The sequence below is a fragment of the Portunus trituberculatus genome, chromosome 44, assembly GCF_017591435.1.
Source record: "Portunus trituberculatus isolate SZX2019 chromosome 44, ASM1759143v1, whole genome shotgun sequence".
In the NCBI taxonomy this organism is placed as follows: Eukaryota; Metazoa; Arthropoda; class Malacostraca; order Decapoda; family Portunidae; genus Portunus; species Portunus trituberculatus.
This window is the reverse complement of record NC_059298.1, coordinates 5,660,554-5,728,053: the sequence shown is the minus strand read 5'-3', so window position 1 is coordinate 5,728,053 and position 67,500 is coordinate 5,660,554. Positions and strand designations below refer to the sequence as shown.

Sequence of the window (67,500 nt, the reverse complement as noted above, 5' to 3'; positions counted from 1 at the left end):
CTTTAGTGGCCATCTGGATGCAATTTGTGGTAAGCTACATTATTCAATTAAAATTTTTAAAGAAATAAATGTAGAAATAATAGCGTAAATTCACTGTAGATAAATGTGTATACACGTACTACAAAAAAACGGCAAAAATTTTGTTTCGCGCCAGTGAAGAGAAAAAAAAAAACCAAGATACATGTATATATATATATTTTTTTTTTTCATACCAAATGGAGAAACAGGGTGTATCAAAACAATTTCCGTGACAGCCAACTCTTCCCCAGAGTCGACGGAGGGAAGAGGGAGGAGGAGGAGGAGGAGGAGGAGGAGGAGGAGGAGGAGGAGGAGGAGGAGGGGGAGGTCAAAGGAGGAGGAGAGGCAGACAGGCAGACAGTGGGACGGATCCGAAAACTATTTCCAAATTAAGTTTCATGTTTGTACCCGCAGTGTTTTTATTTGTTTATTCTCTGACCGCAGCCCATCAAGAACCTTTCTGGTGTGAGCGACAGTTGAGGTTGCTAGGGGGAAAAATGCTTCTAGTCAAACAAACAAACTATACAAACAATATCTCTGTCTTGATCGTCGTAGAGAGAGAGAGAGAGAGAGAGAGAGAGAGAGAGAGAGAGAGAGATAAAAAGGATAATTGCCACGTCCCTCATGGAACTAAAGTGTCAGAATGATGGCATATAGAAATGAGAGAGAGAGAGAGAGAGAGAGAGAGAGAGAGAGAGAGAGAGAGAGAGAGAGATATGAGGAGTATAGGCTGGTGGCGTACAAAGTTCCCAGTATAGTGTATATGACTCTGGCTGTGATGTTCCCTTGAATATGTCATGAGAAGCGTCGTGTGTCCTTTGGTATTGATGCTCTTGTGCTTCCTCCTCCTCCTCCTCCTCTTCTTCCTCCTCTTCCGCCTCGTCTTCGTCTTCGTCGTCGTTGTCGTCTCCAGTTCTTCCTTCATCTAATCCATCTTTTTTTATACTCATCCAACTTCTTTTTTTTTTTTTTTCCTCCTCCATCCTCCTCCTCCTCCTCCTCCTCCTCCCTCCTCTTCCTCCTCTTCCTCCTTCCTCCTCCTCCTCCTCCTCCTCCATTCCTCTTCCTCTTCCTTCCTCTTCCTCTTCCTCTTCCTCTTCCTCCTCCTCCTCCTCCTCCTCCTCCTCCTCCTCCTCCTCCTCCTCCTCCTTCCTCTCCTCCTCCTCCTCCTCCTCCTCCTCCTCCTCCTCCTCCTTCTCCTCCTCCTCCTCCCACAGTTCCTTGTATGTCATCTTTGCTGGCTTTTTATTCTTCCTTTCTCCACTTCCCCTTTCCCTTCTCCGTTTCACTTTTATCTTTCCTCTTTTTTTCTTTTTTTTTCTTGTATCTTATTTTCACAATCTTTTCTTGTGTTTCCTCATCTTCTTCCTCCTCCACGTCTTTCATTTCCACTTCTTTCTTGTCTCATCCTTTTATCTCTTCTTTCTTTCCTTCATTTTCATTTACACTCTTTGGTCTCCGTTAATCACGATCTTACTGCCTTTTCTTCCTCCTCCTCATCATTATTCAAAACAGTATGGTGAAGTAATTTGAAAGTAGCAAATTAATAAATATTTCACTGCATTTAAGGTGTTCGATGAAGGTAGATCACTATATATCATATATTTTCTTTTACTAAGGTACTCGCTTGAATAACTAATACATAACTGCTCCAGGTATGCTCACATTTTGTCTCGTTATGTCCACAGTTTATTTATTCATTTGTTTAATCCTTTATGTAAGAGGCGCTCTTTTTCAAGGCTGAAAAGGTCCACTGAGAGGTTTGAAAAAAAAAAAAGATATTGAGGACTTGATCTGTGGCAGTAAATATTGACTAGTTCTAAACAGTTTTTTTGTACATCTATCTCACTTTAAAAACTGGCCGATTAAATATAATGAGATAAGATGAGCGGTTAGAAAAAAAATAAATAAATCATATGATATGAGGTCAAACGCTTCATTAGAATGGCTAACAAATGAAACTACATTCTGCGTCATCGATGGTACAACATTTATAACTTTCGAAAACTAATTGGACGACTATTTTGACTTCAGTCCAAAAATGAAGTGTTCACTGTCATAGCAAAGCGTAATTAAAATTATTTCAGGTATATCTATGAAATGTCGCCTCTCTAACATGGCAGATAGATCTAGCTCTGGTTAGTAGAAGCATGAGATATTGTTCTTGTCTTTTTCATTAACATTTTTTTTCCTGGTTTCTTCATACAACAAGGGATTATTTCTTTTCTTCTTCTTCACTTAATGGGAGATAGCATAACCCCGCGAAATTTGTTGCTGTTTGTTTTTTCTTTGTGTTTGTGTTCCTTCTCATCTATAGTTTTCTTTTGATTTTCTTACTTCTTTCTTACCTTTCTGTTCTTCCGTTTTTATTTATTTCCATCTTTTTTTCGTTCTTAATCCTATCATTTTCCTCTCCTGCTCTTGTTTTTGTTCTCTTCCTTACCTTTTTCCTTTTCATTGTATTCCTCGTGTTCTCTATTCTTCTCTTCGTGTTCTGCCCTTTGTTTCATCACCTTTCTTTCTTCTTCCTCTTCTTTTTTTTCTTCGTTTTGTTGTCTTTCTTGATCTTCTTCTTCATGATGTTTGTCGGTCGACTTTCGGTCCCCTCACGCTGATACAACTTATTGATGTCTGACCTTAATCTTGGGACGTCTTCCCTACCCCCCACTATCAACTGAACCCCTTTTGCTTGGGATCAAGGAGTTTGAATATAGGGAGACGACACGTCGCTTTACTCCCGTCCATCTAAATGAAACCAGTAGGCGGAGCTTATCGAGCATGTGAGCAAAACTAACGATCGGAAGATACACACACAAAAAAGAAAAAGAAAAAGAAAGAAAGAAAACATTGTCCTATGCCGGGTTGAGCAATGAAAATTTTCCAGTTTGTTTTTCAATACTAGGCGAAAAGTAAAGAACACATTGTAATTTCAAAATCATATATATATATATATATATATATATATATATATATATATATATATATATATATATATATATATATATATATATATATATATATATATATATATATATATATATATATATATATATATATATATATATATATATATATATATATATATATATATATATATATATATATATATATATATATATATATATATATATATATGTATGTATATATATGTGTGTATATATATATATATATATATATATATATATATATATATATATATATATATATATATATATATATATATATATATATATATATATATATATATATATATATATATATATATATATATATATATATATATATATATATATATATATATATATATATATATATATATATATATATATATATATATATATATATGTGTGTGTGTGTGTGTGTGTGTGTGTGTGTGTGTGTGTGTGTGTGTGTGTGTGTGTGTGTGTTTACCTAGTTGTATAGTTGTATATTACAGAGTTCGAGTGAGGTTCATAGTGACCTGTCTCCATATCTATTTTCATCCAACTTTTCCTTAGATTTGGTCACACTTCCTGCTGCTACAATTTCTTCACTCAAGCCGTTTCAGATGTCCACCGTCTTGTGTAGAAAAACTAAACTTTTTAACGTTCCTCGAACACTGACTTTTCCTGATCATCTTCGAGTGTCCTCTTGTTCGTCTATCTCCATTCTCCGTCAATGATACTGTCTTGTCTATCTATCTTTTCTATACTGTTTACATCGCTATTAGATCTCCTCTTTACCGTCTAGCCTTCAAAGTTGGTAGTTCCATTTCCTTCAGAGTGTGTGTGTGTGTGTGGGTGGGTAGGTGGGTGGGTGGGTATGTGTGTGTGTGAATGGAGGAAGTAGTAGACACGTTCCGAAACGATAATTTACTCCCAGCGAGGTCTAATAGTACTATAGATCTGATCTGGACCAGTTCACGGGCTGTTGTAAACTTACCATTAAAGTTTGTTGTGAACTTGCTGAACGTCTCCCTTTGTGCCTCACAATTCAAGGGTGCAGTCACATCCTGCCCTCTAAATAAAACTCACCTCCTCACAAAACTTCATGAACTTACTACACACACACACACACACACACACACACACACACACACACACACACACACACACACACACACACACACACACACACACTTCATTTAAACATTAAAAAAATGGTAACTCTAAGACCAGCTTCGAAGTCCCCTTCTGGGGAAAGGACCATAAATTTTCCCAGGTCGAAATGCTCTTTTGGTATCGATCATAATTTTTTGACACCCCCCTCAACTTTTTCTTCATTAACTTCTGCAACATACATAGTCGTAGATTTGATTTTCAACATGTAGCACACCACATCTCCCCTACTAAACCTCACCTTCTTTTCCTCAGACAGCTGTGTTTCGGTGAGGAAAAGAAGTTGAGGTTTAATAGGGGAGAGGTCGTGTTCTACAGATTGAAAATTAGATATAAGATAGAGAATGTTGCAGAAGATAATGAAAAAAAAAAAACTGAGTTTCAAGTGAAGGGTGTGTGTGTGTAGTAAGTGCTTGTAGTTTAGTGTTAGGAGAAGAGTTGTCTTTAGAGGGCAGGCTGTGACTGCCCTCTTGAGTTGTGAGACACAAAGGAAAACGTTCAGCGAGAACACAACTAGCTTTGATGGTGAGTTCACAGCACCCACTGAACTGGTCCAGAACAGAACTAGTGGTATTAAACCTCGCTGGGAGTAAATTATCGTTTCGGTAGGTGTCTACTACCTCCTCCTATATAGATGTGTGTGTGGAAGATGTCATAAAAAAAAAAAAAACATGTCTGTGGTGCAAAAGAAGTTGATGGTTAGGAAGAATGTGTAAATGAACAGAGTTAGGTTTAGTAGTGAAAAGTAAGGTAATGATAGTGAACAGGTCAGAGGATGAAAGCAATGCAGTATGGAGAATTAGAGAGGATGAGTTGAATCAAGCGCGAGAATATAAGTACTTGGGGATGGGGGTGAGTCCAAGTGGGTGTGAAAAGACAAAGAATGAAAAGATAGGCTTAGTGAACCAGTGGGTAGGGCGATTGGAGGGTGCAGCTAGAATGAGAGCAAGTAAATATGACGTGCTGAGAGAAGTGTGGAAGAGTGTGGCTGTGTCCAGTATAATGTATGGTATGGATGTGATTGCATGGAATGAAAATGAAATTGACAAGAGGTACAGAATAGAATAGGTAGAATGGCACTGAGCTCACCGATGTACACAGCAGTAAAAACTCTGAGAGGTGATATGGGATGGAGCACTTTTAGGGAAAGACTAGTAAAAGCCACACTTAGGTACAAGGTTAGGTTGGAGAGAATGGATGATGAAAGAATAGCGAGAAAGGTGTATCTGTGGAATGAAAGTTGGAGCAAATGGAGGATGAGGTGCATGAGAATGACAGAAAGAAATGCATGGATTACAAGATTACAAGTTGTATGGTAGGTGAGAATGGCTGGGAGGAATCAAAATGAGCGTGAATGGATCGTGACAAGAGGAGGCAGAGTAGGAACTGAATGGGATGCGAGGAAATGGAAGAGTGAGATAGACAGAGAGGTGAAGTGGGTGGGACTGAATATATGGAAGAATGAGATGGAACGAAAGAATGGTACAAGGAAAAGGAAGCCTCGATGTATGAAAGGAGGTATGATGGCAGCCTGGGTGGTGATCTTCTCTTCCGAGCTAGGGCACAATATATGGATGTGAATGCAAAGAACTACAGGTGGTCTGAGTCCCGCAGCAAAGTGTGCCAGATGTGTGACATGGGGGGAGTACGAGACAGTGAAGCATGTCATGCTGGAGTGTGAGAAGTATGAGAGAAACAGACATGAAATGATGCAGTCGATTTTGACTGAATTAGGTCTTAATAGGGATGAAAAAATGGAGAAGGCAGGAAGGGAATGGATGGTGTTGCTGCTGGGACTGTGTAAACTTGTAAAGGGACGACTGAAAGGATGATTGAGGCTGAGAATATGGCGAGCGAAGTGTAGGTTAACTAATGCATAGAATACTGGCCTTTTTTTTCTCTCTCTTTTTTCCCCTCTAAAGGAGTTGCCGATCCAAAGGTTTGGCTCCGGAGCGATCCCGAGTGTGCTTCTTTATGCAGATGTAGTGGTCATGAGTGAGTCAGCATTTGAGTTGCAGAGTATGTTGGATGTTGTGGATGGATATGGAAGAGACTTTGGAGTTAGGTTTAGTAGTGAAAAAAAGTAAGGTGATGATAGTGAATAGGTCTGAGGATGAAAGCAATGCTGTACTGAGAATTGGAGAGAATGAGTTGAATCATGCACGAGAATATAAGCACTTAGGGATATGGGTGAGTCCAAGTGGGTGTGAAAAGACAAAGAATGAAAAGATAGATTTAGTGAATCAGTGGGTAGGACGATTGGGGAGTGCAGCAAGAATGAGAGCAAGCAAATATAATGTGCTGAGAAAAGTGTGGAAGAGTGTGGCTGTGCCCAGTATAATGTATGGTATGGATGTGATTGTATGGAATGAAAATGAAATTGACAAACTAGAAGTGGGACAGAATAGAATAGGTAGAATGGCACTGAATGTACCTATGTATGAAAGGTGGTATGATGGCAGCCTGGGTGGTGATCTCTTCCGAGCTAGGGCACAGTGTATGGATTTGAATGCAAAGAACTACAGGTGGTCTGAGTCCCGCAGCAAAGTGTGCCAGATGTGTGACATGAGGGAGGACGAGACGGTGGAACATGTTATGCTGGAGTGTGAGAAATATGAGAGAGACAGGCATGAGATGATGCAATTGATTTTGACTGAATTAGGTCATAATAGGGATGAAAAAAATGGAGAAGACAGAAAGGGAATGGATGGTGTTGCTGCTGGGACTGTGTAAAGTGACGAGTGAAAAGATGATTGAGGTTGTGAAGGAGTATCTGGAGAGAATGTGGCGAGCGAGGTGTATGGATGATTAGTGAATAGAATACTGCTCCTTTTTTCTTTCCTCTTTTTTTCCTGCTTTTATTTATTTATTTATTATTATTTATTTTTTTAGCCCATCTTTAGTATCAAGATCAAAATCAAGATCTGTAGCACCTTGATCAAGGTCAAGATTAAGTGCCCACCGGCCACGTGGCACGCGTCCGTTGCCTTTGCACCGTCCGCCGCCCGCGTCCAGTCAGTCTTCAGGATAGAAGTGAGCGAAGTGTGAAACCTTGATTGGTTACTGTTGTGGGAGCGCTCCTGTCGTGCTTTTCATGGTGGGTTGTAAGGGTGAAGAAGCAGTGTATCTTGGTGAGGTCTTTGGTTCGCTTATGGTGTGTGTCGGTCCACCTGGCATCACAGCCTTTGGGAAGGAAAGAACATCGCCAGCGAGGAGCCTGGCTGCCCTCCTCAAGATCTGATGACCAACGGACACTGGACTCAGACCCGCCATAGACCTTTTGGAGCCAGCAGGTGCGCTGGTGGTGTGTATTGGCTGGTGGTAGGTCAGGGAGTCCATGTTATCCATGATCGCGGATCTTTTCTTGGACACGTCAGTGACAACGACGAATCACCACCATGGTAAATTGTCTGATCTATTGTATGTACTTATTTCCCAGTGACTAATGCGGTTCCTAAATTTGTATTGTTAATCAGTTGTGAGTACAAGTTTATCGAGTAACTGGCTGCAGAGCGCGGTGGGCTGGCGGCCTGCTGGCGAGATGGTAAAGGTAAACAAACATGGCGTTTGTCATTAAGCTTATACTCTGTGATAAAATACGTGGGAGGTTTTAAGATACGTACAGATGCGACCAGTAAACTCCTTGCCAATCTTAGCCCATATATTTTCCAGTAGCAATACCTGGCAGATCCACATCAAGTGAAGGCTTCAGGTTCCCTTGGATTGGTTAAACTCCCTCAAAAACTAAGCCTTAAAGCTCCACCCTCCTCCTCCTGGTCCATGCCAAGTCCCTCCCCGGGACCTCAGAATGTGTGTGTGTGTGTGATCTTTATTATATTTAATTTTCTCCATTCACATAGGAAATGTAGAATAGCAATCTTTCTGATCTTTCACCACCTTCTCCATTCTCATTCTTCATATATATATATATATATATATATATATATATATATATATATATATATATATATATATATATATATATATATATACAGAGAGAGAGAGAGAGAGAGAGAGAGAGAGATTTAGGCCTGTACCAAGAGTCACGAAGGTTTAAGGTCGAGGGTAGAAGGGAAGGTAATGTGGTACCAAGAGTCACTGTCATTATTGGAACGAAGAGCAGAGGGAAGGTCGAAGGGAAGGCATGGGTGCCCCCTTGTCTTCCACATGACCTTCGAAGAAATATTTTATAATTTTCGTAAACTGGAGTGACCAACGAATAGTATGAACTAAAATCAACATCAAGAAATATTTTCAATCTCGGAACACCGATAGTTATGTTTCCACGTAAGTTACTATTCTTTTATAATAGTGAAGGATCGCCTTAAAATCGCGAGGTGGAAGAATGCAGTGGATCCAGAAAGCTCGCCACCTAGTTGTTTTATGAAGCTTGTTTTTGTTTGTCAGGAAAGTTACACTGTTTATTTCATGGTGATAAATATTTTTCTTTAGTGAGCTCATCATCCAAGCCTATTAAAGACCAAATATGTGCATGGGTTAATGGAGAATAGGAAGTGACAGGTGAACTGCCAACAGACAGAAGGCTGTCAAAGTATGCAAAGAAAAGCCAGTCACAAGGTAAATACTAGCCTGTATAAGCAGGTTTAAAACAAAACCACAAAGATGTATGTAGGGATGTAGACAGAATTTCACAAGCACCCCACTTCACACTAACCCAGGACTTCTTATCAAACTCTCTCTCTCTCTCTCTCTCTCTCTCTCTCTCTCTCTCTCTCTCTCTCTCTCTCTCTCTCTCAACAAAGATAGTGAGTGACATAAACATTGAGTGCAATAATGTTAAAGCTAAGTCACAGATAACTTTTCACTGAGTTGGGTGTGATGTGCAAGGATTTAAGTATAGGTATACTTACAGTATTGTAGTTCTCAAGATGTATAGTCCTGTATCCAAACCATTTCAGACCATGATTAATGTAATTCATGATTGACTATACTAACCTTTATCATCCCAGGTATAGAAAACACAGAGAAAACTTTGTCAGCTTTCGTGGAAATACTTTAATGCCTTATTTATACATCATGTGAAAATGATAGAACAATATAAAAAACGAGTGTTGAATTACAGTACTGTTCCCATGTGGGAACACTATGAACAGGCGTGCCGAAATTTACCGTATTTTTATTATAGTTGCAAATCAGTACATATTTATAATAATAACACTTTTTTTCATTCTTCCGTAGAAAACAAAGGTGAACAGAGGACATTATAACCCAATTGTTTGTTCAACTCAATGCACAATAATTATTGAGACTCACTGTGATAAATCACGGCACACTCCGTACCTTTGTCGTAATGCAGTCTGACAAGGCATTTGCTACACTCATATCTTGCATTTTTTTTGCAAACAGCACATCTTCCTTGCTTGCAGCTTTGCTTGTTATGTCCAAGACCATCATATCGAATGTCAACCGGTACTTTGGTTGTTTTGCTTTGCCCAGCATGTGTACGTGGGGCAGTAGATTTCAGCAAACACAGCGTAACCTCTCTCCTGAACTCCAGGTGAGAAAGAGGGTCCTCCTCAAGGTGGCAGTGAATGCGCCAGGCAGCAACTATTGACAAGTTAAGAACATTCAAAAACAGTGGCCAGTACCATTTCTTGCCCCTGATCCCTGGTCGGTATGTAGCCAAAAGACGATCCATCAGATCAACCCGCCCATACCCTCGTTATATTTGCGTACAAGATGTGGCTGTTTTACCTTCACCTTTGATGACTTTTTCACACGGCGAGTAGCTTCATGCAGGGGCAGATGTGTCTCATGGTTACTTGCAATGTTAACAATGGAATTATCGTTCCATTTACACACATATACTTCTCCATCACAACGAAAGTCAAACTCTCCTCTTTCATCTTTTTTCATGGCTGCATTCGATTTCATCAGCTTAGCAGCACCAGCTGTCCTGTTCTCTCGAATAGTCCCAGTAGCTTTGATGTTCTTCTCGGCGAGGGACTTCAATAGAAAATGTGAGGTAAAGAAATTGTCAAAGTATACTTCGTGCTTGGTGACTGTGGATGAAGACTGAATTGTCGACATCATGTCATTTACAACTCTGATGCCTAGAGGAAGTTTGGTCTGATCATTTTCTTTGCCTTTGTAGAGCTTCAGCCTATATGGGTAGCCGTCATTGCCGCAAAGTGCCCAGATCTTGTAGCCAAATCTGATTGGCTTTCCACGGATGAACATTTTTGCAGAGTGCCGTCCATAGTAGGGCACCATGGATTCATCTACACTGAGCTTCTGATGGAAAATGCCATGTTTTTTTAGGTTTTCATTGATGATTGTGTAGATTGGCTCAATTTTGGCACATTTGTTTCCTGCTGGCAGGTTGTGATTGTCTGCAAAATGCATAACGCTCTTCAATGCTTGAAACCTGTTGCGAGTCATAGCAGCAGACACAAGCTGAACTCCCAGATCAGGCTGAGTGGACCAGTAATGGCGCTCCTCCGGCAATCTGTGGTACCCTGAGAGAAGTATAATGCCAAGAAAAGTCCTTATCTCATCGTGGTTGGCACTAAAATTTGGTTGGTTCTTATCCCTCCTAGCATACAGATTTGTTTGATCTACAATGGTATCCAAAATAGATGATGAAAAGATCAGTCCCCATAGCTGGTACGGGGATAATTTAGTCAGGTCAGGAAATGAATCGACAAGCTTCTCCAGAGGATCGTAGCATAAGTTACGCCTAAATTCCGACTTCTTTTTCCATCCGGTGGCTCGAGACGATTTTGAAGGTGGTTCTTCTAACCCATCCTCACTGTCATCAGTATCATCCACTTCCACTTCTCCAGCTGGTTCAAATGCTTCCTCATCACTGGACATCACGCTCGTAGCATCCTCAACATCACTTTCAACATCTTGATCACCACTTTCAGGAGGAAGTACAACAACGTTTCGAACTCTGGAACCATCCTCTTCTGCTCTATCACAAGCCTCACGGACTGTAACAAAGTGTTCATTTTCCCCATGACCATAGAAGATGCTTGACAGCATGTTGATCACTCATAATAGAAGGATGCACAGTATGCACAAACAGCAGACTCTGAAAATAAGGAAAATATAATATTAGTGTGTTTTAGGGACAACTTTACGATATTACACAAGAATGCACACACACACACACACACACACACACACACACACACACACACACACACACACACACACAGAGAGAGAGAGAGAGAGAGAGAGAGAGAGAGAGAGAGAGAGAGAGAGAATACATTAGAATTCTGTACTTACGTATGGTTGGGAATCAAATGGCTATGTGCTCTGACGATCGGTTGTAGGCTATATATATACGCTCGCAACAGGATGACGCAATACTGTGATGTAAGGAAATCAAATTGCATCATACATTGGTAATCATTACACCCTATAGCCTAACAATGTCATATCCCGCTGAATATGTGTAAAATATTTTCTTAGGTAATTTTTTGCATACAAAATCATAGCGTTCCCATGTGGGAACAATCTAATTTCACGACATCTCACTACCTCATTTTGATTACATCTTTTCTTTTATTAACACCAATCCTTTCAATTGGCTCAGAGAACACCTGCCAAGAAGAAAAAAATCATAAGTAAGAAATTTTTCATAAAGTTTCTGCCCTTCTAATACCAGTTACTAGAATGTGTAACAGGTACTGAAATGTTCGTAGAGACATAGCCTATGTGTAAATAGACAAATCTATAGTAGTAGGTCAGTATAGAACATTGACCTACACTGTGTCCCAGAATGCTAACACATTTTAAATATATCACTCGAAACATGAACAAACATTGCATCAAAAGTATGTTCCCACATGGGAACACTGGGAGGATAAAGGCTAATGTGTTAACTATGGAATTTTTAATGATATGCATACAAATTGTGGTCTAGCAGATCCCAAAGAATACAAATTTCTCAACTCTTGTAATGAACTACCACTGCTTCTTGATATGGATTTTGTAAGACAGTGATTTCCAAACAAATGATAAATTACCACCTTAGGGATAATGGAAGGATACAGAAAAAAAAAAGAAAGTTAAGAATTCTGGAAATTATGAAAACACTGCAGTCTGTAAAGTTGTTGAATAAATCTGTTATAAATACATGTGAAATTGAGCAACAACAATGAACATTCAGAACTGCTATACATATACAAAACTTAAAAAGATGAGTTCTTAGAAGCAGTCGAGGAGAAAGAAAAGATGATCCTTGAAAAGAAGAAGAAAGCAGAAGAAAAACAAAGAAATAGAACCACAAGAAAAGGAAAGAAGTTTCATCTGGGGAAGAAGAAGATGTTGACAACTTTCTGGAAGAGTTTGAAGAAGAGACTGTAGAAAAGAAAAGGAAAGCGCCAGAAAAAAGAACATCAAGGAAGAGATTTTGCAACAGCACTCCACTAAAGGAGCCCAGTTCAGCAGAGGAGGAAGATGCTGAGCTATTGAACAGCAGTCATTCTTCAATCAGCAGTATAGAGGACACAGACGAAGATGAAGAAATTGAAGGTGTTGCAATGTTTAATGCTAGGAAGTACAGTGGAATACAGAAAAAGAGAGAAATAGAAAAGTCTACATCATCTACAATGAGGCAATGGCTGTCCTGGAATCAGTATTAATCTGGAGATTTACTTTATGAGAAATGTGTACATGTTCAATGGCCATTTTGATGGCCGCCAACTCTGTCTGTGTGGAGGAGTCATCATCATCTGTGACCAAAGCAGCTGAGGTGGTGGTAGTGGTGGTGGTGGCAGCAGCGGTGGCGGGATCTGTGGTGGTATTGGTGTTGGTAATGGCAGTAGTGATGGTGGTGGCCGCAGAAATGTTGCTATCACTTCTGTTCCTTATTCAGCACACGAACTCCACTCCAGACCTTCCCTCTTCATCAACAGACCCATTTGGTGTATTAAATCACTGTGCTGTCAGTCGTTGCCTCATGCATACTCTGAAGTCTCAACCCAAAGCATGCATGATACTTATTAAGCATACACTGCCTCAAATGAAGGGTTTTACCCAGAAACCCATGATGCACTCATCAATAGAAATTTTGCATTCTGGGATATAATTAAATCTATAGCATATAACAGGCTGGATTTTGAATAACTGATAAGCAGGATCTTTTGGGGCATTTTTTGTTATCATTGAAATTAATAAACTTTGGCAGCAGTTCAAACCTTTCCTTACTGAGATGAGTATTGGACTAGGGAATTGACTGACTGGGGTTAGAATAATCCCAGTATGACTTGCTGGTTTCGTAATTAGCCCCATATTCATTATCATTGGTAGAAATGCCATAAACTCTCCTGCCTCTATTTTACCTTGTTTGTTCCATAGATGTACCAAAGACCCCAACTTTTATGTAGATACTCGGCATTTTCCTGAATCCAATGTTCTGCATATCTATTTGTTTTCATAACTGACTTGTGTATTGTAATTGGTAAAATACATTGTAAAATACTCAGTGGGCATAGCATTACTTAGGTGGATGTCTGAATCCACTGGCTCCTGTAAAAGAAACAGGAGGCCCAACATCACCTTGCATTGACGTCCACTCTCCGGTTTGCACAGATGACTCATCAGCTGATTGACTAGTGTCTTCGTCACTACTATTACTTTCACTGCTTGCTGTGAGAGTAGCAGAATTATCTTTACTTATGACTTCATTGACAGCTAAGTCATCTAGGATTATTTCTTCATTACTGGTGTCAGCAAACTCATCACCTTCAATGACTTCAAGGTGAGAAACATCAAGTGTCACCACACCCTCCTCATCTAACTCCATCATGCCAGCACCATGCACTCTTATCTAAGCTAATAAGAAGACAAAAATAATGAGTCTTAGTATTGTCATGCATCATATGATGTTCCAGAAGTACTTATATACCCAGGGGAATACATATATCTTCTCTCTTGTCTATAATATTATAAAAATGATAATATGACACATTCGCATCTATCCTCGCCACGCTCATGCTTGGTGCTCTCGCATCAGCACAAACAAACCCTTGTAAAAATGGATGTGATAAGTCAAGCAACCAACATCTTGAAAACAATGGACCAATGACAGGTCTTGATGTATGGCAGATAGTCTCAGGCATAAACAAGCTGTGCAGCATGAAATAAGCGTGGAGTTTGAAAAGTGCCACAATTATGCCTGAAGGGATCTAACTTATAAGCCACGATCATGCCTAATGGGGTATAAGGGTTAAGAATCCCCTCTACTGGAGGATATTGAAAATTACAAACAGTAGGGAAAGAAATAACAGATTTAGGAAAAAAATAAGAAAGCATTGGCAGTACATCTAATGTTGAAAGGCCACATTAGAGAAGTGGCAAACTAGGTTTCAACAACAGATGAAAAGAAAGATAATGGTTAGGAAATTGTTTTGGATGAACTTGACTAAACTTTCTTAAACGAACCCAAAAGGAGAAACTTTATGGCCTATCAAGACTCTCAGGATGTATCAGAAAGGATTTGTAACTTCATGAAAGAGTATGATGCTAAGTATTTCAAGATGAAAGAGATAGTATGGTATTACCTGATGAAGTTCTAGCATGTAGGTTAGTAAAGAACTAAGTTAACAGAGGTACAGAGAAACCACTTTCAAAGAAGTGAGAGTCACACTTAAAAGAATGTTGAATCCAACACTGGATCAAGCAATGGAAGTAAAAATGGAATAGCAAAGGCTAGTGACAAACAGGAGAGAGGTGTTAAATCAAGAACATTCAAGTGTGAAATGAGAGAACAAGAAAAGGACGTCATGTGGACCACAAATTACAGAAACCAGAGAGGGTACAATAGAAGTTGGGGGTAAACAATACACTAGGACTGGTAGATACCAAAGATGGAACTAGAGATATGCACGCCAAGACAACAGATGTTTTGAATGTGGATCTAGAACCCACTGGCAAGAAATTGTGATAAAAGGATTGATATGGAGAACAAAGAATTATGATAGTTTTTTTTAGGATCGTAGTAGTACAAGTTGACTGAGAAAGAGACTATTGGTTGTGCAGTGTCAGATACAGGATGCAATCTGAATGTGTGTGGTGTAAAATGGTTAGAGTATTAAGAGATGATGGATAATAATGACAAGACTTGAGGAATATGCAACTACAAAACAGTTTGGTGATGAAAAGGTTGTTAAAGTGTGGAAAGGATGAAAATACCTGGATATATAGGCAAGGAGAGGATTCAGTTTGACAGAAGCCATTGACCCTGATGTACCATTGCATTGTTGCTGAGTAACACTTTCATGAAGAGCATGGGCATGTTGATGGACTTGGGATAGGAAATGATCAGATTAACTGGAAAAGGGGTGAAATCAATGCTCTAAAAATTACAAGTATTGGTTACTATTCAGTTCTTATCAGCAAGGCTCAAAACTTTAAAGATGAAGGTAGCTTCATGAAGTATGACCTGCATACTCACATTTGAGAACACAAAAGGAAGGCATTAAAATTACACAAGCAATTTACACATCCCTAAAAAAAAAAAAAAAAAAAGTTACTCAAGCTGATTAGGGATGTAGAACTTGAAAAGGAGATCAGAAAAACTGAGAATACTTGTGAGATTTGCATTAAGTTTAAGAGAACTCCTTTGAGGCCAGTAGTGATACTATGCCCATGGCTAAGAATTTTAATTAAGTCATCAGCATGGATTAAGGTCTGGAATGGAAAGTACTTTTTAGTAATTGATACTGCAGTGCATGTGTAACTAAAAGTAAAAGTACAAGTGTTATCATTGATTCAGTAATAAGGTATTGGGTGGCTTTATTTGGGGATCTAAAGAAAATTTATAGTGATAATGGAGGTTAATTTAATAATAGTGAATTTAGAAGTATGTATGATAATTTCAGTATTGAGGTGATGTGTACTGCAGCTGAAAGACCATCAAGTAATGATATCTGTGAAAGACTAGATACAGTACTGAAAGAATGTGTTAAAGATTATGGTTGAAAATTAATGCAGTGTAGAGATGACACTAGCCTGGGCTGTAGCCACCAGGATTGCCTTGCACAAAAATCATGGGTTTTCTCAAAATCAAATGGTTTTTGGTTTCAACCCAAACCAATCCAACATTGGAGTGAATGATCCTCTTGCATTGGAAAATATAACATCTTCCCAGATTGTTGCTCACAATTTTAATGTCCTACATAAATTTAGAGAAGAATTTATAAAAGTGTTGCTAATGAAAGAATCAAAAGAGCTCTCTCACAGCATTAGGAAAACTAAATATGAAGATGTAGAAATTGTTAATTATGTGTACTACAAGCACAGACAGATGGCAGGGTCCTGCAAGGGTTATTGGGAAGGATGGAAAGGTGAATGTCTGAAGACATGGATGACATATAGTGCAGGCACATTTATGTCAAATAGAATGAATGGTGTTTCAAGATTATGATGATATGAACAGTAAAAAATGGATAAGAAAGATGATGAGATCAATGCAACCACTAACCTGCCCCAAAACAATGTTTATAGTGAGTGTCTAATGAAGAAACCAGGAATAAACCTGAAATGAGTGATGCAGGTGAAGATGAAAGACAAAAGTTGTACTGAAGACAGGTAATAGGTATAAGGTCACATTGAAAGACTTAAATGAGAAAGTTAATGTCAAAATATTAAGCAGAGCAGGCAAGGCAACAGGGAATATAAAAAAATATTACAACTTTTGAAATGAACAAACTGGACAAGAGTCTTGGATGGAGTTTGCTTAAGATGTGACTCATGTACGAGAGCTGGAAGAGAATGAAGAGATTATGATTACCTTCTCTGATGAGGAAAGAAAAATGAAAACTTGAGAGACAATGAAGTGTTTGAAGAGATTGAATGGGAAAATCAATCTACTATATCTATAAGATGGATAGTAACGGAAAAACTTAATCAAGAAGGCAACATTAGAAGCAAGAGGATTCAAAGAGGACCTGAATGAAAGGTTTTCCACTAAGTTGCATTAAGGTTAGATTGACCATCATTTTAATGAAGAAATGGATATCACAAAATTGACATAAAAACTGCATTCCTGCAAACTCGTCCAATCAATCATGAGATATACTTGTGGCCACCGCCAGAATTTTTCTGTGGGAAGGTTTAGAAACTAAAGAAAGTTAGCCTCAGTATGCGTGTTTGCAATTTGTTTCTCACAATATGCGGCTTCATTCCAAGATCTTAATTATTGATGTGAATTTGATCATATGATTATAAGGCAAAAATGATGATTATCCTGAAAATTTAATTTTAAATCAATTGATTATAGAGCTGCCTTAAATCATAGTAATACATTACAAGATCTTTATATGTGTCTCCTATAGGGATTTTTGTTGCAGCTTTCTAGATTCTTCAGCTTCCTAATGTCTTTTTTAATAGATTTGGTGACCACACTGTATTATGAATATCATCATAATAGCTATTGTATTTTTGTACGATGATCAAACCTTACTTTTAATTTAATGTTGGCAACTTTGAAGGTGGAAGATAAAGGCGTGCATCCGTTATTGGTTAAATTGATGCACAAGTTTGTTATAGTGTTACAGTGAAGGATTTGGTATTAGGATGTGTTATAGGGGGAATGTAGACTATAATGAAGTAGAAATTGAAATAGGCACTAAATTGATAAATTGTGTATCCAGGATGTAGAATTTATTAGGAGTACAAAGAAAATTACAATTTGGTATCTGTTTGGCAACGTGAATACTTATATGCTACACACAATGGATGTGTGGTAGGAGAGAGCTGCAGTCAGTCAGCAACCACAGTGATGGAGAGAGAGAGAGAGAGAGAGAGAGAGAGAGAGAGTGAGTTATGGGCCCAGTACTTGTAAGTACATTGTCAACTAGAAGGTTTATTATGTATAAAGGATCACCAGTGCTTGTATAGATTTGTGAGAGAGCTGTATCAAATGTTATCTAGTGATGGGAATTGCAATAAGGAAACTGGTATTGAATAAATGTAAATCTTGCAGTATGAGAGAGAGGAGCGAGACTGGCACAAAACAGGCTGCAGAGTATTCCAGGAGGCATGATATTGCCTGCATGGTGTTCCATAGCTGGAATTAGGCAGTTATATTGTGAGTTACTTGATAATTTATTTTTATACACCAGGGATATATTGAACATGAGATCATAAGAAATTAATGATGTACATGTTCTGTACAGTGATTGTTGCATGATGTACTTGTGTGTGGCATTGGTAGGTGTGTGAATTGTGAGATAATTCATTGAAAAGACTGCTCATGGGTTAATGAAAAGCTTGTTCATATTGGTGTTGCATTTCAGGCTGAATAAATTAATGAAGATACAGCAAGGCAGCCCCAACCCCATCATTATCCTGCACTATAATATGGCAATCTAGCAGAGCAGCTATGGAACAACTGAAGAAGGACCATGCCACTGCCAAAAGGAGATTCAACAGGAAGGTTGGACTCTTCAAGGATGCACAGAAGAGAGGAGATTCAACAGAAACTCTGCAATACAGTAGAGAAGGTAATGGTTAGATGTGGGTAATTTAAAACTAACAAAAGAATTGGAGAATATCACTGCCCTGTCTCAAGTATAGAGATTACTACCCTTAATGTTGAAAAGAGAATGGGCTATTAAAGTGTGAGAATTGCCAATAGACAAGTTTAAGAATTTGATTACTTATGTAATAAGTCACAGGAAGGGTTTATAAGAATATTTACAGTATGATTCAATAAGTGGTGCTACAAAGGTAGCAGTACATACAATGGGGAAAAATCTACAAAAGAAAGTGATGTATTAGAAGCTATAAGACTGCTAATTGTGAGACAAGAGAGACTTCAAAATCAAATGTCAGATTGTCTAACCAGTTTACCTTGAGTAACATGCAAAGTATCAAGGCAGGTCTTGTGTAGCAAAATTTTTATGATGATCTGAAAGAGAAGAGATATTGTCCTGTTCATGATAGGGAATCTCATGAAGTGCAAAATTGTTTGACATTCAAGCAATGGACAGCCGAAAATCAAATGGATTTTTTAAGGCAAAGAAAGAATTTGTTATGCTTGTCTCAAAAGAAAATCTATTTAGGAACTGAAAAGAAATTGTTTGTATATTAAAAGTAAATGGAGATGTCTGTGGTAAGCATCACCATTCAGTTTTGCATCCCAAGTTTAGCAGTATATACTCTTCTACAATTGATGTCACTAATAATCATTTGAGTAAGAAAGGTGCATTTTTGATGACTGAATTTGTTGATAGTGGAGGTAATTGTGTCCTCGCATTGTATGATGCTGGGAGTAACATCAGTCTGATAATTTTTTGAATGGCTAAGAAACTAAGACTCAAAGCTGTCTATGACAAAGGTTGGTGACCACACAGAGGGGTTAAGTAGTCTTCTTTATGAGATATCCTCAAGAGATCAAGCAGGGAAAGAAAAACTTATTTAAGTTTGTGGGATTTCTGAAATAACTGTTGCTTATCACCAAGTGAATCTGTCTGAAATGCTAAGAAATTTGAAGTGCAGGAAAGATATCCAGAAGTCTGAAGGGCATATAGAGCTACTGATAGGATCTAATTACTGTACTGTAATACCACAAATCATAAAAACTGTAGATTATGTTCAGTTGATGTGTAATGAGTTTGGATTCTGTATCAGGGGCAGAGTAGGTGATGAAGGAAATGAAAAAAAATATCATGCGCAAATTAATCATGTAAGTTGCAATAATACCACAGATTGGCATTTCAAGACTAAACCTAATGTGGGCAAATAGGTGGAAAAAATATAAACCTAATGTGGGCAAATTGGTGAAAAAATATTTCTTAAATGAAAGTTTGGGAACAGAATGCTTTTCAAAGTGTGGAAGCTGTAAATGTGGAAGATGGATGACAAAGGGAAATTTAACTATTCAGGAAGAGAGAGAGATGAAACTTATTGAAGATGGATTAACTTATGAACAAAATCATTCCTGGATATCTAGTTATCCTTGGATTTCTGATCCTGCTAAACTACCTAATAACTTTCCTATGGTATTTGCTAAGTTAAAGGCTACTGAACAGAGGTTGAAGAAGATGGGATCAGCCTAGTGTGCAAAATATCTAAAACAACAAATTCAAGATATGTTGGATAGAGGAGTAGATGAGAAGCTATCAAAGGAAGAAGTGTTGAATTATAAGGTCCATCATTTTATCTACCCCATCATGAAGTTTACAAAGTAGTTTCCACTTCAACTCCAATAAGAATAGTGTTTACACTATTCTTTTACACTTGACAAGTTCTGCCCAGCGTATCCTTCTGTATGTATTGTTACCTGGCCTGGCAACATGGCAGTAAGCGAACCCTGTGTTTGAGGAAGTCACACACAGATATGTCCAGAGTAATAATATAACTGTACTTTTGTTATCCTAACCTTTAGATTGTGCATCCAATACACAGGCAGCAGTTTCTTATTCTTGTTTTTCAGGGCCCTTGGGATTATTTATGCATTTATAAATAAGCCCTGGCTGTATCATATAGCCTGCAGCATTTCCACACATATTATGTATGATATGATGCAATCTTTGTAGGCTTTAAATCTAGATGCTCTGGCCTCCTTCATAATGAAGGTCCACGATGACATCCTTTTCCAAAAAAATGCCAGCTTTATCCATGTTCATGAGAGTAGCCCCCCTTCCTCAATGATGGTCTTGAAAGTTTCCTTAACATACTTTACAGAGGCAACTTTGTCTGCTGAGGTAGTTTTGCCATGCTGGGAAACACACTTTAGGTGAAATTTCCTTTTAAATTTGTCAAACCAACTCTTGCCAGTAGTAAATTTCCTTTGTTTGGTGGGAGATGTCACCAATGTGTTTGGTTAAGGGTCATCTAGGTTGTCATCACTGCCATCCACAAACTTGCCATACAACTGGCTGGTCTTTTCATGGATCATGTTCTTATCCAAGGAAATGTTCTTCCTGCAATCACTTATCCAAAGGGCTTTATCCCTACTATGCCCTTATTGCATGGAGTCACTACTCTTTTTGCACTTTTACTGAAAGTCACTTGCTGTCAACCTTATATTTTTTCATCTTTCTTTACATAGTGATGTGAAGTGTTTTTTACTTGTCACTTTTGACTGGCCATTTGGTCCCCTTTTTTGACAGCTAATCCTTCACTGTTGCCCCAATGTTTTTGAGGATAGCAGTATAGTTTGCCTTTTCTTCCAGGAAGTACTTGTTCATGTCGTAGATTATTACCTTGTATTGCCTATAAAGGTAGCCAAAGAGAGTGCTTGCAGCAGGAGAACAGACCATAGCAAGACTGCATGTGAGAAAAGGTCAGGGCTGACTAGCAAATGGATTCAGGTGGAAGAAATGGCAAGGTCACACACTCCTGCTCATATGCTGCTTTTAGGATGGAGACTTTTGCATTAGGGATCGACCGATTATTGGCCAGGCTGATATTAAGCATTTTGACACATATTGGCATCGGCCTTTTGTTTAAATTCAATGGCTGATAAGAGATCAATTTAAAACAGGGTTATTTTGGCTCTGATGCAGCTGCACCTCTCTGTTTGCTGTCACTACTGTCTCTAGCATTGTCCCACCCACAGCACCATCTGATTGGTTACCAGCAGAGCCACGGTAACAGCCAGTTAGCAGTGAAAGCTGTGCATGCACAGTACTTATATACACACATGGTGAAGATACACACACGCTGGAAAAGGTACGGAGAGCAGATACTTGTTTTGAAGGTAAGTCAAGGCAACAGATTCTCCTGAAATTGTAATAAGCATTCCAGTCTTCTTCAACTCTCAACTACTAGTAACATTACTGTAAGCCCATTAACGTTGTATAAAGATAAGCGGCAGCTCTGCTTGCCTGTTAATCACTTGAAACAAGGCTGCTGAAAATATTGATATGGAAATAGTCTTAGAGTAGAAGTCTGTGTGTGTGTGAGAGTAAGAGAGTAAAAACCTAATGAACTCAATTCAGTCCAGTTTTACTGCAAGGAAGCCCTTTGAGGTGAAGGTGGCTGGTTAGCTTTTAGCATAACGTTAGCCTACTGGTCCGCTTTCTCCTTCTTTGGCTGTAGATGCTCAGCAGACTGTAGCAATGAGGAGAATGTCTGTTAAGTTCAAGAATAGTGTGTTTGTGTCACATCAGAAACTCTACAAGTCACGACTACTAATGTTACTGTGAGGCCCAATACGTTAGCAGCAGCTGTCTGTTCCTACGATAAACAATTACTAAAGTGAAAATGCTGTAGGCTATTTAGTGTTTTTAATGGCTTAGTCACTTAAAACAAGGTTGCTGATAATAATACTGATACTGAAATAGTTATAAAAGTAAGAAGTGTGTGTGTGTATTTAAAGTTGTATGTTAACGGTTTGAGCGGGGCTCATAGTGACCTGTCTCCATATCTACATTTATCCAACTTCTCCTTAAATTTACACACACTTTCTGCTGTTACAATCTCTTCACTTAATCCATTCCAGATGTCTACTGTCCTATGTGGAAAACTGAACTTCTTGATATTCCTGTGACACTGACATTTCATGATTTTCTTGGAATGTCCTCTTGTTTGTCTGTCTCCTTGTTCCATCAGTGTTACCAAGTCTTGTCTATTTATCTTCTCCATACGGTTTACTAACTTATACATCGTTATTAGGTCTCCTCTTTCCTGTCTATCTTTCAAAGTTGGTAGCTTCATCTCCTTCATAAGGAAGATCTTTTATTTCAGGGACCATCTTTTTAGCAGCCCTTTTTATCCTTTCTAGTTTCTTGATATCTTTCTGCCTATATGGCGACCATACCACTTCTACATATTCTAGTCTAGGTCTTATCATAGTGGTTAATATCTTTTTCATCATACTTTTATCCATGTAATTGAATGCTACCCTGATGTTCGTTAGTGTCTTGTATGTGGAAGCAAATAATCCATTTATATGTATTTCTGGAGCCAGGCTGTCTTGTATAATCACTCCCAGGTCTTTCTCTTCTCTTCTTTTCATTGTAATCTCTTCTCCCATTTTATATTCCCATGTAGGTCTTCTATTACTTTTACCCATTTCCATTACATGGCATTTCTTAGTATTAAATTCTAATTTCCACTTCTGTCTCCATCTCCAGATCTTATCAATATCTTTCTGTAATTCCATACAATAATTTTTTTTTTTTTTATAACTCTCAAAAGCTTGGCATCACTTGCAAACAAATTTATGTAGCTACTTAAAATGCTCTTGTAAATTGTTGACATATATTTGGAACATTTTGGTGCCAACACTGAACCCTGTGGTATGCCACAGTGCTACAACTTGATGGTGTATATCTTATCACTGTCCTCATTTCCCTATCTGTTAAGTAATCTGTCATCCAATTTAAGATATTTCCCTTAATTCCGCCCATGTGTTCTATTTTCCATAGGAGTCTTCTGTGTGGTACTCTGTCAAAAGCCTTTTTAATATCTAGATACACTGCATCCACCCTTCTGTCTCTTCCTTGTACTTCATCTATTACTCTTGTATAAAAGCTTAGTAAGTTTGTTCTACATGATCTTTCTTTTCTAAAACCAAATTGTGAGTTATTAATGATTTCATTTCTCTCCAGATATTCCAACTATTTTTCTTTGTTAACAATTTCACAGATCTTACCCACCACACTAGTTAGTGACACTGGTCTGTAATTTAGGGGCTCAGTTATTTTTCCTCCTTCATATAATAGGACTATATTGGCTCTTTTTCATTCCATTGGTACCTTCCCTTCCCTTAAAGAGTTGTTAATTACATCCCAAATTGGTTCTACCAATTGCTCATTACATTCCCTTAGTGTTCATTGCCTTCCCCACATCCACCTTTTCTAGCAATTCTCTAATTTTCTGTTTTCTTACCACGATGTCTTTTAATCCTTCCTGTGCTACTGGGTTGATTGGTTTTATAAACTTTCCCTCTTCATTAAATACTGATTTAAAGCTTTCATTCATAAGTTCACTCATTTCTTCCGATGTTTCGTATATTGTATTTCCCTTAACCCTTGCAAGCAGCATAAGGGTTAATCAACTTAGTAATGGTCTCTCTGTTTGTCGTTTTACCATTTATATACTTATAAAAAAGCTTAGGTTTTTTTTCACATCTCTTCATTACATCCTTTTCAAAGTTTCTCTCCTCCTCCCTTCTTATCCTAATGAATTCATTTTGTGCCTCTTTATACTGCTTTACATAAGAACATAAGAAAGGAGGGGAGCTGCAAGAGGCCGCCAGGCCTATATGAGGCAGTCCCAGTGTGCTTAATCTACCTAATTCCATCTATCTTCCCCATCCATGAATTTATCTAACCTTCTTTTAAAGCTCCCTATTGACTCAGCTTTGACTACATGCCCACTGAGACTGTTCCACTCATCAATCACTTTGTTTGAAAACCAATTCCTTTCTTTAGTTTATCTATCTCCTGCTCTACCATCGCCTTAGTTATAAGGATATCCGTCAACTTTTCACTATCCTCTGCCCTAAATACCTCATCGCTATCTGGGATTTCCTGTGTGTTCGCTTGGATGAAGACAGCTAAAAAATACTCGTTCATAATTCTACTAATCTCTTCCAAAGAAATAGCCATTTCACCATTTGTTGTCCTTACAGGACCTATTTCTTCTCTGCTTTTCATCTTATATAATTGAAAAGATCCCTTAGGGTTCATCTTTGCTTGGCTGGCTACCCGCCTCAACTCATATTCAATTTTAGCTTTCCACATTAACCTCTTAACTGATCTTACTAATTCATAGTATAGTGGCCTTAAAGTTTCATCTCCTGCCTTTAGCCTCTTAAATATGTTCCTTTTTTGCTCTATGCACCGCTTTAATCTGTCTGTCATCAACTGAGGATCGTTGCTTCGGGATTCTATTGTTTTATGGAATGTTGACCTAGGAGTAACAGTATAAAACACTTTGTCACCGGAGAAACACATTAACAAGATTTTTTTGAAAACATACAACATGCTTCAAAATATTGGCCTTGTATTCCACTACCTAGATGAAGGAATGATGAAGAAGATATTATGTACCTTAATAAGACCCCAGTTAGAATATGCAGCATGTGTCTGGTCACCGCATATGAAGATTTTAAATATGTGAAGAAGGTGGAAAGGGTACAGAGGCTGGCAACAAGGATGGTACCAGGACTCAGGGAGTTAGACTATGAGGAAAGACTGAGGAAGCTGGGGTTGACCACATTAGAAGAGAGAAGAACAAGAGGAGACATGATAACTATGTATAAATTGGTGAACAAGATTGACATACTGGATAGTATAGAGAATTGATAAAGGTGACCACAAGTAATCATCTCCGAGGACATGGAAAAAAGCTAATAAAGGACATCTGTCTAAATGACGTGAGAAAATACAGTTTCCCGCATCGTAGCATTGATAAGTGGAATAAACTGAGCCATGATGTTGTTGACGAGGTGTGTGTCAATCAGATGAAAGTGAGATATGACAGGAATGGACAAGGAGACTGGACACAGAGAGCTTAGCTCGGGCCCTGTAATACACAAATAGGTAAATACACACACACACACACACACACACACACACACACACACACACACACACACACACACACACACATGAACTGGTATGGTAAAGTGGAAATTTGTCAAGCAAAATAAGTAGAGAGAGAGAGAGAGAAAAAACACTTATCAGTCTCACATGTTAGGTGATAATCCTATCTCTCTCTCTCTCTCTCTCTCTCTCTCTCTCTCATAGTGTTTCCATTCGTAGTTTTTTTGCAGGTTTTTGTGTTGTATTTACCTATTTGTGTATTACAGGACCCGAGCTAAGCTCTGTGACCTGTCCCTTGTCCACTCCTGTCATATCTCTCTTTCATCTGATTGACACACTGCATCAACGACATCACTGCTCAGTTTTTTCTCACTTCATTTAGACAGATGTCTTTTATTAGTTTTTTTCCATGTCCTCAGAGATAATTACTTGTGGTCAGCTTTATGAATTCTCTGTCCAATACGTCAATCTTGTTCACCAATTTATACATAGTTATCATGTCTCCTCTTGTTCTTCTCTCTTCTAATGTGGTCAGCCACAGTTTCCTCAGTCTTTCCTCATAGTCTAACTCCCTGAATCCTGGTACCATCCTTGTTGCCAGCCTCTGTACCCTTTCCACTTTCACATTTTTCTTCATATGCGGTGACCAGACGCAAGCTGCATATTCTAACTGGGGTCTTATTAAGGTGCATAATATCTTCTTCATCATTCCTTCATCTAGGAAGTGGAATGCAAGGCCAATATTTTGAAGCATGTTATATCCATGTTTTCCAAATATCTTGTTAATGTGTTTCTCCAGCGGTGACAAAGTGTTTTGCACTGTTACTCCTAGGTCTTTCTCCTCATTAGTCTCTTTAATTTTCTCATCACCCAGCCTGTAATCCCTGTTTGGTCTGTATCTACTTCTTCCCATTTTCATAACATGGCTCTTGTTTATATTAAATTCCATCTGCCACTCTTTACTCCACTCATATATTTTATCAAGATCTTCCTGTAACTTGTTACAATCTTCCACATTCTTTACTCTCCTCATAATTTTAGTATCGTCAAACATATTCATGTAACTGTCAATTCCTACTGGCATATCATTAACATAAATCAAAAACATGATGGGAACAAGCATTGACCCTTGTGGAACTCCACTGGTTACCTTCTTCCACTCGGACTTCCTTCCTCTCACCACTGTTCTCATTTCTCTTCCCACTAAGTAATTTTCCATCCATTTTGCTAGTTTATCACTTACTCCTCCAATCTTCTTTAGTTTCCACATCAGTCTATTGTGTGGCACTTTATCAAAGGCCTTTCTGAAGTCCAGGTAGATAGCATCCACCCATCCCTCTCTATGTTGTAGTATGTCAGTCACTCTTGAATAAAAACATAATAAATTGGATATGCATGATCTTCCTTTTCTGAAACCAAACTGTCTTTCACTCAGAATATTTTCACTTTCTAGATACTCACTCCACTTAGCTTTAATTACTTCTTCACATACCTTGCACAATATACTAGTCAACAATACTGGTCTGTAATTTAATGGTTCCATTCTACTACTATTCTTATATATAGGCACAATGTCAGCTCTTTTCCACTCTTTCGGGACTATTCCTGTTCGTATGGAGGTTTCCACAATATCAAATACGGGGTTCAACAATTGATCCTTACATTCTTTTAGCAACCTCCCAGATATGCCATCAGGCCCCATTAATTTATTAATATCCAAATTGCTTATAATTTTCCTTACATCTTCTTTAGTAACAATGATGTCCTGCATTTGCTTTATTTCCGTAGGCCTTTCTCCTATAAAATGCTCCTCTTTTGTAAACACTTTGCAAAAGTTGTCGTTCAAAATTTCAGCTATATCTCTAGCATCCTCATATACTTCCCCATTTTTTACCTTTTCTATTGCCTCCCTTTTATTTAGTTTTCTATTTATGAATTTGTAAAACATCTTAGGGTCACTATCACAGTTTTCCACCACCCTCTGTTCATATTCCTTTTGTACTGTTCTCCTTACTTCAACATATCTATTCCTTACTGTTTTGTTTTGTGTGTGTGTGTGTGTGTGTGTGTGTGTGTATCTAAAGTCCGTTCATCCAAAGAATCCAGGCCAAAACTGCTAGTTTGGTTGGCAGCCCTGCCCACCCCCACCACCACTTAAATTTTCTTTAAGTACATTTATTTTTCTTCAAGCTATAAACTTGTATATCTATTGAGTCAAGTGAAGAAAAATAAATGTACTTGAAGAAAAATTTAAGTGTCGGGAAGGTTTAAGGGAGGCGGGGGTGGGCAGGGCTGCCAACCTAACTAGCAGTTTCGGCCTGGATTCTTTGGATGAACGGACTTTAGTAGTAGTAGGGCTCATGGTGTCCTGTCTCCATATTTCCATTTATCTAGTTTTTCTTTACAGTTATGCACACTGTGCTGTGACAATTCCATTATCCACTGCATTCCATTTTTCCACCATTCTGTGAGGAAAACTATTTTCCAATATCCTTCACACACTGCCTCATCCTAATCATCTTTTCATGTCCTCTTGTCCTTCCATCATCTTCTGTCAACAGCACCAGGTCTTCTTTGTCTATCTTTTCAATCCTAACCTAACCTTCTATCTTTTCAATATCATTTACTATCTTATACATTGTTATTAGGTCCCTGCATTCTCTTCTATCTTGTAAGGTTGGCAGTCTTCTGTATCCTTTCCAATTTTCTGATATCCTTTTTTAGAGCTCAGAGACTATACCACTGCTGCATATTCCAGCCTTGGGTGTATCATGCTTGTAATGATTTTTTTCATCATATCTTTATCCATGTAATGAAAATGCCACTCATATTAATCAACATCTTATATGATAGTCCAAATATCTTGCTTATGTGTTTATTATGGATCAGATTTTCTTGTATGATCACTCCAAGTTTTTTTTTCCTCTTTAGTCTTCATTATTTGCTCTTCTCCCATCAAATAGTTCCATGCAGGCCCCACTGCTCACCAGTGGGACCTTGTGTCTAATTCAATTGAAACTCTTCTCCCAATAGAGGAAGTAACACTTTAGGTGAGCCACAGCAACTCATCAGCATCCTGCATCATTCCATGCCTGCCTGTGCTGAAGATGCTTCTTGAAGATGATGAGAGGCCCTCCACAAAAGGCATCAGAAAGCTCAGGCAAGCCATATAGGAGAGCCTCAACAAATGTTTCTCAAAAGTAAAAGACAAAAACTGTGGTGCTGGCCTGTCTTAGTTAGATCCTCATCATAAGAGTCATGCTTTCTCCTCTCCCATGACATTGAGCAAGGCCAAAGGATGGTTGAAGGAGGAAGAGGACACTGCCACACAACAGACCACTTGAGAGGAGCATGCTGCCACAGAAGGAGCCACTATGGAGGAGCAGGCTGTCACAGAAAGAGCCAGTATGGAGGAGCAGGCAGTTGCATATGGGACACACGAGAATGACAGAAATACCCACAAAAGGCAATGGAGAGAACACACACCTTTCCGCAGCCGTGTTGATGAGATGTTGCTGGCACTTCACACTGGTCACCTGCTGGCCAGTAGCTGCATTGAAGATGAGCTACATCTGTATTTCAAGGAGCCAGTGATCCACAGGCATGAAGGAGACCCACTCCAGTGGTGGAGACAGAATGAAGGGCACTTCAAGCTATTTGTGAAACAAGCAAGAAAGTTTCTGTGCACCACCCTCATCAGTCCCAAGTGAGTGCGTCTTCAGTGAAGTGTGCAATATATGAGAGCAAAAGAAGCTGTCTCACTTGGGAGCAAGCTGAACAACTCTGCTTTTTGCACCACAACTGGGACTATTAATTGATTTTAGACTCACATTTCTGTGCAAATTTTATTTAACTTTTATTTACTTTATAAAATCTCAGGGAACTATTTATTTATTTAAATTTTCATTTAACTTTACAAGACATGCTGCTGAACCTGGGAACTCCTTGCACTTTTTGTTTTTGTTGAACTTAAAACAAAGATAAGTGAAAGATTAACAAAATTTATATTGAAATTTTGGAAAACTTATTTATTGTAGAAAACTTAAAGGAGTTTAAGTTTTCATTTATCTTTATAAAATATGCTGCTGAGTCTGGGAGCTCCCTGCATTTTGTTAGAATTTTACAATAAAGATTTCTATTGTCCAAGAAAAAAAAAATGTTGCAAATCTGAAAAGCTGTTAAGTAAACATGCTTAAAGGCATTTAAATAAAGTTAAGTGGAGTTTGTATTATTCAAAATATTGATGCCAATATTTTCCCTTTTACTGCAAATGACTATTGGCTCCAAATATCGGTTATCAGCCTTCTTGACTAATAATTGGTATCAGTATTGGCCCTGAAATAAACATATCGGTCTATCTCTATTTTGTATAGAAAACACCTTGATTTCTACCTCAATGGTGATGTGGAACAAAGTTGTAATGATTTGGGAAATTCATCATGCAATTTTCCTTCAGGAAGTCAACAGATCAGGTAAGGAAGCCACAGAATGCCTGACTTATGATCTTTCTAAGATTTCTGATTGGGCAGAGAAAACTTAAGTGTTCAGTGTCTCAAACTCAATTCCTCCATCAATCAACTTGACATGACCTTTCATACAACTATCCCCTCGTTTCTATGACACTCACGAGTCCCCTCTTCTACACAAAATATCCTCAGTCTGTTCTTTACTCATAATCTAAACTGGAAACTTCATATCTCATCACTTGTTATAACAGCTTCTATGAAATTAGGAGTTCTGAGGCGTCTCCACCAGTTTTTCTCACCCTCCAACTGCTAATCTGTACAAGGGCCTTATCAATCATCGTGTGAAGTACTTTTTGCATGTTTGGGGAGGTTCCACTCACACAGTTTTATTGAATAAGGCCTTCCTCCTGTGGCCTCCCTACACAAGGTTTTCTTCTCACCTCTATTCTGTCCAACTCCTTAATACAAGAGTTAACTTGTACTCACAATCATTCATACCTTTGTCTTGTAAACTCAGGAACTCCCTACTTGCTGCTGGATTTCCATCTTCCTATAACTTGACTTCTTTTAAGAGGGAGGTTTCAAGACATTTGTCCCCTTCTCTCGGCTGACTCAAACCTGGAAGGAGACTGGCAATTAAAATTAAATAGGAATCTTTTTTTTCCAGTTTTCTTCCCTCACCCCTCTTATATAGAAAAAAAATATATAGAAACAGGAAGAGAAAAGAAGGACAAGAAACAGAGGATAAGAAGGTGGAGTGGGGTTGGAGAAAGTAGGCAAGCTAATGATCTATAACGAGTTGGCAATAGTGGGAGAATCCCAATGAAGCCCTGAGTATGTAGTACATGAAAAAAAATTCACGAATATACATAAACAAAGCCTGGCATGGTGTCCTTCCAGTCAATACTACCACAGTAATTTGTTTATCCTTCAAAATTTGTCTTGGCATGATTCAGTCTTTCTTTTTAGTGTCCATTACATTTTAAAATTTCCTGACCCTCTAATTCAATTTCTGGAATCACGTGATAATTTATTCCCATTGGGCTATCGTATTTAATGGTTGGACAAGGCTCTGGTTTTTAATGAAAATATCAAATCTAGCTTATAGATGATTCTTCACCTCTATACCTTGTAAAGTCCTTCACCCCATTGGTCCATTGTGTTTTCCATTGCCAGTTGTAACACTTCCCCCCATTGTCCAGCATGACTTACATCCATTTCTTCCCAATTTACATGTTTGCAGTTTAGATCCCACACAAGTAGCACTCTTCTGTTCTTCTTTAATATATTGTCCAAGCAATTTAGCACTTCATTTTGCATTTCCTTGTGTATATCAAGCCTCCATGTATTTGTCTTCAGTGTCACATATGTTACTAGGATACTACTCTTTTTTCCTCCCACTGATACTAATTGTTATGCTTAAAACCTCCACCAGTCCATCTCCATATTGAACCTCTTCTATGTATATATTCTCTCGAGCCATTATCAGTACTCCTAGTGCTCCTCCTGCTTTTCCCCTTCTGTCTCTCCTCCAAACATTATATCCCTGCTCTTTTACAATTTGCATGGACGTCTTCACTTAACTTTGTTTCTGTTGTACATATCACATCTGGTCCTTTCTCCAGTATATAATCTCTCACTTCCAACATTCCTGATACAAATCCATCTATGTTTGTATACATGACTAACTTTTTTCTTCCCCTTCCTGAATATACCATTTCCTCAGCTTCATATCTAAGTAGTTAACCAACAAAAAAGAGAAAACAAAGGACATAGTCATACAAATGATCGAAAAGGAAGAGTTTGTGAGAGATACAGTGGACAAAAAGAAGTGTATGGTTATATATGGACTACAAGAGAAAAAGAACCAAGTCAAATTTGTGAAGGAGAAGGAGAAAAAGATGGATAAGAAAATTATCTCACCAGTCCAAGATGAAGAATAGTCTTGAAATAGAAGAAACATACAGACTCGTTAAATATAGTGAGGGGACTAAAAGACCGCTAAAAGTTTAAATGAGATCACAAGTAGGGGTTGAAGAAATAAAAGTGAGAACTGAAAAGCTGGCTGGTAAGACAGAATATAACAATATTTGAATAAGAAAGATATGAATCAGGAAGAAAGATGATTCTTCTTCACCTCTATACCTTGTAAAGTCCTTCACCCATTGGTCCATTGTGTTTTCCATTGCCAGTTGTAACACTTCCCCCATTGTCCAGCATGACTGTTAACATCCATTTCTTCCCAGTTCTCTTTTCAGAGAAAAAAAAAAAAAAAATTCTACAAAAGAGTGCTAGACTTAAGGCTGAGGAAATGGTATATTCGGGAAAGGGAAAGAAAGTATTAAGAGTCATGTAAACAAACATAGATGGATGTATATCAGGAATATTGGAAGTGAAAGATTATATATTGGAAATAGGACCAGATGTGGTATGTATAATAGAAACAAAGTTAAGCAAAGACATCCAAGTGAATTTTAAAGAACATGAATATAATATTTGGAGTGGAGACTGAAGGGGAAAAACAGGAGTTGGGAGTATTGATAATGGCTCAAGATGATATATACATGGAGGAGGTAGAGTAGAGATGGACTGGCAGAGGTTTTAACCATAACAATTATGACCAGTGGGAGGGAAAGGAGGAGTATCATAGTAACATACATGCTACTGAAGACTAATACATGGAGGCTTGATTTACAAAAAGAAATGTAAAATGAAGTGCTAAATTGCCTGGACAATACGTTAAGGGAGGACAGAAGAGTGCTATTTGAGGAGGATCTAAACTGCCAACATATAAATTGGGAAGAAATGGATTTAAACAGTGACACTGGATGTTGGGGGGAAGAGATGTTACAACTGACAATGGTAAACACATTAGACCAATGAGTGAAGGACTATACTAGGTACAGAGGGAAAGAAGAACCAAATGAGCATGACAAGGGAGGATAGAATTAGCAATATAAGAATCAGAGGGGCTGTGAAGGTGGGGGAAATTTCCATGAAGAAACAGGAAGCAAGGCTAAGATGTTTTGGATATGTAATGAGGAGGGAGGCAATGAGTGATGAGAGGAGAGGCCTGGATATGGAAGTGCAAGGGAGGAGGAGCTGCCAACAAAGTGAAGCTTACAGTCAAAGAATAAAGTGACTAATAGTGTCATGCACTTTGCTTTGTCCTCCACTGTGGAGTAAAGGGTGATGCCAGTATATAATGAAAATAATAAACACTCAGCCTGATAGTGAAAATGATATCATGTAATTGTGACATGGCAAGTCTGTGAAGCACCACAGCAGCAGATGGGAGGCAGCTGACACTTTGGAAGATAATGAACAATCTATGCTAATCAAAGATAACAAAAAGAGCAAGAAAGCACTTCCCAACCATCATGCCAGCCAACTTAGAAAAAATATACTGCCCATACTTCCTAAAAGGTGTCTCCTGGACACACAGGAAGATATGGCTGGTGGGAGTTGCAGATTGGCATTGCAGTCAGGCTATGATGCTGCTGTTTGACTGCCAAAACCATCATTGCAGTCACATAAGACAAGGACACAACAAAATTTCTCACAGAAATAGGACACTCATACAAGAAGCAAGGCATCAAATGAAGCTGATGGAAATTGTCAGAAAATCAGGGATTCAAATTGTTCATGTGAAACTACTCATCATGCCTACCATTAACTTTCATTGAGAACCTTCCCTTAATGTTTAGAAAGGAGGGGAACTACCACCATGACACAAAACAACCAAGGAACCAAGTGGTGGTGGTGTGGGCAGGGGAACCACTTACACAACTATTGTTGCCAGGTGTACAACCTTTGAAGGTGGAGAGATATATATAGGAAAGCCAATCTTTTGTGGACAGTGTCAGGAGTGGAGGCACCAGTTATGGCAGGTCAACAAAAGAGTGAGGTGTAGGTTTTGGTGAGCGAACCACATGAAAATCTGTAAGGAGAAACTAATAAAGGGGGAGAAAATATTGTCACAAAGTGCCACAGGAATACCATGTGTGAAGCTTCAGGTGCTCCCTAAGACCTGTCACCAACCAACCACAAAACACATAGACTGCCTTCCCACCCCTACTCTGGACTACATATCTGCATTCAGATCACCAACATATTTTATTCCTCACCTGTGATGCCTTCCCATCCCTACCCTCTGCTACACAACTGCACTAAGGTCACCAGCATACCTCATCAGTCCAGGTCACCAGCCTCACCTCAACCTCCTGACACTACTACTACTTCAAATTTCATCAACCCTACATGCCCATCAGCCAGCACACCAGACTACAGGTCAACCAACACATCCTCCCATTTCCTGATACCCATTCACAAAGTTGCAGTATGCTCCACTCTTACAAAGCCACACTCTAGAACCAATCCCATCCTCCATCTGTCTACCTGCCTCGACAGGTAGAGTAGACTCACCCTCCACTACCACAAAACCATGCGCACACCTCTGAAAACACAAGCAAGTTAGAGGAGAAAGTGAAGATCCTTCAACAACAGATAAAGTAACTCCATGATTCGCAAACAGCTCTACAGAAGAAAAATTAAGAACTTAGCAAATGGCAACTTCTATGAAGAATATGAAGTGGATATGACAAATATGAAAACCCTAATGGCCCAACTACAGCAAAATATCACAGGAACAAAATAAAAAAAAATAATAACAACATACCAGGCCAAATAGTGCAGTGGAGACCACTGCAGCTGCCACACCCAAATTATCAGCCAAGACTCCCACACAGAAACAGGAAGCATTTAAGAAATCTCATCACATGTAAATTAGTGAATAATCATATTGAATCTGAACTTGAATGTTTAGGTTATGAATCATTCCAGCTCCATGCCGTCTCTGCTTTAAGTGACTGTAATCCCATAATTTTGTACAATATACTGATTACAAGAAGGCTTGAGTTTATATATATTCAGTGTGGAGGAGGGAGACAGTTGAGTGTCATTGAAAAAAAGGGGATAGTTGTCTGGAAAGTTGTGTTGAGGTGATAGATGGAGGAATTGAGTTTTTGTGGCATTGAAAGCTACTAGAATTTCTCTGTCCCAATCGGAAGTCAGGCGTTCTGTGGCGTCCCTGCGTGATCTGTTGACTTCCTAAAGGGTTGGGCATCTCTGATAGGACATGGAAAGATGTAAGGTGGTATCGTCAGCGTAGGAGTGGATAGGGCAAGAAGTTTGGTTAAGAAGGTCATTAATGAATAATAGAAAGAGAGTGGGTGACAGGACAGAACCCTGAGGAACTCCACTATTACGTAATAGATTTAGGAAATTGAGGAGTCAGAGGAAGATTTTTAGGAGGGATGATGAACCTTTGTTGTAGTGTGTTTTTGCATCTCAGTGCAGTGATAAGGGAATTCTGAGGAGTGAAGGTCTTCTTTGATGGGGGTAAGATGTTGGGAGAGGGTGTGGAATTGAGCCTGATGGAGTTGAAGTTGCGGAGGAAAGGGATCACTTGGTTTGGCATGTGCGAGAACACTGCGGGAAAGTAAGGTGGGAGGATGAAGAAAGAGAGGAAGAGGATTCAAGGTTAAGAACTAAGAAGAGATTTGATTTTGAAATAGGAGTGGAAGTAGATGGAGTAACAGATATAGATGAGAAGGGTAGATGTGGATGTGGAGCAGGAGGGTATGGAGGAAAAGGAGAGACTAGCAAGAGAAGAAGTGGGGCAGTTAGTCCAAGGTGTGTTTCCCATGTGATAGATGTGTTGTAGGATGGAAACTGTGCATATGGTGATGCTGAGAAGAGCATCAGGTGTTGTGGGGATAGGCTTGCTTTGGAGGTCTTTCAGTTATTGATGTTCTGGGATTCAAATTCTGTGTTTACAATTACAAGTCAGGAGTGATCCTGCTTGGTGTAGGTCACCTCCCCGACTTAGTCTTTGCAATAATTTTTAAAATAGAGGTGTGTTGTCATTGTACTGGGCAGTCGTAGAGATGTGGAAATATCTGTCCCAGCACTGGGGGCTAAAGGGGTCCAGTGGAAAGATCTGTTGAGAGAGAATAGAGGAGCGAGGGAGTGAGCAGAAATAGTTATGAGAGTAAAAGTATGATACAGGGAAGCTGCTGAATGTTGATGAGGTGAGGTTGCAGTTTGGTAAGGTATAGGGTTGAGGAGTGGTTACGAGGAAAGATGAGACAGAAAGATATGAGGAAGAGAGGGGGAGTGTTAGCAGAGAAGTAGTAAGAGGGGATATGATGGGGGCTGGGGGATATGTAGTAAACAGGAAAAAAAATTATTCTGTAAATCAAATTATTTTCCTTAATGTAAAATAACTTGTGAATTATTCAGTTATAAAAGAACTTTTTTTTCTAATGTTAATACAGTATATAATTGAAAATGTGAGCAGTATTATAATTATGTACTGGAAGGAGGTAATGACTTTGGTTTTGCAGAGGTATTTGTCAAGTTATCAAAAATTTATATCTTAAATTAATGAGTTTTAGGCATTTTTTGTAGTAATGTGATGTTCATTGCATGAATGTAAAAATATACAGGAAAAATTATTCTGTAAAATATTTTTTTTCTTAAAGTAAAATAACTAATGAATTATTCAATTATCACATAAAATTCTTATTCTATGTTACCTGTGTGTTATACAAAATATTAAAGATGAAATACACCTACAGAAGTGAATTATTATTTGACCTCAATATAACAATTAATTCTACTTTGGGTAGCACCATTACTCCACAGATCTGCACTAATCTTCACGACAAAACAGTAATGCATCCTTGAAATTATCAACCTAGATAAATATACTGACAATACGCCACAGATCGGCACCAATATTTATGACAAACATAAAAATGTATCCTTGAAATATCAACTTCAATATGTATACTCACATTACACCACAGATCTGCACCAATATTAATAACAAACATAATAATGTATCCTTGAAATTATCAACCAGTATATGAATATTCATGACAAAACACAATGTATCCTTGAAATGATCAACCTGGGTATAAATGAACACAATATTCTTTACATTTCCTGTGCTATATCAGCTATATTAAGACCAGACTAATATGTTTTCTAGGGTGTGGCCAGGGTGTCAGTATATCACTGCTACTTTTCCTTAAAGTACACTAACTTCAGTGAATTAAACATCTAATAGATTCTAAGAATAAGGTGAAGAAATAATATCTATTTCATGAACATTAAATTTTATATTTCATAAAAATTAAATAATTGCTTTTGGACTACTTTCATTCTAGGGACCTTAAAATAGAATTTATCTGTGAAATGAAGAATAATGGTACTCTACCATTTATTGATATACTCCTTACTCGCATTAGTAATAAGCTTCACACCAATGTCTACCATAAACCAACTTTCACTGGATTAGGAATACATTTCCTTTCTTTTGTTCCACAACTCTCCAAGATCAATGCAATTAAGACACTGTTATATGGATGCTCCAGCCTAACTTCCTTTTGGGATTTATTTGAAAAGGAGATTCTATTTCTTACCATTTTTTATTTCAACAATGGCTTTCCTCGCAATATCATAAACATGAACATCTCAAAATTTCTTGATAACAAATTGGCTTTATGAAGTGCTGTCATAGCAATCACTCCAAAGGTTACCATTTGCAAGCAATAGTGGTCAGGTTCTTTATCAGTGTTCATGTCTCACCATAAGAATCTGTGGGACATCTTGTCCACTTCTGAGATTAGCACAGAATGATACATTTTGCTTATGTCAACAACAATAACTACTGGACTCTCGTGAAACCTCAGTAAGATGTCAAAAAAGATCACAAAGTACCTCAAGCCCCTTGGCATAATATTCTTTGAATGTGTGTTCCATGTACGAAGTAGATGAATTAAACATTATTCTGCTTGGTGTGGATTTAGAGTCCGGCTTTAATATTTCATAATGAGGGAGGTAATATACAGGACCGTGATATTTCTTCATTTCATCTCTAGTCAATTTTTCGGCCACTTCCTGATCCACCATGCCACTAATCTGATCCCCATATGCCTTTGCAAATTCATCTCCTCTTTTTGCTTATCTCTTCTCCATAGCCAGTAGTCTGGCCAAGCAAGCCAGCCACAAATGAGGAGCAGTCCACAGATTTGTTTTGTATCATGTAATTAGTGACAATTCCCTTTCTTCTTTAAGACTATTTATCACTTACCAAAGGGCACTTTCCACATCTACAATCGCCACATTTTTTAGTGCAACATGTCTCCAGATTTTCCACAGAAAAGAAGTCATTGAGCCTTTTTGTAACACTAGCCTTAGATTCAACAACTAAATAATTTACATTAGATGCATTAATATAATTAATTCTGATAAGAACATGAGCAGTGTTGCCACTTTGAACCTTTAAGGTTGGATGTGAACCTCTAATACAATATTGAAATGGCCCACACATAAGTTGAAGATTGTCTAGTTTTCACAACAGATGTTAAGAGTTTGCAGCAATCTAAGCCTATTAAAAGATCAATTTTACCATGAGGACATTAAATGTCCTTCGCTTCTACTAAAGCTGGGCAGGAACCAGTTCTGCTTTAATGGTTCCGCATGAATACAGATGGTAGATAAGTACTGTATGAGTTACAAATCACAAACAGCATTATAGTGCTTACTTATAAGAAAATCATAATTAATATAATTCAGAAATTTTTGCAAATGCACGTATCTACAGCTGAACGAAGTAAAGAATAATAATCATATGTACAGTACTTTGCATCCATTATTCAAAGAAATTGCACGAATAATATGTAAAAACATGGTCATGGCCAATAGCAGGCACTGATTTAGTGTTGCTATATTGCCATAATTTCTTTGTACTCTGATTGGTGATATCCTATGATGTCATACCACAGGGTATATATATTGGTTAACACCCATTGACAGTCATAAGAGCTAAGCCTGCCAAACTGAGAGGAGGACCTGTGACCATCATTCTCATAATTAAATAAAAGCAATTTGCCTACACGTATAATTCATTATTTGCTGATTATACAATAACTCTTCTTCTCATATCATAAAATGTTTTTTTTCCAGGCACCAAGGATTTTTCCAGAAAAGTGAGTTAAAGGTGCACATAGGGATAATATCTAAATTTGTGAATTAGAAAAAAAAATATCACGTTCAAATCTACAGTAAGCCCTCGCACTTGGCGAATTAATTACTCTGGCGAAACTACCGCCAAATACAAATTTTGCCAAGCACGAGTTCTTTATACCATAGAAATTGCCTAAAAAATGCTTCAGTCAGTCTTTGAACATTGCCAAAGTCCCTCTTTTGACCCCTAAAATACCATCTTTCGAGCTGAATTAAAATCTTTTGCCTTCATATATTAGAACACATGTACAAACCAGACCAATAAAGACTAGATAAACCTAATAAGACATGATATAAAGGCTGTAACTAACCTTAAATAGAGTGAAGATAGGCTTGCTTTTTAATATCCTCTTTAGCCTTTCATAATCGCCTCACTGTTGACTCTGGTACATTAAACACTGTAACTTTGTCAGAGTTTCTGCTTCCTTCATCTATCATCTTGCTCATTTTCTCCTTTTCACTCACACTGTACGATTTGTGATGCTTTCCTTGTCTGTACTCCCGTTCTTCCACCCGTTTCCCTCGTCCACATTTTTCCTTGCCGCCACCACCATTATCCTTACCCCCACCGGTACCACCTGTTGCGTTGGTAGAAGCCATGTTGGTGGTAAATTGCCAGAATTCATTCCCACGCTAGCAGAACAGAGGGTAGCACAAACAAAATGGCTGAAGGTGACTCTCACACTGCCTTCTGATAAGTTTAGAGAGAGGTGTGACGTCACCAGGGAGCTGCATGGTTCACCATGCGGCCGCCAGCTAGGGGACTACTAAGTTTGAATTCAAATCGCTAAGCATGCACTCGGTGGTCCGTGGCCACCCTACCACCAAATGTGAGTTTCGCCAAGCTGAGATTCGCCAAGTGCGGAGGCTTACTGTAGTAATAAAAAATGGCATCAGAGCGAAACAGGACTGCTCCAGAGTGGAATTACATGAAACTGACATTGTTTGACACTGTGATGTGCTTAGTATGCAAAGACAAGTTGAAGTACAATGGAAATACTTCAAATATGAAGAAATACTTCTGCAGTAGACATTCTGTTGAATATGCAGAATTAAAGGGGGATGCTGATGCTACAGTCCCTAGACCATATACCTCTGCACAATCTACACTGATCGAGGTCATCACAAGGGCTCAGCCCTATCGTACACAGATTTCATCAGCCTTTCATATAGCTTTTACAGAAGGTAAGATAATCAAACATTTTACCATCAAAATGTGGTGGGGTTAATCACTGTATTCTGACACTGCTTCTTGTTACCCATTTTATCTACACTTGAGAACTTGGCTAATATTCCACATGCTACATTTTCGTCCTTTCAACATCAGTCATATAAAGATCCAGTTTGTTAATTAACACCTCATAATTTCCTTCCTTTGTATCCAAAGACTTGGTCAACAGGTAATTAATTTTCTTAATTTGGACAAACTATTCACATACCTCATCATAAGTACCCTTTAAAACTTCAAGGATCTTCCTGGGCATGTGCCTCCTTGAATAAGTTGCCTTCCCTTGTGAAGTTGCATTTGGCAATTGTTTGTTGTTTCACCAATTGCTCACCCATTTTGGAAGGGAGTGTGTTGAACTGTTTCACCAAGACGTGAATAAGACAGCACTGGAAGTAACTCTTCTTCACTATAAGGTCCAACCTGTTAATAATGATATATATCACATATGGAGTATTGCAACAAACTTTTCACAGCATTAACCCTCAATCACTGCATTAATGATTAAGATTACACATCCATGAATCACATAAAGCATTGTCAAATGAAAACTCACACAGTGCCTCTACTACACACATAGGTGAATCCCACTCACTCCCAACACAGTCCCATGTACCAAAGATCCAAGATCACAAACACTGGAAGACAACATAAGAATAAACTTACAATTCACAAACACTGGAAGATGACATAAGAATAAACTTACAATTCACATCACAAAATTACCTGTTAATAAGGATACATATCACACATGGAGTCTACCCAAGCTATATCCAAGAAGCAGCTCTATATGGAGAAACTGGAATTTCAAGGATGAAAACAAGAATTATGGAAGGGCAGTTAAAGTAACTACAGAACATCATATATAATAAACAGAAGTTGACAAACAAATTGAGAGAGTAGTTGAAAAGATGTGAAATCAGACCAGGAGAAAAACAATGGATTAAAGGCCTGATAGGGACAGGGTACACATGAGAGATCAAGTTACAAAAGAAAAGATAGGTATAAAGTCAGGCAATGGGTATACAAATAAGTGAAAACAAGACTTGCAAGAAAAAGGAATTCCACACAACTGAGCTGAATTCAAGAAGAGAATGGATGTGAGTTACATATAGTTACATCATAAAATCCTGTGATCAACATAGAGTTGACTTAAGTAGGTTTATAAGTCACACCACCTGTTTTGGAAACCACAGAACAAGTATGGTCATGAAATTTCAGTCAAATATCAATCAGTAGTCCTAAATCTTTATTCTGATTGGTAAATGAGATGAGAATATCATCAATAAAGTACTGATTGAAAGTCATCACCAAAGATCTTACATTGGCAGTTGAATGAAGAGGTTAATATAAATCAAGAAGAGAACTAGACCCAGGACTGTGCCCTGAGGTACACCACTTAACACACTTCTGGGAGAACTAGAATAACCATTCACAACAACTGACATAACCCTCCCAATAAGAAAGTTGTGTATCCAGGATAAAATATTACTAGTGATGCCCAGGTGGTGTAATTTTGTGATCAGAATGGAATGTCAAACTGTATAAAAAGCTTTGGAGAAATCAAGTAAGATTAGATTGATAGTATTACCTGCATCAACACCTTGACTTATTTCATCATAAGTTAGGAGTAGCTAATTGATCCCCAACACTCCTACCAGCCCTGAAGCCAAACTGGGAATCTGACAGTATCAAGTTATTTTCTAAATAAAGATTAAGTTGTTCCATAATGATTTTTCTAACATCTTACAACATACATGTGTTAGAATTATAGGACAGTAATTCAGCTAGCTAGAGGATACATGTAGAGGATACATGTAGCAGAGAAGAAAAGGCCAGTCAAGGGCAACATAATGTTAAAATAAATAAAAAAAAAAAAAAAAAAAAAAAGGCCCACTCGGTGCTGGTTCTCTAAAAGATAAGAAGGGTTAGCCAAAATTAGGGAGCAAATGTCTTGACACCTCTCTCTTAAAAGAAGTCAAATCGTAGGAAGACAGAAATACAGAAGCAAGCAGGGAGTTCCAGAGTTTACCAGTGAAAGATATGACTAATTGAGAGTACTGGTTAACTCTTGCATTAGAGAGTTGGACAGAAAAGGAATGAGAGGAAGAAGAAAGCCTTGTGCGGCAAGGCCGCAGGACGGGGGGAGGCATGCAGTTAGCAAGATCAGTAGAACAGTTAGCATGAAAATAATAATGAAAGATAGAAAGAGATGCAACATTTTGGCTGTGAGAAAGAGGCTGAAGACATAAAAGATAGAAGAAGATGCAACATTTTAGCAGTGAGAAAGAGGCTGAAGACAGTCAGTCAGAGGAGGGGAATTTACGAGAAAATAAAAAAGCTTGATTCCACCCTATATAATAAAACTGTGTGAGTGGAACCCCCTAAAACACACGATGAGCACTCCACACAGAGGTGGATAAAGCCCTTGTACAGAGTAAGCAGTTGGAGGGCCAAGAAAAACTGGTGTAGACAATGCAAAACGTCTAACTTCATAGAAGCTGCTTTAGCAAAAGATGAGATGTGAAGTTTCCAGTTAAGATTATGAGTAAAGGACAGACCAAGGATATTCAATGTGGAAGAGGGAGACAGTTGAGTGTCATTGAAGGAGAGGGGATAGTTGTCTGGAAGGTTGTGTTAAGTTGATAGATGGAGGAATTGAGTTTTGAGGCATTGAAAACTACTAAATTTCCTCTGTCCCAATTGGAAATCTTAGAAAGATCAGAGATCAGGCATTCTGTGGCATCCCTGCATGATTTGCTTACTTGAATACAAACCTTTCTTAAATATAGGTACTATATTAGACTTATTCCATGCTGAGAGCACTTGTCTGCTAATTAATGACTTAATGAAAATAAGATATATCGGGGAAGCCAAATAATCCTGACAAGATAGCAAGACTGATGAATACCATCAGGACCCATACTAGTGTCTTTATCAAAACTGGCTAACTTAACTCTTTCCAAAGATGGTAGAACAAACAGGAAACAAGTATCAGATACCTGGTGGGCAGCAGGAAGAGTTGGAGGGGAGGCTGTGTATATGTGGCTGAAAGAATTAGACACTGCCATACCACATGGCAGTGCCATACCATGGATCCATCTTCTGACTGGAGTGGTCTAATTAACTGGCAATCAACCTTATTATGAATGAAACAATTTAGCACAGGAATGCATTCTACCTATAAGAGAGTTTTCTTAGTCAATTTGGGACTTAAGTGAGATCATTCCTATATTCTCTATTTATTCTCGGCAAATTATCAAGAGAATGGATGGCCTGAGGGGAATAATGTTCATATGTAGATCTAGCTTGTTTATATAATTTCCAAGTGGCTCCTCTTAGAATAGCTGGAGGATTAGTTTTCCATGGTGGCTTTGATGGATAAATAGATCAGTGGTAGTGTTAATTACTGTCATGGTAAATTCCTCATACATTTTCTCAACTGTCATATAAGCAAATAATGAACATCCCTCAATCTATCATTAATTTTTTTTATAATTACCCTTATGTCACTCAAATCTAGGTTTATTATGGGGTCTATCCATTATATTATAGAAAATATAGCTGAAACAAACAGATGAATGAGTACATTTTGGAAAAGGAGATAAAACTTTTACATGATCAATCCTGTCTTCTTCACTAGTTAGAACAATGCCAAGAATTTTACCAGAGCTTAAAAATGTAGGTTGAACGATCCATTGAGTCAGCATCTGTAGAAACAGTCAAGAAATTTAAGGTAAGAGGGAAAAGAACTAGAGTTATCCCCATCCCACTTAAGGATAGGAAGGTTAAAATCTCCCATTAAAATTATCTCCTTACTGTTACAGAAACTGAGGATACTATTAATGAGATCATCATCAAGAACTGTTGTGTGAGTATTAAAAGGAGGTCAGTATACCATCATAATATGAAAATGTATTGAACTCCTTAAGGTGAACAGCAATTACATTAGGACAAATGTAGTTATGAACTATGCATTTCAAGAGTTTGATGCATAAAGACATACACCATGTTTAGTATCACATCTGAACAACTGGTACCCAGTAACAGATATGTAAGAGTCAGGTACATCATTAAGTAGCTAAGTTTTACTTACACCAATAATGTCTAAGGCTTTCTGAAATGAGGGTGTTAACAAAATTAAGTTTGTTATGATAGCAATTCTATTGATATGAACTACTATTCTCAAATTGGTTGATAACTTGTAGGATGATACATTTAGAAGTTTGTGGTCTGAGGGGCCTAGCCAAGGGGCTCACCTTGAGGGACTTAACCCTGAGACTCACCTTGACCTGTGGTGTTATGGGCAGCTGTCCGTCTTTCAAACAAGGCCTGTCTCTGGTTATAAGTAAGGTCTCTGTAGATAAAAAAATCTACTAGCTATAGTCAGGAATGTCTTTCAATGACTTAGCTTTGGTAAGAAGATCCTTCCGATTATTGTCATCCTTCATTTTGACCTTGAAAATATGTATTCTTGGTTATTTTTTCACATGAGGGAAGGCTGGCCAAGGGCAACAAAAACTGTGTTAAAGTAAAGACCCACTGAGGTGCGTCTCCAAAAACATTGAATATAAAGTCGTTAGAAGGGAACTCCTTGGATGGTGTAAGTAGTACAACAGTCTTTTTTTTTTTTTCTTATTTCAAATCTTGAATGAAGAATGTATGTGTAGCTAGATGCATGTAGTTTTGTGTGAAGGAAGAGAGTTAGAGGGCTGGCTGTGACTGTCCTTGTGTTGTGAGACAAAAAGGAATAAGGGGAGAGAAATAAGGACGGTAGTTAAAGATATGAAGTCCAAGTGGAGAATAGTACACAACGGAGTGCCACAGGGGTCAGTATTGGCGCCAATACTTTTTCTCATATATATAAACGACATGGCAGAGGAGTGAGCAGCTACATAAATCTGTTTGCGGACGATGCGAAACTGTGCAGTCATAAAACAAAAAGAGGATTGTGAAAAACTGCAGGAAGACTTAAACAAGATCTGGAAATGGAGTAAATATTGGGAGATGGAATTCAATGTGGACAAAAGCCATGTCATGGAAATGGGAAAAAGCTGAAAGATGACCCGTGGGAATCTATAAGATGGGAGATGGAGTAGAACTAGAAAAAGTAAGAAAGGAAAAGGACTTGGGAGTGACGAAGGAAAAAAACACTCAACCGGTAAGCCATATTGATAGAATTTTCAGAGAGACATATAATTTGCTAAGGAATATTGGATTAGCATTTCACTACATGGACAAAGAAATGATGAAGAAATTGATAAGTACTAAAATAAGACCCAGATTGGAATATGCAGGAGTTGTGTGGACCCCCATAAAAAGAAACACATAAAGAAATTGGAGACTACAAAAATCGGCTACAAGAATGGTTCCAGAATTTAAAGGGATGACATATGAGGAGAAACTAAAAGCTATGGATCTCCCAACCCTGGAACAGAGAAGAGAGAGAGGGGATCTGATACAAGTTTATAAATTGATTAACAGAATGGATCAAGTGGATAATGAGAAACTAATCCTGAGAGAAGAATATGACACTAGAAGCACAAGATCGCATAGTAAGAACCTGAGGAAGGGAAAATGTCTGAAAGATGTTAAAAATATAGTTTCCTGCAAAGAGGTGTTGAGACTTGGAAAAGTTTGAGTGAGGAAGTGGTGTCAGCAACAAGTGTGCATAGTTTTAAAGAAAAATTGGATAAGTGTAGATATGGAGACGGGGCCATATGAGCGTAAAGCCCAGGCCCTGTAAAACTACAACTAGGTAAATACAAAGAGAAACGTTCAGTGAGGTCACAACTGGCTTCAATGATTAATTCACAGCACCCCCTCAACCAGTGCTATACACCTCGCCGGGAATAATTATCGTTTCGGCAGATGTTTACTGCCTCCTCCTGGAATTTCATTTTATTTCCATAAAATGCAGTTCAAAAACAAGAAATATGACAGAGATCCTCTTGCACTCAGAGGTGGCCTCCTCCATAGTAGTAGTGACAAGGCCTTTAACTATAACCGAGTGTTTGCGCTCTCTCTCTCTCTCTGTTACTTCCTTTTCGACCAAGTTTTGCGTGACAGAGGAAATATGAATGTCTAATCTCTGGGCAGGATCAGACATTTGCAGAACCAGGGAACCAACAGTTACAGCAAAATTCCGCACGGTCATAACCAGCTGAGAGAGGGCTGCCTTGTCTAATGCAACATCTGATCACCACTATCACCCTCTCAACTTTACAATTTGTACAGACATACCTCAATCCACCTTCATCACCCTCACTAAATATAGCAGTTATGGAAGCTTGAGAAATATCCATACACTGGGGAGTGAGGTAAAACCACTGAGGACAGTCATCGCAACCAACAGACTCATCACCAACCTGAAGAGAAGAGACCACAACTACTATACGTTTCAGGACCAGGGTAACACTGTTTTTCGCAAATATCTCCTAAACAAACAGTTGGACTAGTATGGCATCTTGACACAATTTGTTTCACACCCCGACCTAATTTCTGACAACATAGGGCATTGCTAAATGTTAAAGATCTAAGCGTGTACTCACAATAATAAAGGCGAAGCGTGGCAGAGGCGACTACACATCGGCGGGACGAGAGAAGCATGACGTAGCTGTGACGTGTACCCCACGGTCCCACCAACCTGTTCAAATTGACAAACAGCCGACCGTGGGTCCTCTCCTTCGTATAAAGTTTAACAAGCCTCGGCATAAATCCAGTCCTGTAACCATTTCGACAACAGTGCATGTTTGCCATTCCTGTCGCTGCTGAAGTCTGTGGTCATGTTCAACTCCCAAGGAGGGAGGGGAGAATACAGCATTGGAGGTGGTTGGTTGGTGGAGACGTCATCCTCCCTGATGTGTAGACGCCTCTGCCAGGCTTCGCTTTTATTACTGTGAGTAAACGCTTAGATCTTTAACATTTAGGAATGCCCTATGTTGTCAGAAATTAAACCAAACTGTGCCAAGATGCCATACTAGTCCAACTGTTTGTTTAAGAGATATTTGCGAAAAACAGTGTTACCCTTGCCCTGAAACGCATAATAATAGCGTCCGTCACCTTCGCCGGGAGCGGGCAACGCGGGAAACATCTCCATGACCTCTTCCACTATCACTTCCTTTACCAGAGGCATAGCCAAGAAATGGGCATGGCTCAGGTAGATAGACGGCCACTGTTCTTCTAAATCTATTAATAGTGGAGTTCCTTTGGGTTCTGTCCTGTCACCCACTCTCTTTCTATTATTCATTAATGACCTTCTTAACCAAACTTATTGCCCTATCCACTCCTACGCTGATGATACCACATTACATCTTTCCACGTCCTTTCAGAGGCGACCAACCCTTCAGGAAGTCAACAGATCACACGGGGACGCCACAAAACGCCTGATTTCCGATCTTTCTAAGATTTCCGATTGGGGCAGAGAAAATCTAGTAGTGTTCAATGCCTCAAAAACTCAATTCCTCCATCTATCAACTCGACACAACCTTCCAGAAAACTATCCTCTCTTCTTCAATGACACTCAACTGTCTCCCTCTTCCACAATGAATATCCTTGGTCTGTCCTTTACTCATAATCTTAACTGGAAACTTCACATATCATCTCTTGCTAAAACAGCTTCTATGAAGTTCGGCGTTCTGAGGCGTCTCCGCCAGTTTTTCTCGCCCCTCAGACTGCTTATTCTGTATAAGGGCCTTATCCGCCCGTGTATGGAGTACTCTTCGCATATTTAGGGGGATTCCAGTCACACAGTTTTACTAGATAGGGTGGAATCAAAAGCTTTTCGTCTCATCAACTCCCCTCCTCTGTCTAACTGCCTTCAACCTCTTTCTCACTGCCGAAGTGTTGCATCTCTTTCTATCTTTTATCGCTAATTTCATGCTAACTCTTCTACTGATCTTGCTAAGTGCATGCCTCCTCTCCTCCTGGGGCCTCGCTGCACAAGGCTTTCTTCTTCCTCTCATCCCTATTCTATCCAACTCTAACGCAAGAGTTAATCAGTACTCTCAGTCATTCATACCTATCACTGGTAAACTCTGGAACTCCCTCCCTGCATCTGTATTTCCGACTTCCTACGACTTGTCATCTTTTAAGAGGGAAGTATCGAGGCATTTGCTCCCTAACTTTGGCTGACGCTTTTCCACTTTAGAGAGCCAGCACTCAAGTGGGCCTTTTTTTTTTTAATCGTTTCTTTTTTTCTTTTTGCCCTTGGCTGGCCTTCCATACATAAAAAAAAAAAAAAATGGTGATGCAGCGTGGAAGCGTTTCAGAATACACCTCTTAGATCAAGGTGAATTAAAAGGTTTTGCAGTAAGGACTATTACCCTATTACAACACTGTAAAGTAGTATATGTTATGAAATAGGTTACATCATACAAGAGTAGCAAGCGATGTTACGAAAGTTAATGCAACGCTCGCCAGGGAGAGAATACGCGAGGGAAAGCCAATGTCCATACACCTGTCTCCTTGAGCTCAGTGAAAATTCCTGGGTGTGAGTATTCAGCACGCGCGGAGGGACATGCGAGTCTGGACGCACGAAAAGACCATCTTGGAGAGCTGCTAAGGCATCAAATAACCTTATTTTCAGAACCCTTTTTCCTGCAACCACTGATACATGCACATCGACCACCACCACAAGAAGTAATAAAAGAAAAAGACCTCCCCTTATTTCATATGAAAGATCGGCATAGAACAACAATAATAATGTAAAAAAAGATCTACTAAAGTACCCGCTCTTAATAAAGGAAGCTGAAAAAAAGGTTCCCGGAAGACCTTTCAATGATTCCGTGGCAAATATATGCGTTTGACAAAACCTTAGCTTTATTCATTAATACGAACAGGAGTGAATAAAACTAAATATTAAAGGGATGAAATCATTTGCATATTAGGAGGGCGAGAGAGAGAGAGAGAGAGAGAGAGAGAGAGAGAGAGAGAGAGAGAGAGAGAGAGAGAGAGTGTGTGACGACTACATGAAGTCCATGTCCATTTAGTGCCTGTACTTACATATGGGGTGTTCTATCTATATTGGGTGAGAGGGTTGCAGGGAGTTCCGCCGAATACCAGACGTGCAAAAGGGCAGTACTTACGATAGAAATGATCCATTCAGGCAGTCATATCTCTGTTCTTTGAAATCACATTATGACTTTTCATAACTGAGTAACAAAAGACTTACCAGCAGTTAAGAGGCCTCATATCAAGTAAGTGTGAGGCAAATTAAGTACAAATATAATGTTCGTACAAACAGAAGGAAATTAAAAAGTATGCCAATAATTGTTAAAGGTGAGGTTACAATAAACAAACAAACAAACACACACACACACACACACAAACACACAGGTCAGAGTGTACAGATGTGTCCTCCACGTGGATGAAAATAAGATAAATTCACACACACACACACACACACTTACTTATGGTTGTTCATCGCTAACGATGACGACGTCTCTCCTTCTCAGGGAGAAGGAGGAGAGACCTGCGCTACGAAAGAATTTAGGTGACAGAGGCTGCGCATTCCTCAATACCACACTCTTGACCACCCTCAACTGGTGCTGGTGGCATGACGGATGCCAGGACGACCAGCAGCTGAGGATGGCTGCAGGAGGTGGCCGGAACTTACTGGTAAATCAGAAGCACCGCCCTGAAAAACGCCTTCCCCCCGGCGCTGCTGGAGAGCCCACAGTGGAAGACTGTGGCCATCCCAGACTGTCATTTAACCCATGACTGGAGGATACACAGGAGGAGGAGACATGCAGCCTCCAATTCCTCGCCTGGAATTCTCCAGCCGAGTACCCGAACGCAGTTTAGCCGGCTGAGCGACGCCGTTGCCCGGGGTGTGACCGCTGCTGTGCCCAAAAGCAGCTACTGGGAGCCATGCGTTCGAGCTGGGGTGTACGTGGGGACCAGGGTAATTAGATCTCCCGTGACATGCCGGGGCGCCCATCCTCTTACCAAGGTGCTACCCCTCCGTACACCCCCAGACACCACCCCCCACACACACACACACCGCGTAGTGTAGTGGTTAGCACGCTCGACTCACAATCGAGAGGGCCGGGTTCGAATCCCGGTAAGCGGCGAGGCAAATGGGCAAGTCTCAATGTGTGGCCCCTGTTCACCTAGCAGTAAATAGGTACGGGATGTAACTCGAGGGGTTGTGGCCTCGCTTTCCCGGTGTGTAGAGTGTGTTGAGGTCTCAGTCCTACCCGAAGATCGGTCTATGAGCTCTGAGCTCGCTCCGTAATGGGGAAGACTGGCTGGGTGACCAGCAGACGACCGAGGTGAATTACATACACACACACACACACACACACACACACACACACAGGCACCAAATCGAAGAGAAAAATAAAATATGGTTAATCTGGTTACTGAAAAAATGCATACTAGTACACATTGGTTTTGTTTTTATGGGAGACTTTTTTTTTCATCGGAATTAGCCACTTTTCATTTCTCTTGCAGACTGATAACCATGGCCTTGTTTTTCCTTCCTTTATTGCAGATTATATTACATGCACATTCATATGAATTAATAGATGAATAAATAGACAGACAGGTAGGTAAAATAAACATACTGAAGAGAGAGAGAGAGAGAGAGAGAGAGAGAGAGAGAGAGAGAGAGAGAGAGAGAGAGAGAGAGAGAGAGAGAGAGAGAGAGAGAGAGAGAGAGAAATTGGAACATTCTACCTTACATACAAATTGCAGGAGGCTTCATCAATATGTCACCCTGCCCATCAATCAAGGAGGGGAAAGATTCGAGGTTTGACTACAACGAAGACATCTTTTCTTGTTCAGAGACAAGCGCCATTCCAGAATCCGGAACAGAGCACCACATCCTTTTGTATTTCTCTCAGCTTTAGGGTGCTGCTCTTATTGGGAACACACGGTGCTAAAACTCTCCTGCTGACCTCAAAACCTAAACTGAACATAAGTCGTGTTGTTAGTTTTTGTGATACGTTAATGAGTCATAATTAATGAATTATTAATGATATAGAGTTGCAAGGCAGCAAAGAACAGCAGTTTCTTATAGAATGTAGACAGTAAAGGAAATCAAGGTGTCAAGGAGATGAATAAATAATATTTCGGGCCAAGATGTGTCTGTGACTATTTTCAGCAGAGCGCTAGGTCGGTTCATCCGATGCAGCAAGACAAATCAAGAGCAACTGTTACACTTTCCTGGTTCGACACCGCGCGACGTACGGTCAAACTAGTGAAATGACGGAAGAAAGTGACAGAATGCTGATGAGGTCGCGTGAAGGACAATGCAGGCAGTGAGCGGATAATGAGGCGCTAACGCGACGAAAGACTACTATAGGCTATGAGGCTGAAGACTCGTTTCTCTATATAAAAGAGCTTCGGCAGAGTAAGCAAAGTTATATGCTAAAAATAAGTTTAATTATAGAGATGTCATCCTAGTCAGAAAATGCTATACATTGCCTTCATATTGGAATGAGAGAGAGAGAGAGAGAGAGAGAGAGAGAGAGAGAGAGAGAGAGAGAGAGAGAGAGAGAGAGAGAGAGAGAGAGAGAGAGAGAGAGAGAGAGAGAGAGAGAGAGAGAGAGAGAGAGAGAGAGAGAGAGAGAGAGAGAAAGATTTGAATGTCAGATCGTGTAATAAACAACATTATTAATCATTGCACTGAAAAATGAATCACATTATTTTGGAAGACAAAACAGAAAAAAACACACGAAGAGTAATCACTCAACGAAATACAATTAGTAGGCAGAGAGATTACCGCTACCCTCATTCCGACAGTTGTGTTTGGACCAACCGATAGAAATACGGCGATCAAGAATGTGTCAACTTACTACCAACAAACTTACCAAATGAAGAAATTCAACATTAGTTCCTAGTCTTGATAACTAATCTCAGTTAAGATGAAATTTCAGATACCATTATGAGATGTGTAAAGATTCTCTCTCTCTCTCTCTCTCTCTCTCTCTCTCTCTCTCCGTACGTATGCACCACGCATCACGTCCCTGCGCACACACGTACGCACGCACGCACGCACGCACGCACGCACGCACACACACGGTGGATCTGTGATTTTTTTCTAACACACCGCGTAGTGTAGTGGTTAGCACGCTCGACTCCCAATCGAGAGGGCCGGGTTCGAGTCCCGGTAAGCGGCGAGGCAAATGGGCAAGCCTCTTAATGTGTAGCCCCTGTTCACCTAGTAGTAAATAGGTACGGAATGTAACTCGAGGGGTTGTGGCCTCGCTTTCCCGGTGTGTGTTGTATGTTGATGTGGTCCCAGTCCTACCCGAAGATCGGTCTATGAGCTCTGAGCTCGCTCCGTAATGAGGAAGACTGGCTGGGTGACCAGCAGACGACCGAGGTGAATTACACACACACACACACACACACACACACACACACACACACACACACACACACGGTGGATCTGTGATTTTTTTTTCTAACGAAACACAATAACACACACACACACACACACACACACACACACACACACACACACACACACACGTAAGACCAAAAATGCTTCCCTTCGGTATAAGCAAGGTAGGAACACTCAGGCTGGAGCCTGAGTGTTCCTCAGCAGTACTGGCTCGAATTCTGATAAGCTTTATTTTCTTTCACCATTATTTCTAAATACCACAGAGATGATTGACCGCGTTCTGAAAAGTTTATTGGGGTAAAAATTTAGAACAGATCCTTTCTTTACAAATATGACCATTTATCTCCTTAAACCTTTCAGGAAATGCGGATTTTGGTCTATTTCGTTTTCCCCGGCCAACTAAACCAATCTAACCTAACCTAAACCTAAACCTAATCTAATTCTGTTTCTGGCGCGATGTGTTAATTTCCAAAAGTATCGATATACGAATCAGTAATTGCCAATCCCGCAGGAAAGACTTCATAAACGTAAAGTACAATGAGTATATTACCAATCTTGCCTTCTGCTCTTTTTTTTGTTGTTGTGAACTCTACTTTTTCCTAGTTATTCTTCTATTCTTCCAATTCTTGTATTCTTTTAGATAATAATGACTTATATGCAAATATTTTGAAGTAATATTTCTATCTTTTCTATTCTTTGTAATAAGTATTAGTTTGTTTTCCTTTATTATTATATTTCTTTTCTATTGTTTATTTACTTCTTATATTTTTTCTCCCATAACTTTATCTTTTGACAAAAATTGACAAACCTATTAAACTTACAGTGTTTATTGTTCAAAATGTTTAAAGTGTTTAACATGTAGTCTTGACATAGGTTACTAACAAGAACTAATAACAAACATTGAGCGTTTTTTTTTCTTGTTGATAAGATAGAAATATCTTGTTAATTCGTCATTATTGTCTGACCAGCCTTAATTTATGGCCGTGGGGGGAGCGAGCGTCTCTGTACAGTGTTGCCACGTTTTCACTACTGTTGTTCTGTTAATCTCTCTCTCTCTCTCTCTCTCTCTCTCTCTCTCTCTCTCTCTCTCTCTACCTTTGATTCTTTAGTAAGTCATTTATAATTGTATATATATATATATATATATATATATATATATATATATATATATATATATATATATATATATATATATATATATATATATAGTGAGTGGCACGAGGTCAGTCACGTCGCCACCACAATGTGTCAAGGCCACCAGCTGGGTGTGGAAGAGTTGCCGCTCGCAAGTGAATAATGCTTTTTTTTTTTCACTTAGGTATTGGCATATACCTACTATTTTGTAAAAATAGAAACTACACATTAGCTTGGCTTACGAATTATGAATGCGATTATGCCTCACCCTTGAAATTACTGTAAAAGCCAGTAAATGTGAGCATTTTATCTTATAATTATAGCAACATCTGGTACTACAAGGTGAGGCTATTCGGCCTGGCCAGGCTGGGTTCATCAGTATTGCCGCCACTCACAAGACTTCTACTATTTTTTTTTTTTTTTACTTTGGATAATAGATTATTTCTTTTTTCCATGCTCATTATCTTATATCTGTAACGCTGATATTATTACACACCCTAAACATACGCTAAGTACCATTATAAGTTACTACAGTTGATATCAGCAACACTGTTGAATATGTATGCCATGTTTGTATGGTACTATATAGTTTTTTTTATGCATATGATGATTACTGTTGATTCAGCCATCTATATACACAAGTCGAAATTTTATACATCTAAATTGATGGTATTTGCGATGCCTTGTACACCAATAACTTCCATTTCACATCGCATTTTTTGGAAACGTGGCAGTACTGTAGAGCTACCCTCGCCCCATCACAGCCGTAAACTAAGCACGGTCAGATTATAATACGGTAAAACCACCTTTAATTAAGAACTGATGTAGCCACAAATAGAGCCTTTGGGTGGAGCTATAACGGTGAAGTGTTTCAATATATGGTCCATGGGATGGAAAGAGGAAACGGGTGCATAGCTTGACTTTATATCTCACCTTCCTGCGTAGATTCGTACCATATGGTTTGATGGCTCGTGAATCAATCTAGAACAGGCTGTGGGCGAAGAAACATGACAAAGTGGTCTCTCTTAAAAGGAAAAAAAAGTATTGGTGATGCAGTCTCAATCTCCAAGTAAATATGGTGAAACAATTTCAAGACTTAAATGATGAAGATGAAAATAGTGATATTGTCTTATGAAGTGAAGCAGTCTCGAAGACAAAGTGGTGCAAGTGCACTGGTCTTACTTTCAAGGCAAAAATCGTTAATCAATCTTAAGGCAATTTAACAGAATTAGTGAATAATTTCTAAGACAAAATTGATGGAGCTACGACGCACAAGTGGTGAATAGTGTTCAGTGAGACTGTTAGCAGACACGTTAGGGGGTCAATGCACAAAGACATTTTGCACACACAATGGAGTGGCAGTTCGGAACAGCACTACAAACAAAAAGTTGTGAAATCGCAGCTTTGTATAGCCAGAAAGGTGAACGGGTGTTAGGTGGGGCGATGGCGGGGGGAGACTGATCCCCTCCTCTCTTGTTTTAATTCCATCATGTTCGAGAATACCTCGTAGAATCTGATTTTCTCTTGGAGTTTCTCTGAATTGAAATGGACAGTTCATGCAAATAGGTATTATTATGTACTGTATTTCGTGATGCCAGTACGTGAACAAAAGCATCCAGAAAAAAGACCATAGATTGTTAAATGCGACAGCTAACACAGTCTCATGCAACAAAAAAAATATTAATCATCGTCGCTCATATATCTGTAGAAGAAGAAAAAAACTATCTCAATTATTTTTCACCTGTTAGCACGAAGAGAAAAAGCTGCAAATTGAAAAAAAAAAAAAGATAACGGGAGGTGAATATAATCAAAAGTATATTTCCGCAAGTTGCAGCCAGCCAGACAACCAGACAATCAGCCTGCCAGTCAGCCAGCCAATCAAACCAACCAAATAAACTAGTCAGCCAGCCAGCCACATCATGTTAGAAGAAGCGTTTCTAGTGAACTATTCCATGTCTGCAGCTGGCGCGACTTTCCTTCGTATCTTTGAGAGCTACCAAGTGACTCAGTCTTGCCATGCGATCCTCTGCGCCCTGGCAGTAATGGTGGTGGGCGCGAGGGGGGACACGAGGATGGAAGAGGTGTGTCAGTGTTGGGGTGTGCTAGGTGGGGGGGAATGCCGCCGTTGCCAGCTACGGTTAAAGGCGGACTGACCATCATGCAAGGCACCGTCCACAACCACCAACACTACTGCCACGAACAAGAACATCAACATCACTACCATCACAATTAGTAGCGGTAGTTATACCATTCTTATTTGCATATAACTTAATACCATCATTAACATTATACCATCAAAACTACCTTCACCACTCATACTGTCTGCCACACCAATCATTTCCTCCAGCATCAACACCGCTATCACTACCACAAACATCAGCAACTAACAGTACCATCACCATCACCACCAAGAACGTTAGGAACACTCAGGACCACCACCATCACCACCGCCGCAAAGAGCGTCGGGTACAATTGGAAACACTCACGTAGACCATTAGCGAGCCTTAATAGCCACGCACTCAGCTGATTTCTGCGGTAAAATTAACGATAAAAAATATACTGAACTGATTAAAGAGACAGTGGTTGCGGTCAGATTACCACAAGTCACCACCAGGAAATGATTTTTTTAATCTTTTTATTTAACAAAGTACTGATATTAAAGAATTTGCTAATATGTGCTTGTTACGGTTTTTAAACATCTTTGTCTTTCATTACTATCTTCATGTTTGCATCGGATTACTCCCAATTTCTAAACAATTTTCATTCCAAGGAGGAAATAATGAACTTTTAGGCTTTTACTGCCGTGAACGGAATGAGTTTTATTTCCCACAAATATTTAACAAATCGTTGCGCAAAATATGAAGCCCTATAGTAAAGTGAGCACCCGTCATGAAACAACAACCTACTGTAAATAAGTCTGTGTGTTGCAAAACACAGGAAGTTAAATTCAGGTGGATATAACGCTGGCGGTGTCATTAAAGTAATTGCACACACGAGATGGAGTGAATTCCAAGAAGCCCGTTAGGAGGGAAGAGCTAAACACTACGTAGATTCCCACATTACACAACACGACCTAAACACAAACAGGAGCTTAATAATAGACTCCTAACTTTATACAGGACAACCTGAATACTAATAAGAACTAAAAAACTAGATTAAAGAGACCATTATACACCAGACAAACTGAATATTATGGAGTAACTAGGAAGGGAAGTGCTAAATACTGGATTCCTTACGTTATTACACAAAAGACAAAACTAAATAGCAAGTCAAATAGGAACAGAGGACCTAAAGACTTGATTCCTGACATGATTAAGTTATGAGGTAAAAATAGTAAAATATAAAAAATATAGTTTTAGAATAAAAAAAAAAAAAAAAAAATTGGCAGTTAGTAAGCCATTACTTTAGAACCTAACTTCCGGACAGATTGAACACCAAAAAGTAAAAAAAAGATAATCATTGTACGTAAGACAAAGCGAATGCCAATAAATCAAATGAGAAGAAAAAAAAAACACTTAACATTATTACAAAGACACACGCACACACACACACACACACACACAAAAAAAAAAAAAATAACTAATTATAAAAACGTCAACTGGAATGGGATGTACCAAATACCATACTATTGACACAATTTCCTAGAGCACCTCGTCCTTGACTTTAGGTAGTCTTCATAGCTATCCTAATATTGTTGTACCTATTCCATTTTATAACTTTGGTCGTTCGTTCTTTGTCACCTTTCAGAACACTAAAAAGCTGCTTCTTGCATGAACAGAGAGAGAGAGAGAGAGAGAGAGAGAGAGAGAGAGAGAGAGAGAGAGAGAGAGAGAGAGAGAGAGAGATTCAACATTTTTACTGGAGATGCAAATTTACACAACAGAGATTTGCAGCTTACAGTTTCAGACGACAAGTTTAATCACAAACACACACACACACACACACACACACACACACACACACACACACACACACACACACACACACACACAACGGAAAAATTAAACATATGTGCTAGAGAAATCTTTACTCTTTCCAAGCAAAAACGTCAAATACTCACGCTACAAGCACAACAAGAGAAACTTCGTTCACTTTTATCAGTTATAGAATTTTCAAATGATTACCCAATGGCACGTATTTCTAAGCACTTTGTATTTTCTTTAGGACTACTTTCAAAGGGCACATATTCGTGTTTTTTTCCCCACAGTGAAAACGTACAATGACGTAAAGTACTAGAATTATGAAAGCTCTCTTGAAAACACATGTCATTTCCACTAAAACACTGAGGAATCCCATTCACTTCCAGGAAAGCCTTTAAAAAAAAAAAACATTAATTTCAACTATAGCCTATGAAGAATTATCGATTTAAGACAGTGAAGCATTTGAGATTATGATCCAGTGTCAGTTTACAGTCTCACTTGCTTTGTCCATCGTGGTTATTTGTTGAATCCACACATCTTTTGCCTCATTATGAAAAAAAGCCTCGTGTTACAAAAATGCAAAAAACATTACTATATGTGTACATAACCCTTATTAAACGTAATAGCATGTCAATTCAGGTCTTTATTCTCCACTTTTACAATATCTCGACTATATTTTATATTTTAGTGAAAGTTAAAGTAGCTTTTGTTTAAAGGGTGCCATCATGATTCGAGAGATAGCTTAACAAAGATTGTGCATCTTTAATGGACAAACACATCGTAAAAATTCCCAAAACTCAACAGATCAATGATCTTTACTTTCAAAATAGTAATCTGACGACATCTCTATCCCTAAAAATAATACATGGAATAAAAAAAAAAAAATAACAAGTAAATATGTACACAAAATGAATAACTAGATAAATAAAACAGATAAATTGATAGATCAACAAAATAAATGATACATAATACATGAATGAATTTACTGTCATAGCAGTACAATTTTCAATAGTAGAAAGGATTAGTCGAATTCTCATGAGTGTTTTTTCTTCTACTGGTAATACAAAATTCGTTCTAAATTATCACAACGATTATGGCAAAGATCTTGAAAATTCTCATAGTTTCCAAGAGAGCTAATGGAAAGTAGAGGCAGAGATGGAGCGCAGAGGTATTGAAGAATACTGATACTCGTCTCCTTGGATAACATGTTTTGACGCGTTATGAAGAACATGTTTGTGTAAAAAAATCTAAGTATCCTCTCTCTTGAATCAAAACCATGTCCTTCATTTTTTTTTCCTAATAACACAAAATTGATATCACCACCAGTATTTCAGGCAACACCCATCATTTTCATAAAAAAAAAAGTGTATCCAACACAGTACTATCTTCACTATTCATAATAGACACCATCATCAACATTTCTGTTGTCATAACCACTACCACCAACATCACTGTTCTCACCACCATTATGACGACCACCATCACCATCACCAACAATAGCAGCAACTAGAGATGTACCGATACCAAAATTTTGGCCGATTCCGATACCGATACCGATACCACCTAATTGGGCCAATTCCGATACTACTACCGATACCGATACCAGCGATACCGATACTACTACCGATACAGATACTACTACTTATAGTGATTACTGCATTGGACACCAGGATGAGTTGGTGGACGGCGAGCGTTATCAGATGGGAGGCTTTGTTTTGGGGGATGCTGTAAGTCCTTCTGAGAACGTTTGTGAAATAGGAGCAATTCTAGAAGCTTTTTAAAGCCATTTGCAAAGGTAAATTACTCAGTAATTGGAATGAATATCTTCTCAGTTTTCTGATTCTTGTCAGTTATTTTAAATTCTTACTTCTTACTCCTTTAGCGACCATTTGGTCTTGTGCATTTTCATTATTAATTTTATTGATGATATTTTGGCGATCAAAAATATTTTAAAAATTATTAAATTGTAAAACAGACACAAAATATCAGCAAAAGTGTAAGTTTCTCTCTAATTAAATCTGACATCTGACATAAGTAGACCAATTCCGAAACATGAACTTTCACCTAATATTTTCAATTAAATAGAAAAAAGTTTAGTTTATTCTAAATTTCTAGGTTGTGGCTTATTACCACAGAAAACAGTATTCTATGACATACGGTAATCACCACGGAAACTTAATACGCCGTATTTTATTAATTTGGTGTCATCAATATCTTATATCAAATATATCACTAAGTAGTAAATTCCTTTTAGGTATCGGAAGTATCGGCATAAAATAAGCCGATACCGATACCGATACCCAAAAAATGGGCCGATACCGCCGATTCCGATACCAATACCGATGCATCGGTACATCTCTAACAGCAACAGTCAACTACATCACCACTAAAAACTACTATTACTATCACCAAAAACTGTATCATCACTACCATCATCCCTTCATTCAATTCTAGCACCATCAATATCGTCACTATCACGATCACACATATGCTAGAGTTAACTGATATCATCAACACCAGAACATTATAAAGAGAGAAAAAAAGATTGAAAAGCAAAATCATGAGTAGCAATTGTTCAGAGAATAACATGAATAAAAAAAAAAAAAAAAGTGGAAAGCTGTTCAGAACGATAAAAAATGGGGGCGGTAGAAATACGGGAAACACATAACACAGGTTATCGCACAACACGCCCACCTTTTCAGCAAGCATCCTACGCAGGTGAGCTCCGTCAGTCATACAGGTCAAGCAGAAAAATAATCGTGTTAAATGAAAAAAAGAAAAATACAAGTGGAATAACAAATCACAATAGATACGAGAATGAACATAAGTAAATATATATAAGAGCTCAATAATTGATAATTAATTGGTGAGTCCTAAATGACACGATAAATAAATAAATGAATCAATCAATCAATAAATAAATAAATAAATAAATAAATATATATATATATATATATATATATATATATATATATATATATATATATATATATATATATATATATATATATATATATATATATATATATATATATATATATATATATATATATATATATATATATATATATATATATATATATATATATATATATATATATATATATATATATATATATATATATATATATATATATATATATATATATATATATATATATATATATATATATATATATATATATATATATATATATATATATATATATATATATATATATATATATATATATATATATATATATATATATATATATATATATATATATATATATATATATATATATATATATATATATATATATATATATATATATATATATATATATATATATATATATATATATATATATATATATATATATATATATATATATATATATATATATATATATATATATGTATACATATACCGACCAGAAAAAAAAAAAATTCTGACTCAATGTATTAGCTGGTATGACCTTCTATCTCTACCTCCAAGTCTACTCTTGATCTACATCTCACGCTGCGACTGCTGCAAAAGATGCTCCAATTATGAAAAGCTCTCAATATTTTATGACCTTCAGTCTGGACTAACACCCTCACCTACTATAATTTTTTCTTGACTCTCAGCGGAAAAGTGTATTTTTCACCACCTCCTACACATTTTTTCTACTCTTTGCTTCGTCCGCTTCGCATGACTGAAGGAAAGGAACACAAAACATCGAAAAAACGACATGACTTGTCTGTAGGCGTTGCTCACTATTTTTTTCTGTTTTTTCTTATTGATATCTTTTTTCTGAATGTACATGTGTAAGAAAAGTAAAACTCGTGTTCTGTCTGCTGCATGACTTCCTGTGTGTGTGTGTGTGTGTGTGTGTGTGTGTGTGTGTGTGTGTGTGTGTGTGTGTGTGTGTGTGTGTGTGTGTGTGTGTGTGTGTGTGTGTGTGTGTGTGTGTGTGTGTGTGTGTGTGTGTGACCGATTCTCTCTCTCTCTCTCTCTCTCTCTCTCTCTGTGTGTGTGTGTGTGTGTGTGTGTGTGTGTGTGTGTGTGTGTGTGTGTGTGACCGATCTCTCTCTCTCTCTCTGTGTGTGTGTGTGTGTGTGTGTGTGTGTGTGTGTGTGTGTGTGTGTGTGTGTAATTCACCTCGGTCGCCTGCTGGTCACTCAGCTAGTCTTCCCCATTACGGAGCGAGCTCAGAGCTCATAGACCGATTTTCGGGTAGGACTGAGACCACAACACACTCCACACACCAGGAAAGCGAGGCCACAACCCCTCGAGTTACATCCCGTACCTATTTACTGCTAGGTGAACAGGGGCTACACATTAAGAGGCTTGACACATTAAGAGGCTGTGTGTGTGTGTGTGTGTGTGTGTGTGTGTGTGTGTGTGTGTGTGTGTGTGTGTGTGCGTGTGCGCGCGCGCGTGCGTGCGTGCGTGCGTGCGTGCGTACGTGCGTGTCCGTGCGTGTGTGTGTGTGTGTGTGTGTGTGTTCGAGGAGCGAACCTCAAGTCTCCACGTCCCTCAGTTCCCGTCACGCCAGACTAAATGTTACACAGAGAATTACTAACGTACTCATGCATATTCCTATCATAATTATCAGCAACATTTCACAATTTTTCATCGTTCCCCAATGCTCAGCATATATTACATACTGGATGTGGCTGCAGTGATTCCAGTAGCATAGTATAAAGAAGACGAACGATGATAAAAGGAAAAAAAAATGAAGGTGTAAGCTGAGTTTTAATTAATTGGGAGAACTTTTAATTTTCACGCAAAAAGTTGGCTTTGATTTTTTTTCTTAAACGCATATATGTGTGCGTGTGTAAGAGAGAGAGAGAGAGAGAGAGAGAGAGAGAGAGAGAGAGAGAGAGAGAGAGAGAGAGAGAGAGAGAGAGAGAGAGAGAGAGAGAGTGTGTCCTTAGATTTTTTTAGTGGAGAAAGTGTGGAAGAGAAAAAAAATGCTGAATATGGAAAGCAAAGGATGGGTGAAATGAGAGGATTGGAAGTAAGAACAGAGAGGATGAACGTTGAGGGAGAATAACTAGATGAATAAAGAGAATATAACATGCTGCATTGAACGTACTCGGAAGCGTAAGAGAAAAGAGAGAAAGAAAAGGAAATTGAATAATGAAAATTATGATTATAGGAAAGGTGACAGTGGTGGAATGGTGAGGGGAAAGGATATGTAATAGCAAGATGAACTCATAATTTTGCACAGCGATACAGAAGATAAAGATAGTAAAGGCAATACGAATATGTATGGATATCAAAGAGGAATGGCAAAGGACATATGGACAGAGATATTACCTAAATAGGTAAAAGTTATTCGTACATAAACGAGTGTAAGTCCTGAGTATGAGAAAGAAAAAGAGGTGCTGTAAATGAGTTGTAGTTATAGCGAAGCTCTTCACAATTTATAGGCCAGTACAAATAGAAGCAAAAATAATTTTATTTTTGGACAATGATGACGTTTAATAAAGAAGAGGACAAAGAGAAGAATATTATCTACTAGAGGCAAAGGATGAGTGGCATAGCAAGTGTTTGACAAAGTTAAATATACAACTACTGAAAAAAAAAAGGTTAGAAGATCTCAAAGCTATTGGTACATATATATATATATATATATATATATATATATATATATATATATATATATATATATATATATATATATATATATATATATATATATATATATATATATATATATATATATATATATATATATATATATATATATATATATATATATATATATATATATATATATATATGAATCAGGCAATGATTTATGCAAGTGATACCTTAATATTGGAGGGGAAGTCAAAGGTTGAGGAACAACCAGTGAAAATTATGAATTATTACCAGAATGAAGGGTAACCACAACAAACATGAACATTCGCATGGGAGGTTGGGGATGGTGAAAATATGGATGCAAGGAAGACTGAACTCTCTTGACATTACTTGTATAGAAGGCAGCACCTTCAGACATTTTGGTTGAGGCAGTGAGTGAGAGAAAGACGACGAAAATGGTATACAAGAAATGGATCGATTGTATAGCATATACGATCCTTGTATGTTAAGATAAATATGAAGAAATGTGTGAGAGAGAGAGAGAGAGAGAGAGAGAGAGAGAGAGAGAGAGAGAGAGAGAGAGAGAGAGAGAGAGAGAGAGAGAGAGAGAGAGAGAGAGAGAGAGAGAGAGAGAGAGAGAGAGAGAGAGAGAGAGAGAGAGAGAGAGAGAGAGAGAGAGAGAGAGAGAACGAGCTATAAATCATTGTAATTGTTCACAGATTCTCTCTCTCTCTCTCTCTCTCTCTCTCTCTCACCACAAGATCAAGATCAAGGCTCCCTCATCCCTCCTCCCCCAAATTGCCGCAGCTTCCCACTCTCCTCGGACCCAATAGTTCTTTACTCACAAGGAATACATCACCAGAGTAACTGCTCTCTCGCGTCTCATTCCCAGTACATCTGCGTCTCCCGTCCTCTCTCAGTACTTGTGGCTCAGCTGTACGCAATGCAACTACCCCTTCAAACATGACCCTTGACTCTGTTCGGTGACTGGAATCTCAGTGGGCCTATTTGTTAATAGTTTTTGCTGCCCTTGGCCGGTTTTCCCCTCTTTCATGAAAAAGGCATATTTTCACCTACACAAATATAACTTGCTGCTTCATCCTTTCTCCCTTAAAAGTCCTCCCAAACCTACACCCGATGACTCACCCGTGCTGCCCCGGTGTGCCAGTGTGCGCTGGTGCGATCTATGTGTACTAAAATGATAAATCGTACTGTACCACTCTCTCTAGTTTCTGGATTCACTACAACTCTATTTCTAGTTTCTTATAGTCCCCATCACTTTAGTTTCTGTAGTGCTTATATATATTTTTTTCCACAGGTAATGCATGCCTTTACTTATATCATATTCACTTCTTATCACCATTATCACCAAACTTGATGGTCTTCAAAGATTTACCAACACAAAATCGCGTTTACCTTCTGATCGCTCAATATTTTGGTGACTGATGTTAACTTATTTTATTTCATTTTAATTCCAGCATTTAACATAAGTAGTTCCTATATAAACATACCCTACAACGTTGAAAAAGACCAATATTTCCCTCATAAAACAAAAAAAGTCGATCCTTCTATAAAAGCGTTTCTCCACCAAGACACCCGAAGTCAGTGTGGCGTGATATTGACTTACCTCTCAGACGACCAAACTCTAGGCACCCATCATGGCCTCTCGCATCCTTCCTCTTCTTCCCTTCCTTTCCTGCCTTTACACAGCCTACGGAAATTAAGGGAGGAGGTTGTGGAGAGGCCTTCATCAATAGACCAGTAGATGGTGACGACAACAACGACGACGATAACGATAATAAGGATGACGCTGACTCTATCCTCTTGCATGTCACCTCTCTTTTGTACACAGAAGCTTTATGCCGCCACTAAACTAACGTTCCTTTAACCTATAAGTCTGCAAACACCTGTCATGTAGTTACTCGTATCTTTAATAATCACTCAGTGTCCCTCAGAAATCTACCACGCAACTCCAGAACATATGCTTGATGAACCGGGCATCTTTCATTACTTTGCAGTTCCGTCTCAGTTAGTGAAATACTTAACTTCTTCAGTACTAGGACACATTTTTACCTTGAGATCTGTGTAGGATTAGACAATTTTATGGACAGAATATTAAAGGCCAGAGTCTTCCCTATTTTAATTTCAACATGGGTTTATGAAGCTGTATAAAATCACCCAATAGTAAGCAGAATTAATATAGAAACGCGTCATGGTACTGAAGGGATTAAGGTAAACCTTACTTATTTAATATCCCTATAGCTCTAAGTACGGCAATCCTTATACTGCTACGATCGTCTTTTTTTTTTTAACATTTAGAATACTAAGAGAGAATGTATGGGTTGGTTTGATCCTTTTCTGTGCATTTAAAAGGTTTAGGAAACAAAACAGGTGTCCAAAAAGTTGCAAGTGATAATGGAAAACACGGTCACGTATATGTGTATGGGTGAAAGATTCCCTCTGGTATCCTCATTAGACATACTTCCTTGTATCTCCTCATTGATACGAATTAGCGACTTCATCACCTACTTCATCAAACATCACCTACTTCACCACACAACTTATATATTTTTTTCTTTTATTAGTTTTGGACGTATATCTATCTATTTTTTTCCTTTCTCTTTTGTATTTAATTTAATTTGGGTGTAAGGAAGACTTTTCAAGAACAGAAGAAATATAGATAAATATTCCGTTTCACTGCTACTCCCACAAAGTTGACATAAAAGAGTAAAGAAAACGGATAAAGTCAATTTAGTTTAATTAATTGCCTTCACGTTCAGAAATTTCTACTAAATACCAAAGTTATCAAGTTTCAAGACACAACATTTTCTTCAGTGCCTTCCACACCTAATTTAAAGCTCCTTCCATTCTCTTCAAAACTCATTTCACACATTTAATATCTTACATTCTCTCCACGACTCATAACACTTTACTTCAGCACCTTATATTATCTCCAAAACTCTAAATACCTCGCTTTACCAACTTACGCCCTCTACTCTCGCACACCTAATGCCTTTAATAATCTACTACTAATTTACATGAAGAAAGACCCACCTAAGTAAGCGTTTCGTTCCAGCCAACGCCTTGTCCACTACCAGCTTAACTCGTTACTTAGCCTGATGCGCTGAGCAGTATTTCGTTTATCTGAGGTTATGGAGTGTGAGAGGAAACACGTCCGGTCGGGGAGGAAATTAGGTCTGGGATGAAGGCAGCGGGTACAGAAAGCGAGGGGAAGGAGATGAGAAGAAAACGAATATGGTGTAAGAGAGAGAGAGAGAGAGAGAGAGAGAGAGAGAGAGAGAGAGAGAGAGAGAGAGAGAAATAAATGATGGTAAAAGTACAAGAAGGAAGAAACATGACAGTAACGAGGTGCGCGGACTGTCTCAGTTGAAATATGGCAGTAACCCCCTTTCCATCATTTTCTTTTCTCCCAGGAAGAAGATAGGAGGAGGGAGGAGGCGGGAAAGGGACGAGGAAAGGTGGAAGTATCTATAGGCATAGAGGGGAGGAAAAATAGGGTGACAGAGGAGTGATGATCTGTTAGGGTGAGTTTGCTCGGGTGGAGGGTGATGCAAGACGAGGATAAAAGTAGGTTAGGGTCCAGAGGTGATGCTGAAGGTTAGGATGAAGGGTGGGGGAGGGGTTGAAGGGTGACGGAGGGGTATGGTGCAATGGTTCGCCCTTCAGAGGTTACCAAGATAGTCCCTTACTGCTGATCAGTATATACTGCTGCTTTGCGTTTCAAGAGAGAGAGAGAGAGAGAGAGAGAGAGAGAGAGAGAGAGAGAGAGAGAGAGAGAGAGAGAGAGAGAGAGAGAGAGAGAGAGAGAGACCCATTTCGAAAACAAAATGTATTATTCATGTTTTGTTTGTTTCATATTCCTAGTGCAATCTGGCATGACCATTGCAGTCTGACACACACACACACACACACACACACACACACACACACACACACACACACACACACACACACACACACACACACACACACACTTCAACTAATTATAAAAAGGAGTTTTAAAGCACCTCTAAAGCTGAATTTCCTGCTTTTCCTTTTAGTGGTGGAAAAAAACTGTCCTCAATTTTTCCTTTTCGAGTATATATATTTTGTTCTTGCGCTACTAATATTGCTACTGCTACGGCTACTACTACTA

At 38.5% G+C, this 67,500-nt stretch overlaps 1 protein-coding gene, 1 long non-coding RNA gene and 1 other non-coding gene across 7 annotated transcripts; 1 reads left to right on the top strand and 2 right to left on the bottom strand.

Moving 5' to 3' along the window:
- Nucleotides 1-9,103: 9,103 nt before the first annotated feature.
- On the bottom strand, nt 9,104-11,471 carry LOC123518613 (piggyBac transposable element-derived protein 3-like). The gene is made up of 2 exons (XM_045279510.1): nt 11,370-11,471; nt 9,104-11,172 (listed from the first exon to the last, which is right to left on the bottom strand). The coding sequence occupies exon 2, from the start codon at nt 11,121-11,123 to the stop codon at nt 9,774-9,776; it is 1,350 nt and encodes a 449-aa protein (XP_045135445.1). The 5' UTR covers nt 11,124-11,172; nt 11,370-11,471; the 3' UTR covers nt 9,104-9,773.
- A 6,964-nt stretch (nt 11,472-18,435) lies between these two features.
- Nucleotides 18,436-47,150, bottom strand: LOC123518614. Of its 5 annotated transcripts, none has more exons than XR_006678840.1 (6): nt 40,938-42,254; nt 40,596-40,804; nt 30,559-30,678; nt 29,081-29,247; nt 18,945-19,002; nt 18,436-18,576 (listed from the first exon to the last, which is right to left on the bottom strand). It is a non-coding gene; the product is annotated as an uncharacterized LOC123518614 (long non-coding RNA). The 5 variants fall into 5 exon arrangements; XR_006678838.1 differs by lacking the exons at nt 18,945-19,002; nt 40,938-42,254 and adding exons at nt 46,625-46,749; nt 46,933-46,974 and having other exon boundaries at nt 18,440-18,576; XR_006678839.1 differs by lacking the exons at nt 18,945-19,002; nt 40,938-42,254 and adding an exon at nt 46,933-47,150 and having other exon boundaries at nt 18,440-18,576.
- Nucleotides 47,151-52,433: 5,283 nt separating this feature from the next.
- Nucleotides 52,434-52,507, top strand: Trnag-ccc. Its single transcript has one exon. It is a non-coding gene; the product is annotated as a tRNA-Gly (tRNA).
- Nucleotides 52,508-67,500: the final 14,993 nt, after the last annotated feature.

Excerpts from the sequence above, each read along its gene's own strand:
- LOC123518613 (XM_045279510.1), bottom strand. The coding sequence starts at position 11,123 with ATGCTGTCAAGCATCTTCTATGGTCATGGGGAAAATGAACACTTTGTT.